The sequence below is a fragment of the Mya arenaria genome, chromosome 1 (assembly GCF_026914265.1).
Source record: "Mya arenaria isolate MELC-2E11 chromosome 1, ASM2691426v1".
Taxonomy (NCBI): Eukaryota; Metazoa; Mollusca; class Bivalvia; order Myida; family Myidae; genus Mya; species Mya arenaria.
In genome coordinates this window covers 1715397-1787485 of record NC_069122.1, presented here as the reverse complement: position 1 = coordinate 1787485, position 72089 = coordinate 1715397, and the positions used below count along the sequence as shown (strand labels likewise).

Here is a 72089-nt window from a genome sequence, read left to right as displayed (position 1 = left end):
CGGAGATAATTTAATAAGATAAGAAGGTGTCGTATATTGTATTTACAAACCTGACATGTCCTCATGAATATCTAGATATCGTGATCGTAGATTTCTGTGTAACATAATAACTCGATCTTCATAAACAACAACGACCATCTGTTCCATCTTTCATAGAATGCATTTACAACACCATATGTTAAAGTTGTTTTAGAAAATTGGCCTCAATGTTCTTATCATTTAAATTCATGTAAATATTTTTTTTTAGTATGAGCGCTATCATACATCGCATGCGTATTCATTGTAACTCAAAAATAAGCCGTTAGTTCAATGTTTAAATGCAATTGTTATCGTGGGAGAACTTAAAAGGAGAAACGATTTATAGATATCCGAGATTGAGATTTATATATATCATTTCATAATACTGTAAATACAACTTCTTTATATTTAAACCGTCAAAAATAAAATCTCAGTTGGTCCTTAGTATAAGATGTTGTTCCTGTTAACAAGGTTGTAGATTATACTAGACTATAGAGCCCTGTTTAGATAAGATACCTTAAACAGCTGTTGCCTAAGAGTGCCTTTGGACACCCTTGGAGTTACGCGCAGCATGTATGCGATCAACGTACTACATTTTCAAAACGAGGCTATGCTTAGAAATATACGATCTTAAGCCTTAAAATCTGTATGTCAAGTATTTCCTGGTGTTCCTTTGTTGTTTTAATTGTATAGTTCCTTGATCAGGAAATTTATAAGAGGAAGTTGTTCACAGGAATTTTTATATAGACAAAAACATTTTGACACCTTTCTGCAGTTAAACTTCTGTTGAAAAACACGTCGTATATGCTTCTGTTTTGGCGTCATGTGTGTCAGGTAGTTCGACAGATCTGTTTCCGTTTGTATGATATATGTACTAAGTCGACGGCGACTGTCACTTTATATAATTCTTTCATATTTCGATATGCTATTCTCATCTGGAAGTAACTTTGGTTGCTGTTGGAATAATCGGAAATGAGCATCGCAAATGATGGCGCGTATTGGGCTAAAACCGTTCTCTTTTACGTAAAATTGACACCTTGCAAACAGTTCCAAAATAGATATCTGCAAAAGGTTCTATCGACGTTTGTTGAAAAATTACATCCTGCAGTGAACGTATGAACGAAGCATTGAATACAAGGACCCGGGTTACCATCACACTTAACTTATATATACAATACTATTTGTATTTAATATATGCTTTAATATATGCTTATTAATCGGTGAATTTATTTTCACTGTTTTAAAATTTTAGCCATTATTTCATATCATTTTAATGCATATTTAAAAAAGGAAACATTGTTTGATTCATAGTAAAATTTCACATTCTGAACACCAAACGTGGCTATCCAACTCATGAAATCAATTGTAATAAGAGTTACACCTAACCTTATATCAAGAACTTTTTAAATTATCGATTAACTTAATGATATATTTTACCTTTGGACTTGTATACCATCCAAAGAACGATATTGCACCAATAACATACGCTGCTTCCATCACGTCACTTTATAACAACTGGACACGGTGGGAGCATGATAGAATTATACCACTTAATAAAACGTTAGCCTTTGTAACGTTCATAAGAGGCCAACTATTGCCTGTAATTTCCTTCATTCGGAATATGAGTTTCCATTAAGATATTCTAAGGACTCGGAAGCACCATACATTGCTCTGTAATTTCGACTCCAACGTTAATTAATTACGTAATGGTTCCATTGATCAGTTTATTTTCCAAACAATCACATCTTTTACTGAAATCAAGTATCGAACGACAAGGGCAATGATAAGATTGCAGTGCAAACACATTTACTATTTCTAAGAAGATTTTAAGATCACTTAAGACATGTTTTTGCATACTTGTCAAGAGTTTTTGGCTAGGCCTATGCTTATACGCTCTTTGTTTTAAACACGTCGGACGTTGTTGTAGTTGTTCACATATTCCATTATCGTTGCAGAAATGAATACAGCTATAAACCAACGAACACACACACACATATAATATTTGTTGATCTTTGTAGTTCCGTCTAAACCATCCCTGATCGACTGACACAGGTCTCTAACCAGATTTACATTGATGCGACTGGGGAAATACGCAAATACAGTTGTGAGCTTGCTAGATCACTACAGCTCTATGGTGTTAGAGAAGAAAATGCAGTAGAGCGTTTTGTATGTTTTAACTGCAACCCCTGATCGTTCTAATAACAATGTCCGCAGCGTCGCTTGGTCTCTATGGCTCAGCTTCCGCCAATGTTCGGAGTGACTCTTTACCTTAAAAACGGATGCACTACCTGTACCGACTGGCCATACAAAACGCAATACTTTGTAAACAAGCACTTTCTATACCGCCGAGAGTTTTTCGTTTCCTCAAAATTGACGATATAGTTGTGGTAAGTTCTGCCAGTGCAATAGCCAGCCTGCAGCAATATGTTTTATTCGCTCTAGCAGAATACTTTTTCTGCTATGCAAGCTGGCAAGTTCTGTCATTCAATACGGCTCGTAAAACAGTTCCTAATATCCACTGTGTAATAATAAATATGTTAACATATATATATGGCATAGCAAAAATATGCTACCAAGAATTATTATTATTATTTAATCATTTAATATCGTGACCTTAGTGCAATAATGTAATAACTGCATATAGAATTGGATGTAGATATTGAGTTTTTGCACTAAAGTGACGATATATTACTATAATTAACAAGAAAGTACGGAATGGACAATAATGATTTTAATCAAAATTAAAAACATGGCTAAATTAGGCAAAGCACCCAAAATGAACTACAAATCAATATTTAGCATAATGATAAAACCCAAGAACATTGCTTATTTCAAAATTAATACTGCAGCCTTTTATATCCCAACACCTACCTTTAATTCTTATTTACACTGTAGTAGAGTTTTTCCTGATCTGATTTGAATTTTATACTAAGAATTCAAAGGTGAACTCAACCATAGTGACATATATTAACAGATAGCAACTGTTAACCATAATGTGTCATTATCACATCTATGCCACTGAAATTGAAATCTAAATTGTGTTGCAAATGAAACTCAAATTTAAACAAGGCCTTACATGTATTGCATCAACAAGTAACAACAAAAAAACGAAATGCTACAGTCTACATTATTGTTTTTTCACATGTAGTCAGACTTTATCACACGGCTTTACGCTTGTGATTTAAAGTAAACCTATCATTGTGTTCGCAAAAGGCTATTTAATTCAAACTATTTTCGAGAATATTTTTAAGAAGTAGATCCATCGGAAGCACACAATTAATTCAAATTACGAGAATAATAATCTCGATTTGGTTGCAATTGTATATTGAAAATTACAAGTGCAGTTTTGTCAAAGGTTCCGCCCTCAAACGCCTTCACTAATGTCCATTGCATTAACAAAAAAATCATTGACATGGTAGCTAAATCTAAAACAATATGTATATTTAACACATCCATTAATGTGATAATACTGACAGATCGCCAAGATTTTATCATGTTCGTTGTATTTGAAACTTTGTAAAGAAATAATCTGTTATTTCATACCCAGTTATGGTTAAAGTGTGATTAAACAATTACAGCTTTCTACATATTTTTATCTTAAAACTTGAAAAAGAGAACTGAATAATTTGATAATTTCAAATGCAAGAGCGGGGAGAGGTTACGCATTATTGAATAAAACGTTCAACATTTTAGGGTCATATATCGAAAGAGAAAACATTCGTACTAGACGTGAACAAAATGATTGTTTTATTGATGATATATCATCAGGACAAAATTATTTGCAAATGCTACAAAATATTCTCCAATAAGCTGATAAGGGTAAGTCATGCCAATGGATGTTAGACTACTAAAGGCTTGGATTTACAAAATTGTTTTGCGTTTGTTTAAGTAAGTAAATAACTGCATTCATATTCACCATTTCCAATAATATGTGGGGGAATCCCTTAAGGCATTTTTTAATCGATTTATAATTTGCTGTTTTCTGTTCAAACCCATTTTATTACTATAAGGAGATAGTATCCTATGATATTCTTTTATGCGTATCAGCAACGTCTCTTTTTGTCGATGCAGATGTCTGACATTTACAGGTTTTCCCTAAAGGCATTCTACAAAACATTAATGATATCATTGAAATATCGTGTTTTAAGTTTTTGTCCATTCTGAAATAGCTTGCTAAAGTAAAATTCATCATGCACTACCTTCATGAAGCTAGGTCTATGGGAATAGTTCAAAAAAGCAAATTGTGATCTTAACATGACGTTTACTATTTAGAACAACAAAACAAAAACAGTTTTATGGTCATGTGCATAACTCGTAAAATGTATCGTTTGGTGCTATTATCGGATACACAAGTGTGAAACATTCCGTTATTTTTTTTTCAACGGAGGGTATCGGAATGAATCGACAATTGGATGACTATGGTTTGGTACTTCTTATGTGATATATGCGACACTTGCGATTTTTTAGTCATGGGTTCATACTAATACTTATTAGTCTTAAATGTAAGTATTAAGACTCAATGAGTAAATACAACAAAATAAGAAAGACATGCATACGTCAACAAAAAAGTCGTCATATTTAGGCGTTTGGGCAATATCATAAGTCAAAATGCTTCATCTGTACACATACCAGATTCGAAAGAGTAACTTTGCTTTCCAAATCTGCCAACACGTAGTACAAAATCCAGAATGTCTCAGTTAGTCCCACTAGTATATTCTTGTATTTTCGGTCATATCGAATTTATATGAACAATTTCTTTTTCTTCAAACGAGTTTGAATTACCTTTAAATAATTAAACACAATTCATAACTTATTGTTAATGTTAGTCCAAATTATATAAATATCTTGGTGTTACAAACAAATTTCATACAATACAAATATTTCAATGCAATGATTATTTATGCGGAGTATTCGTGCCTAACTCAAAGAATAATGCATTTAATAATTGATATGTGTGACATATATTATTAGAAACGTATGTAATGTAAACATATACAAGGTACTACTGAATAACAGCAAGCTTAGAAGCGTGAGGACAACATGGCACAAATTCCATGCGGCTATACATAAAAAGGCATCCAAATTGACACTAGGAAGTTACATTTTGAATACAATATATCACTGAATAATCAGTGACTAACTTTCCGAAATATTAAGAAAATAATACATACCACCACCGACATCAGCATTGAGAGAGGACATTCGGTAGATGTGTCTGATCTCATCCTCCGCTTTCTGTCGAATCAATAGAAACATCATACAGCAATTAGAGTAATGCATGTTCAGGATGTGTTTAGACATTGCTTGACAAATCAGTGATGTTGAGAATGTTGTGGAAAAAGAATTTCAATTAATCAAGCCTTCCCCAAATCAAAGCAATATTCTTTTACTTTGCGCAATGCTTTTTGGAAGTATTTTCCAATATAGTTAGGCAGGATATGTGTACGTAACTGCTGACAGATATGTCCTGTATAATCAATCACGCTTGTCGTTTTCATACTGCTTGTGAGCAGCCATTACCAGGCATTAACGAAGCAACATCAATCACGACTTACATGAAAGTACTGGTGAAATTAGTGAAGGGCTCAGCGCCCTTGTCATCTTGATATCACATTGCAGCAGCTTGTGCAACCTTTTGCAATCACATAAGTGAGTGCAAAGACATTGGATTCTATTTATATAAACTTGCCTAGTTTTGAATGTGCGTTTCAGGCATCATAAAGCTTATGTATCCATGTTATAGTTGCCTTTATTCATACCTATGCTACTTTTATGTCATTTTCTACATGTATTAACCATTATGTTTATTAATTAACACACACTTTTGCATATTTTATATCGTACCAAAATGGAATGATAAAACAGAAATAAGCTTAATTTATTTTATCCTTTCATGACATGCATATGTTTATTAAATTAAAGACAATAGTAAAACCATTTATGCCATTAAAATAACTTCAAAGAAAAGAAACGTTCCTAACATGTAACCATCATGTACACTCAAAACAAAATGTATTGATTTTCCCAAGGATTGGAAAGGAGTGATAAATGAGGATAAATGTTTACCCAATTAGTTTGTTTCAACAATTGAGAAGTTGTATACATGACCATAAAATAATATTTGGGATTAAAGTTTTTCCTACCCGTACATCAAGAAAACATTTTCACTATACCTGTGTACAATATTTATATGACAAACTATAGAAACAAGTCCAGTAGTCGAAAGTTTAAAAATAAACTCCGTTTAATGGCACAGGGTCAACGCCAAAGACATAGAACATAAGAACAAACCATCAACACCCAAACACATGGAAAAATAGCCCAAAACACCACAGTACATATTTACTATATATTCATTAAGGGGTGTTTATCAGTGATTGTTAGGTACCGCCTTGGAACGGTCAGTAAAATGTAAATTTACAGGGTGGTTAAAACTAGTTTGTGCACACAAACTTACTCTTATCCCAACAATCTCGAATGAAGTAAAAACGTAAATGGTAAATCTTACCAATGTATGCATCAACTTAAGGGAACTAAATAATAAAACAAATAATAATAAACTTATAGGTAAACCTCAAGTACTTGATAAGGGATCCCGACACTATCTGCAGACGAAGGAATACAATTCAGAGTACTTAATGCATTTTTGTTTTAAAAATATGATGCAGTTATTGTTTTTGTAACCATTTAAAACATTCCACACAGTAAGCCTTAGTAAATAAAAGGTTTACAACTGTGTGACTATGGAGTTTAATAATGAAAAGCATCATTGTACTAAGACTGGGAACAAACATAGAAAACATTATCAAAAATAAAAACACATTATATGTTTGCTAAATTCTTTCAAAATAATTTCTCTAACTAATATTTTGAAACAAAGTAACGTCACACGCTGAAACATTCCTAGCGAGCCAAAAACGGTTTTAAAGATAACACGAATCTGCTTATATTCCATTAAATCAAAGGACTGAAAGCTTCGTTATGTAAGGACGCCATATTCAATATTTATGCGAAAAACTACAGAAACAAGCTCAGCAGCAAAAAGGTAACTTCATATATTTATGAGGATTTCACCATCAAAACCCAGGAGGCAAGTTCTTACCATTATATCAACGGTTTAAATAAGATTCAAGCAATTCATTGCGTGTATTTGCCCAACTAGCTGCTGAACACATTTTAATTTTACGAATTTTCTTCAATAAATCACCATCACAATCGGGATGAGCAATACTATTAGCAATCAGCTATTTGAGACTACTATTATACTTTAATAACATAATGACCTTAAACAATATTTTAGAAAGTGTTTCTATTTTTTCCGTCATAAGTTTATTGCGTAGCTGAAATTTGACATGTGTGCATGTTCTAGCGAATCCAATCAACTTTACTATAAAAACACCATATGATGGTGATTAACTAGGAGCATGTGCATTTAAGGAAGGGTAATTAATTATTTTGAAATTACAATCGTCACTTTATTATAAAGATTGATGTTCACTTTAATTCGAGTTGCAGATCTATATGGGATGTTTTTAGATTGGGTGCATTGAATTTATTAGTTTCAATTGTGAAGGGTATATCTAGTTAATATTATCTGAGAATACCGGATTAGTCAAACATAGAATATCGTCAATATATCTAAAAGAATAATTGAATTCATCAACAAGGTTGTTCTCTTATAAAAAGAGAAAAAAATGTTTTCTTATTTGAAACTTCATTTTGTTGAAAGAAGTTATGCCCGTTTTATTATTGGAACTATTTAATGAATAGACATACATATTAATTCTCATTGATGAGACCTTTCTTTGAATGCACGGGGATAAGAGAAAAGGTGTTTAATATAGAGTTAATATATGTTAATTTATATATAAGATATAGTCGAAATATAATTTGGAACTAAAATTCAATATATTGTGAATATTAGACATTGTAACCATTGAAAACGTTATATATTTTACACATGTAAGTATCAATAAAAATGATTTTGAATGTTTATTTTTCACAATTATGATACATTGTATATAGTTTCGGGTGCTTTATTGTTTATTTAATCAACATAAACCACATGGACTATGTTAAGTTTCTATACATTTAATACATATGTAAAATAATTAAAGCTGAACAATTGTCATATACCATTGTCAAAATATTAATAATGTGCTTTAATATTTGAAGAAAACACAATGGCTTTAGTAATTAATTATATCATTGATAGTTTACACACAAAGATCAAGTTAATTCAGTTTCTTTCAATTAGGAAGTAGTATCGCTATAAATTCACTATAAAGACATTATTTGCATATACTGTTTGTTTGTATATATGCGATGAACTGTTCTTGAACATTGCAGGATTTTCAAAAAGACTTGCTATTTGTAATGATGCATGATAGAGAATTTGTCAAGTATATGGTGCTGAAGCTAAACTTGTAAGCCTCTATGTTGGAATTCTATCGCCTGTTGCATTATGTGAAGCTATCATGAATCTAAATATATAACAGAGGAATGAGTTGGTTTCAATACACGTGTATATATTATCAACTACATGCAGTAGATTTGACAATATACGTAAATAAATATGCAGTGTTAAAAAGGTTTAAACAAATTTATTATTCCAAAGAGGAATCATGGTGAAATTTTCGTTATCAAGAACGTCACAAAACCGGGTTTTATAAATTAATATTATCGCCGACATAATGTGAAGATAATGTTCACTTATTATTATTATTATTATTATTATTATTATTATTTACCAAACTTATATAGCGCTCTTTTCATATACACGTTCAAAGGCGCTTTAAAACGATATAATCTGATAGTTAACTACAAGCAATATCATTAAAATACTAGACAGCTTTTGAACAATAAATGTTTAAACTAAACTAGCCTTTTTTCTCATATAATCGGGTTGTAATATGCGTCTTCATTCTTTGGATTGACAGTAATCAGATCATCTATTGCAAGTGACCATTGAATAAAATAATGGAATGAAAACAATAAAAACAAGGCCAGTAGCTGAACATTGAAGGGAAAACCCAGTTAAGAGGCTCAAGGCAAGATCCAAAACGAAAATTAACTGAAGACACAATCCATTAACACTACATAGCACTTATTTTATCGAAAAGTGATGGGATTACCACCTTCATTGAAACATTAGTTTACTTGGGACTTGAACTCGTCAAACTGCTCTCGAAAAGATTCTTTGGCAGTACGAAATGCATCCAAAGAATGAAAGGGTATTTTTCTTTTTTTCGTGTTCGGTCATAAAAGTTAGTAAATTTATACATTTTCAACAGTCATCGTTTCCAATGTAAATTTGAGAGTGAATCCCTTCTTACATACAGTATGTGTTTTTTGTAGAGTTTTCTGCTTTTGAATTCCACAAAGTGATGTGTCCTTCAAGGACTTTTCAAGGAAATGGCTGCTATTCTCAGTGTATCCGTCGATATATTTTTAATAGATTATTGGCACTATAGGAGTTAAAACACAGTTGATAAAGTTTGACATTTCACGTTCAATTAAAGGACACGTTCTAAAAGAGCTGTTTAAATATAACGTATCACGCACTACCTCCATATATCAAGGAGTTCTCCCAATGAGTTTCTATTCAATGCAACTTGTAATGTCAACATGACGAATTTTATTTTAAAAAACAAAACAAAGTTTAATAGCTACTTGCATAACTTGGCTACTCGTAACAGGAATTGTATTTTGCTATCCGTATATTACATTCCATTTTACTCCATTCAATGGAAAGGATCGGAATGAGTTTCTGGCGATAGTTTTGTACTAATTATGTGTATGTACATGTAAGCATACCCTTGCGATGTCTGTAAACATGGTAGCATACACGGGAAATGTATCCAAAGTGGTTAAAACTCATAGTATAAACACTTTGGGCTAGCATAGAATGAATATATTGAAGAAATAAAGCATATGCCCTTGATTAATACTAAGACATACCGAAATCTGAAAATGATATTCAAAAGCACCATCGACATAGGTAGTGGGAGAGGAAGTCCGCCATTAGATATGAAGCTGTATAAAATCTCATATTCCACGCTAGCTACAGAAACATGCTCAGTAGCAAAACGTTTAAACATAAACCCGGTTTAGTGGCAATGGGCAAACGCCAAAGACATAGAACACAAAATCACAAAGTTTAGAATGTTTTTTGACATTACATGACAATTCCAAGATGTGAGGGAATGTTGTGGAAAATGAATTTTAATTAAACAAGAGATGCCCCCGATCAAAGATTGCCCTTTTTGCGCGAGGCTTTCTAAAAGCATTTTTCTAGTATAATTATACCAAAAACGATAACGTAATTGCTGACAGGTATGTCCGGTATAACCACTCACGTGTTTCCTTTTCAAATAGCTTTGGAGCACGTAATACCAGCGATCCACTTCGCCTTCTAATTTTATGTATGTCATTTTGAAATTATAGAAGGATTCTGTGCCCTTGTCATTTTGGTACAACCTTCTGGCATGTATCAATTTTATGTTACCGTGAATGTTCCCATTCCATATAGCATTTTATAAGAATAAATAAGCGGAACTAAAAACTAAGTAGATTTTCCTGTTGCAATGTGTTAGAGAAGAATATACCTTTAAATCGTCTGACATTAGCTATAAAGTAATGCACTTAGTCGAATTGAATCGAAGGAAATCTCTGTAGAATAAGAAAGGAACGTTTTTGCACTGCACTATGTTACAAACCATTCGGCTAGCGATACAACTTTATTTCTTCCGAAAGGACAGGTTTAATTTTGCTTGGTTTTAATACATTTATAAGATTAGTCTAGAAACATTAAGTAGACAAGATTTGTTTTTATAATTTATTTTGAATGTTAAAATGGTACTGTTGCTCTGGCTTGATTTAATTGTTTGTTCGAGATGTCTGTAAAGACAGCATCCTACATTGTGCTCGAATTTAAGAAACAGTCAGTAATCACACCTATGCCAAATAAGGTTTAAGGTGCAAACACCCGTTTTGTTTAAAATTTATAATAATTAAAATATGAAGAAGAAGAATTAAAACTCTCGACTACTGTGAATGTAGGTAGATGGTAACGAATGTTACCAAAATGTTATATTCTGAATAAAACAAAATGAGTTTCAAAGACGGCATTGGACAAGATGAAGAGCTGAACTAAAGTTTAAAATAAAAGAGAGCACCAACAAATAACATCTCACACTTGTGACAGATTCTTTATTTTTGTGAATACATCAGTGGGAAACGATTATGTTGATACATGAACATATGAAGTATCAACAATTGTTGCAGACAATTTCGTCATTTATGGCGAAATGTGTGACCGAAGCTCTGGGGTACGACAAACAGCAGCGAGTTGAAGAAACGAAATACAGTGTACCTTATTTAATAGTCCGAGGGCATATATTTTGTATTTTCCTATGTCTCTTCGTATAATAAAGTTGAAAAATATCTTTATAGAAAAAATGCCAATGATAATGGATTGCGGCGATAATATGCTCAAGGTGTCATAACAGTTAATCATAATACAGAAGCAGAAAACATATAGAAACCTCAATTTGGAAATGAGTTTTCGTTGAGTGCACCATAATACACAAATAAGCAATGAGCCTAGCATTGGCTTCAGTGAAGGCACTTATAATACGTATAAATGAAACTACAGCGACAAGTATGCGTTCAGGTGTAATTATCAACGCCTTAAGCATACACTCAATGGATCTGGATGACCAAAATGAAATAACTTCACTGAGGGCGAAGTACAGAACGATGTTTTAAGACCTACATACAGCACTTAGAGCCGTCTGTATTGACGTGTCATTTTCAATGTGGATATTTCTTCTTCTCCGCCTCATTCAATTAAGTCTCGGGCAATGCTGGTGTCCTTGTTTTATCGGATTTTAGGATTGCCAAAAAAATTCACGATTCGATCATTTTACAAGCACGCGACTTCTACAGGGAAAAGCCATATGGAATAGTTTATAAATAACATCTAACACCAGTGTTTAAAACCTGATATTTACTGCAAATTTTGATCTTTATTGTGCGTGTTCAATTTAACGAAAACCTAACCCACTAAGTGTTGTTGACACGTATAACATATGTTAATGTAAACAAAAGACATGACGCGCGAAGTTTAAACGTTATCTGAAATTTAAAAAGTTCGCTGACTTTACGCGTACAATAACTATCAATCCAAAATATTAGCACGTTATTCACTAATTGACGCCCTAGTTAATGAGAGTTGTCATTGAAATCAATGTACAAAACAGTTTTTCCACCAAATATCCTTCTGATTTAATTCTTACACTCGCACTTGGGCTCGTGAATATTTTAAAGATATCGGATTATCCGAGCGGTAACTACAATAATAACAAATAATCAAACATCTTCTGTAAACATTCTGCGAGATATCTGCCTTAACTGATTTTACTTATCTGAAACTTATTTTGACACAGGCGTTACGCCTTCTGTAGGAGTACATATGTTGATTGTAATTGGACCAAACAGTTAACTACTCCCATGACAGTAAGAGACGATATTTAACAAATATATATCCGTATGTGTTATTGATGGATATTGTCGACGGCGTCTGTCAATCCAAATTATGTACTCATATTTTCACTGAGATTCTCTGGAGTTGAAGCTTTTCACTATTCTTTAGCGGATAAAAATAGAGCACGAGCAATATTAATTATTTAGGCAGGAACATTTCATATTGAAATTCAAGTCAAAATATTGTCGCTTTCCGGATTTGCATGTATAAACAGTACATTATATATAATGTTAACAATTAAGCACTATGCCTTACCGGCTTCACCGGTTCATTAAAATAATATCGAAAGAACAAGAAACTCAAAGTTTATTATTCTTGCTCTTCGTTTCAACTGAAATGGGCTTGATAGTACTTATCTGTTATTTTCCAAAAACAAACAACGGTTTTTCATATAGCTTTCTTAAAATCAGGAACTCAAGGGTAAAATATCTGGGAATCCTGTAGCGGACTCAGACTTTATATGGCTGTGCAAAATTTATTTTCTATCGTTAATTGTATTGGATTTTAAAAGACGTTTTACATCTAGCTCAACAGAAAATATTAAAACAGTAATAAACAACCCTTCATCCACATGCAAGTGTTTAGCAATAACACAAAGAACAACTACAATGACAAAACCTTTTCATGCACAAAAGACCAGTGGTATCGGTTTTGACAGTCGTTCTCTACCGAGGGTTGCAGGAATGCTTACGGACGTGCCGCTATTTGACACTTGATTCTGTGAAATCGATCCCCAATAACTAAACTACCACTCGCGCTGGCATCAAAGGGACGCGAGCATCGTGCTAATGAACATTGCTCGTGAAGACACAAATACGAATTTTACCTTAATGTAACTAAAAGACATTAGGTTTTAGCTGGATGAGTTAGGAAGTTTTGTTTTTACTTAAACAAAATGAAAAGACAAAAATACGTCGCGTTAGCATACACCTTGGCTGTGCTGGAAATAGTGTTCTGATAAGGGATTTTATTCTTCTACTTTTAATACCTCACTAAAAGTAAAGATAAGGAGTGAGTTGGATATTTGACATTTTAAATCACTGTATCAATTGAAACTAAACTTCTGTGTCGATTGTATCATCCAGAAAGACAGGACAAATAAATGACATAATTAAATTGGATATAATTTGGATTTATACCCCTCAGTCTAAATTAAGAAACCTGACGCAATTAAGTTTTCCTATAATTGGCAAGCAATAAATAGAACATCTGATGTACAGACATAAATTTCTTCTAGGACTGTTGTCTAAAATTCATTTATATAACACAACCTTTAAAACATCCAAGATATCGTTCGATATTTTCGGGAATCCGGTCACAGATGTAAAGGAAACAAACAAGACAGACATTGAGGAGACATTCTTTGATCTGCCATCTTCTGATTACCTTGACATAACGGAAGACGAAGGCAATCTTCGCAATGGCTTGTTCAGCGAAAAGCCGACTTTGAGTGTTCCATACAGCTTATATCAACACACCACAACTGAAACGACACCGACTGGGTTTGTAAGTGAGTCAGTTGTAGCGAGTGATTTTGACTTTAAACGCATACTTGAATCAACATCGAGAATGGCAGTGACTTCTTCGTATGCTGCCCATCAATCAAATATCGCAAACGTATCTGACGAACTTCAGGAGCAAAAGAAAATTAATGCCTACCATCCGCGTCTTCAGCAGATAATTGACGAATTAAAGAGCGATTGCATGAAAAAACATAGTTCACAACCACAATTAGCCGAAGGTGAGTAAAATTGTCTGAATTGGTGTCTAAAACGATGTTTTATGTGCTGTGTTATCTAATGTAAATGGTATAATATGGACAAATACAATGTTGTAACATTTTCGAATGCTTTAAACCTATGTTTGAGCACACATTTGCAGAATAAATGTTTTATTAATTGTGCACAAGAAAATAATAATATAGATATCTGTTAAAGATTTAGAGAGCATTTATATGTAATTAATAACATTTGTAGAACATAGAAATCTATTCAAAAAAGAATTCAAAAGTTGTCATGAGCTAAATTTATTGCAATGTAGTCAAATTCAACGAAACAAATGTCAGGACTTAAACAAATGATTCGATCATATTTAATCCGTATCTTAGTCATAAATCAAGATTATCTAGAAATGACAAAAAATAAGGGAGTTGCAAAGTTACCATTCACATAAACAGTGTTTTTGCTTTGTCATGACATTAAATGAAGCTTGAGAAGATGTTTTATTTGATCATTTGAGAGCGTAAATTACCGTTCTTACTAAGTCTGAATGACAAGTATTATAGAAGGGTCTTCAGGGATTGTTTGTAACATACTTTAAAAAACAACATATAAACATACAGAATATGTACTCTTGTCATGCATTGAAAGGTCTCGCAAATGCATAGAATTAGTGAACGGGATAAGTATAAATATCGTGTTTGCTGAAGTCTCTATGGAAACCAAAGCATATATCAGTTAGTATATTGGCGTTATACAAAAAAAGTTTTGATCATGCAATTGTTTGTTGTCTTAACGAAAAGGTCTTGTTGTTGTAGCATGCACGAGTCACGGGTTTATGTTTATTTTTTTGCTAATGAGCTTTTCTGTAGTTTTTCACATAAGTATCGGTACAAATTGGTCATATATGAAACTAGGGATTATTTCAATAAAAGATTTAAATCGGTACTCCAATTATCTTATAATAGTTTAAACGTCACAAATGGCATAACATCGATAAATCCTATTTCCAAAACTTCATATTCATTTCTAATACTGTCACAAAATAATTTGAAATGCGTATTTATGCATTGAAAAGTATATATTGCGATCCATCGTTTTTCGAACTGTCTGAACTTTTTTGCCGAAGATAAAATGATCAATTATTACTTTAACTCTATTTACGTGTTCAAATATATTCCTTTAGATCATTTGCTGGAATGGTAGTTTAAAATCGCGTTTGAGTATCTTTATTCAAGAAGAATATAGAATATATGGCTGTGCTGATTAAAATTTTACAAGTGATTAACAAATTACATTAAAGTCTGAGCTTTTGAAATACATGACTAGTGTTTTTAACAATAACATTTATCTATCCCGGCGAGGTAAACTATATTGAAAACCATCGTTGGAAATATTGCATTTTCCGGTTTAGATGTTTTGTCATAATGAAATGGTATAAAGCCGAAAACTGTTCATTATGTCTGAAAAAGAAACGACTGAGGGACGAAGTGCCGAAGTTTTTTGCTGACAAAGAGGACATCTTAAATCATGAATTTCATGGTGTTTTTGTCAAATTATTAAACACTGTCACGCCCATTGAAAACTACTAATCATGTTAATCAAAATAATTTCCCGCTTTAAACATATAAAATGTAAATATATATAAAAAAGTATTAAATAATAATCACTAGAATTTAATTTCTACGAATACATTACAAGTGCAAAACGTGTTATCATTGTGCATTTTTCGCATAATACGATACTTTTTAATAGTTTAGTTGCATTTTCTAACATTTAGAGACATTCAACCAAAAAACTATTTCTTTTTACTCCAACGGCTACGCAAGCCTCAGTCACATCGGCATTCAGTTAATACAACCTTAAAATCGTACTTGTATGCAATGCAACAATTCTGATAACATTGACAAGAAAAACAAGTTCTTGAATTACTTCTTTGAATTTCCAAATATTCAAGCCAGATGTTAAATTTCTAATGTATCAGAACGCTACAGGTATTTTAATCTGAAGGTATAAAAGGATATGGTTCGGTTTCAATCATTTTAATTTCAATAATGAACTTGAAAGCAATATGCTCTATATTTGAGAAATAACATGTTAAAATGTTCGTTCTTCGATGTTTCACTTCCAAGATAACTTGTTTTTGCAAGCATTGGACATGTCTGCAAATAAAAGTAAACATATTGGGACAGGTTCTAGAACGGTAACTCATGAACTAGTTTAAGCCCCAAGTGAACTGCTTCAGTTGAAATTCATAGGCGGTAGCACCAACATTTGTTAAATCATGTCAATGCGTTGCATGTAGGGCATTGTGATATGTTTTGGATATGTCTGTGTTGTTTTGCACGATTTCGTTTAAGTCTATTTACCCTTTACCTTGCTCCTTATAAAGGGACATCATAAATTGGTTGGCTACTTGGCTTTTGCCTGCTGTTTTCATTGTATTTTTGAACGATAAAATGGGTGTGTTATGCAATGCAATAAATATCTTTTGTATGAACATTGGCGCCAACCTAAATAAAACACATAGGCAATTTGGTTATGATTAACATTAGCTTTCAAAGGCTCGTTTTCGCAATAAAAAACGATTCTACACGTACGATTTTTTTATATTAGGTACTCGCACATCCGTTTCAAAATATCAGTGCTGCATGTATAACTAATACTCCGCCGTCAGTCAAAGTGATTTAAAAATAATTGTGACAAATGTTTTAAAGTAATGTAGATAATTAATGATTTTAATAAGTTCTTACATTTTTAACGATTTTGTTTTCAATAATGGAAAACAATTGTGAAGTGATGGAGAAATTACTGTACTTTTTTATCTTCACAGGAATTGCTCGATATTTGTGAGAATCATTCGAGTTAATTTGCTTCTGAATTCTTAAGGAATGTATCCCGACCGATATTTTTTCTGTTCCATTTCTGTTCTGATCTTTTTTCATGAAAAAATGTAATTAAGTTGTTAAATAATGATTTCCTATACTGTTCCTGCTTCACATGTTATAAGAGGTTTATTCACTCTCTCCCTATTGATATGTGATAACATATTAATTATGTTCTGATGTTCCTTTTCTGGTTATACTAATATTGATTGTCCCAACACAATAACACATAAAAACTGGAAATAAGTGCAATATGATGTGAACAATGATAACAATAAAAATTGCACAAGAAAGTTACTAGAACGATAGAAATGGGGTTTAAACTTTTCATTTCTACTCTTATTTATAGCATTAGATTCTTTTCAAAATCGGGACGAAATACCAGAGTTGACATGAACTACTTTATAAATTAACCATTTCAGATCGAGCATTCGGAAAGCAGTTGTGTTTTTAATACCTGAAACATTTTTGAAAGGCATTATATAGGAACGTTGTATATTAGATTGAATTGGTTAGATTGCATGACAATTGTAAGAAAAATAATGAAACAAACAAGAGGAAAACTCACTAGTTCTGGTCAGAAACGGGAATGTTTGGCCATGAACTCTATGTTCTAAACGTATTGTGTTTGCTGTATATGTATGATGTAAGAGGTAGAATATATGCTTGTTTAACATTGCGGTGAATATTTGTTTCCAAACAATAGAAGCTGTAGAATAATTATTTTTAGGGTCATTTAGGCCAAACAAATCCCTTCTTTGGTGGGCACAAACAGGCATGTTAGGAATAAGTATAATGATGATATTTTCCATCACATGATAATTTCTACAATGTAGAACAGATAAGACGTTATGTTAGTACCTGATAAAGGGACCAAATTAGGAAGGGAGGATGCGTGACTCATTTAATATGGGGGATGAAGGTTTTGCTTTAACGTCAGTTTTTGAGTGGCTCGTTTGATTTGGTAATGCAGTTTCTGCTTTTAACGTCTGTTTTACGTTGTCACGTTTTATACAAGAAATAAGTTAATAAGTTAATGTTTTAACGTCTATTTTAACTGCACGTAATATATATAACTTTCAAACATTATAAATTACTTTTTTCTTGAACAAGTCTCATTTTCTATGGCGACGTCAAAGGTAGTGTTTGTGTTCATAGTTTGAATAATTTGGAAACACTTGGATTGACGATCAATGCTCAGTTCTGATATATCGGGAGTCTTAGATTTGTGCTCTAAACATGTTTCTGCTTGTAAAACGACTGATCTGTGACATTATTTCAAGTTTGATAGACAGTGAGAAAAGTGGAATATACTCAATTTACATTTGTCTTTGAAACAATATAAACTCTAAAAAGAATATAAAAAAGATCGAAAAGATACGTGTGTTATGCCTGATTAAAATTTGTTTAAAAAAATGTATCCCAAAACAAAGTTAAAATTGATGCGTTCACTTCGTATGTACTTATTCCAAATTTTGACCATAATGCAAAATGACTGATCACTGATTTTCTACAACTTACAGAGCCCCTTTACTGTAACAGAACAGTGGACAATTTTGTCGGATGCTGGCCAGACACCCTTCCAGGACAAACAGCGAAGATACAATGCCCGTCCTTACCGGGTTTCAACCTCGATGGTAACTTTAGGTTTCAATATAATATTTAAATGACAAAAAATGCTCATTGCATACGTCAATCTCAAAAATACAATTGGAAGAACAGACACGAATCCAGTCTACTTAAACCCTTCCAGACCATGAAGAGAAACTTATATATAGCAAGCAAAAATCAACCTATCATCTGGGAAAAGTTATTTATATGCAAAATGTCTGCAACATGGCGCAATGCAAATGTATTCATTATTCCTTACATTATATGTCAATTCAACTGAGTGCATTTATGTGTAGCTAATCTCATACAATTAGTATATATTTCTTTTACACATTGCGAAAAACACATTCGATATTTTTTCATTCTACTAATGTAAATGTCCCTCAAATAACTGATATCCACGTGGTATACATTAGGCATCCAACAATTTATTTGTCGGTTTCTCGCGTTGTCGTACAATTAAATTGTGGCTTGAAGAAACTATACACATTCAAACTTGGTACACGTAATTGCATTGAATAATACTGGTATTTTCAATTTCAATTTTTGCAAGCTAATGAATAATTCTTCAGAAGCTAGTTTTTAAGTAGGGATTGTTAGTAAACGATATTATTATTATGGCCCTAGTTCTTTAAAATAAAACTTATCTAAATAAAGTTCACTGTAACTGACCTATTATCGCAACAGAGTTTACCGTGACTTTAATTGTGTTCGTTAGCCATAGTTATTTAATCTTAGTATTGCATGAGCTTAAGCATTTAGAGCAAACTTATAAGACATATTGTGACGGATTTTACGAGTATTGACAAACTGATGCCTGATGTGTATTGTATCAATTTGTATACTAGGAAAAACTTATCATTACAAATTCAGCAAAAAACATTTATAATAAAAACTGTAAAGACCACGAGCAAGATATGATACCGTAAGTTTTGTTTTATTTTTAGCATTTGCGTACCGGGAATGCACGAGAAACGGGACGTGGTTTGTGAACCAGACAACAGGACAGCGCTGGGCAAACTACAGCGAGTGTTACAACTCACACTCCCGCCAGATGTCGGATCAGGCAAGATTATGTGTTATATTCTGAATGTGATTTGAACTTCATTTTAGTTTTTGTCATTGGGCATCGTCTCACTAGACAAATCACAGTAAATAGACCTCTGTATATACCCCAGATTTTTTAAAATAAAAAATGGTGTATGGTTATTACTGTTTTAGTTTGGTAGAAAAGTATTGTTTTGTCCACATTACTCGCAAATCTTGCACATTTGACAATTATACAATGGAAAGTGCAACCCCTGTAGTTATGGAAGGTTCTTATACTTACCATTTCTAAAGGCTATAGCATGTCCTTGCTGTACAACTAAAACCGACGTAGTTCTAATGCTGCAAGTTTTCCCCTGCCATTTGTGTTATGTAAACAATCATATTAAGGATTCAAAGACCACATTTATAATTGCAATTACAAAATACTCAGGCAGCAAAATCTTGAATCATTATAATTTGAAAAATGCACAAGAACAACGTCACACAGTAGACACGTTAAGAGTGACACGAAACTTCACAAAACAACACACACTCATAAATAAATGTTTCATAATCATCATGCAACAATCTTACAGACCAAATTCACAATAGTATTATTTTTGTCAAAATAGTTACATTGACCCTGATCCCATCACATTTAAGAGCAATTTCTAGCTAGCGCTTTAGTTAAGCTACATACATACAAACTAAAATTACTTTCCGTCAATTTTAACTGGATTGGGCAGAATCCAATGTGTGGCGCCGCGAAAACCATCTTTTTCTATTTAAAGTAACAGTGATCTGTGAGCCATTCCCCATTAATGCAAACCCAATCTAGCTCATTAAAAACACTACCCTCAAAGAAATTTTCATTACTATTAATTAATTCCTGCCTATATATTGCGCGGAGACCATTTATCTATTTCAAATAACAGTGACTTTCACCCCAACCTTCTAAAATCACATCATTAGCTATCTCTTCACATATAAAGGTAACTGCAAACCAACTTTCACTGCTTTTATCAATTCTAACTGAAATCATTGGGCGGAAACCAATATTTGACACCAAAACCATTTATCTATTTTATAATAATAGTGTAACGTGTCGGCTGTATGTTCAATCGGTGAGCCTATCAAAATGATTGGTGAGTTAAAACATAATCAACCAAATAATCAGGGTTCAAAGATTATGCATTGGTTTATATAAAGTTCAGTCACTTGATGAATGGCTTTCTCTTACGGGAGCTTGTTTATTAGCGATGTAAAATACATGATCCTTTGTCAGTGCACAGATCGCAATGCTCTGTGGCCAACGCAGATGCCAGGTATGAAGCTTACTAGTGTTTCTAACCACCAGCTCCGTTCACCAGACTAGATCGCAATGCTCTATGTATCTGGCTACTTGAACTGGAACGCTAGATAACCCTATAGATGTCAAGTTCCTGGTGCCTTTTTATCCCTCAGATCGCAATGATCTGTGTTCAATAATAAACAGCCAGAAGGTCAAGACTCTAACTATTTGCCTTCGAAAGACTATTTCCGGTTAACTGTTTGATGTTACCTCGACGGCGGTCAATCACAGAACGAATCTTTCAGCTGAGCGATGCGCTAATATACTCACCGGGCGGACGAGTTCATTATTAAGATGGGTAAAACGGGTATATTCCACTTTGCGAAAACATGAAGGGAGACAGCTTTAATTTTACTAATACTCTTTATAAAAACAACTACCGATTAATAAATAACGTTTAACATAATTCCTTTAATTATTACTGTCGCTAATAAAACATTTGTTTGGAATAATAAGTCTAAAAAATAAAACTAATCTTTGAAAAACACCGCGAGACATTTAACTTCGTTAACGCAAATGGCCAATTTATAACAAAGGGCGGTAATCGTGCAAATATGCGGTTACGCTACAATAGTGATTTTGACTTTGACCCATCCACATTACTGAAAACCCAAGTTAGCTCTTTACATAAACTACCTACACCAACTTTCAGTATTACCCATCAATTCATACTTAGGTTATTGGGTGGAAAATCACTTTTCTATTTTGAGAAATAGTGACCTTGTCCTTCAGCAAAACCTCTCAAAAGCAATCGTATGTTAGCTCTTTAAATAAGATTCAAACACACCAACTATCATTACAATTGATGAATGCTAGCTTATGTTATTGGTTGGAAACAAATGTACGGTTTCGCGGAAACCATTTTGCTATTTAAAGTAACAGTGACCTTAACCCCAACCCCTCAAATTTAATCCTAAGCTAACTTGCTTATAAGCTTTCCACCATCACCCTACATCATTATCCATCATATTTATTGTTTTCTATTTTAAGAAACAGAGACCTTGTTTTTGAACACATTCCCCTCAAAAGCAATCCAACGCTAGCACATTACAAAAGCTACGTACTCAACAAGATTTATTTATATCCATCTATGACATCGTAAGTTCTTGGAGGAAAACCAATGTTTAACGACCGACCGCCTGTTCGCCCACCTAACGGCATGATCATTCCAATATCTCGATTTTCGGTGAAAACCGGCAAAAAAATGTAGTTTGTTTTAAAATTTCGAATATTTCCATATTTCCACGATATGTCTAAAGAGCATATTTCACTTTTTTCTTCAAGTTCTTCCTAGCTCCGATTTAGCTTTCTTTCTTTTTTAATCGAGTCCTGATCGCTTTTGTGAGAAGTGAGTGAACTCACCACTGCGCTAACCGGATAACTTTTTATAGTTAAATTGCCGAATATATGTCATTCGTTTGTATTTACAGTATTTCAAAAAAATACTGAAGAGCCTTTTAAAGGTTGTCTACCTAACATTATTTTAGGTCCATTGTTTTTTAAGAATCTCTTCGAGAAAGTTTAATGCAAACTAACCAGAATAACGTGATTGGGGTAAAATCTCGTTAGTTAAAAGCAATTTCCATGAGCGTTCAGATCAACATCCTAAACATGTGTAACACTAACTGTTGTTCAATGTTTCCATTAATATTACAGCAAGCAGAGGATGATACAAAGCACATCTACATATTCATTGGCGGTTTTTCACTCTCACTTCTCATGCTGGTGGTGTCATTGATTATTTTCTTTAGATTCCGGTAAGTCAGCAAATATTCAACCACAGATCTACATGTGAATGATGTTAAATATGTCAACCTTTGGTTTGAAGTCGCTTAATATTGGTGCTATCGTATATTTAATTGCACTTTACCAGTCGCATTTCATGAAACTTACTTACTTGAACATTAATATGATTGTATATTGTTATAATTAGTAGAACCAAATGTTTCAATATTACATAAATAATGTCTGTCATAGGATTTCCCCCAGAAATGGCTGGACATGTAGTTATATTGAAACGTATGCGCTTATAAAGTCCTCACATTGATAAACAGTATGTTTTTGATTGTTGTCCCAAATAAATGCATAATGCATATATGTTAATATCATTTTAACATTGTAGGCAACTTCGATGTGACCGAATAACTATCCACAAGAACCTATTCCTTTCGTATGTGTTCACTGGGATATCCTGGATTTTATACTACGTGTTAGCGGCTTTGGATGGCGAAGTTCTCCTGTATAATCCGGTATGAAGTGCTCTTTGTTGGTTTACCATTACAATAGCGGTATGAAATGTTCTTTTTATTTTTTTAAAAGCAACGCACCCATGTTATTTGTTATGATACCAATATTTACGTTTCAAATCAGTGGTAGTGGGTTTAGTGTCTGTGAAATAGTTAGATGACACGAAGTAAAATCGAAATAATTGAAGATGGGCGGATTAAGAACTGCGAACGAGCCCTTCTTTATCATTAAGATATCACTTCATGTTATCTTAATAACCTAACATGCAACCTTATTGTCAACGCAAAATCTGTTGAAGGAAATGTTTATCGGATGAGTGGGGTAGGCTTACCGATAAATACCCGCGAAAAGTCTTCATGGTTTAGCAGTGTACTCAATATATGTCAACTTGCAATTTCACTGAAAGTAGAGGTTTAATCCTAAAGTAGTCTATCGGGGAAGTCTACTTACACGCTAGAATATGACGACGTTTTTGTTTGTCTTCTTTACGGTGAAATGGAGTTTTATCAGTGTAATAACAACAGTAAATAAAACTTAGTATTTTCTCTGCAAAAGGCAGAAGTGAAATAATTTTTAAATCCTTTTTATAAAATCAATTGCAGAAACTAAATTTTGAGCAAAATTAGTAGCTTCACTTTAATGCACCAAAGTTTGTAATTAATAAAATTAAAACAATTGATATTTGTTTAAATAAAGAATGTTATGAAATTGAACAGAACGGGTTAGGAAAATGTTAGGAAATGTTAATCTTGTTTTTCAAAGGTTTTCTTGGAATTGCTCTCACATTTGCCCTCACACGCAACTAATACGAACAGAATTAACTGACTAATAATCTAAAACACAAAACTTTAAAATAATTTGAAACAGTGACAATAACGAAGCGTCTTCCTCACTCTTTAAGTGTAAACAATATTGTCTACAAGCAAATTAGACTGAGCTCTGACAATGAGAGAGATGGAATACTATAATGCAAACACGAACAATAAATACAAAAATAATGTTTTTATCGAATGTTAATCCACATTTGTGTTTACCTGTTTACCTTAAAATGTTTCTTTCCGTAAATAGTGACCTGTATACAGTTTTTATATTAATCCATGCACTGTTCAATAAGGTTCATTTTTTTTATTTTTGGAAAATATTTGCGAATCCAATTAGTAAATATTTATAAATGCTTGAATTGAAATACTTCAGTAAACCCAAGTTACAATGAAACTTAACAAAATATATAGTTCAGTGTTTTCCAATGTCTCCAAGAAACATATGAGACCATAAGTTCACTGTATCAACAAGGGATGGACTTAATTTAGGTATAAATAACTGAATTCATAATCACAGCTAAAAGTTGTTTTAATTGTCTCAACATGATAATATCACTTATGTAATAATACAATGGACGCTTCATTGACAAGCTCAGTATCGATCAAATCTACGAATACCTTGTCTTAAGTCATTAGGCTAGGCTTAATATAGGTTACACGTGATTAACCGCACGTGCATGGAAATATAGAATGAAATAAACGCCTCGGATTTAAACTAGTGATCGAAAACATATCTGTTCTGTTGTAGGTGTTGCTCTTAACGGAAATGTCCTTATAATGTAGCAGGAGAATGCATCGTTTGGTTCGTATTATTTTGACCGTTTCAGGTTATTGGCTTGCCCTTTTTCAATCACTTTATAATATAACTGTAAAACATTATACTAATATATACACAGACGAATGATCAATAATAAACAGAGGAACATATGTCAAGTAAAGGCTGTAGCTACACAAAATACAATATATCCCGAAAATAAATAAAGCAATGAATAACATAAAATCCGGAGGCAACGATAGCAAGTGCGCAAGTACGTATTGTTATGGCCTTAACAGGCTAGACACATTAAATACAAATCGTCAATGGTGTGAAATGATCGATCCTCAGGTCAGTACACAGAAGACAAATGTACAACATGTGGCGCTTTTATTCATCAATGCCAATGTTACAAATTTTACATATATTTTATGTTTTCTCTAACAGTAGTGTCTTAAAGGTTTCATGTATAATGAATATGCACGCAATCTACATCTGAACCAATCGGTTTGGTTTGATATCTGAGTACAATAGTAGTCTTAAATCGCTGATTAATTTTCATTATGAAATTATACGATCACACAGTTTTATATTTTTATGTGCTAAGGCAGACTGTGTGAGATTTTTATATTTTCAAACAATAACTTCATCATATCTTTGAAAAGTGTTTTCATTTAGTACTCTGAATTATATTCCTTCGTCTGCAAATAGAGTTGGGATCCCTAATCATAGAAGTGATTTTTTTTACCTATTAGTTTATCATTATTTGTTTAATTCTTAAGTTTCTTCAAGTTAATGTATACTTTGATAAGATTTACCATTTACGTTTTTACTTTATTCGGAAAATTTAAGATGGGAGTGATGTAGTGCACACAAACTAGTTTAAACCCCAGTAAATTTACATTTTACTGACCGTTCCAAGGTGGTACCTAACAATCCTTGATAAAAGTCCGTAGTTGTATATATTCTATACGCAGTGTGTTGTTTGTGGAGTTTTGTGTAGTTGTTCCACGTTTTTGGTTTGTTATTGTTTTTGTGTTCTATCTCATTGGGAAAATGAAAACGGTGATTATTTAGAGAATGATACTTTTTTATAAACTGGTAAATTGGTTTTCTTTTAATTGAAAAGTGTAATGAGTTATAAGATTTTGAATGCTTTTGGGTACCACCTACGTCTTTTTCTTTAACTATTATAAAAACTATTTACGTTTCTTTACAACTAAAATGAGCTCAATCTTAAACTCACTGTCTGACATGAACAAGGCTTTACGACATTACAGAATAAACCGTTACCGTATGTTGGAAACATTTACAGAGGAAACGCCAATTGCAGAACAGCCAGAAATGTCAATGGCTATGACAACTTTGCGGTTTAAATGCGAGTGGCATGGCAACTATTTGGAGATAAATAAGTGGTTGTCAATAACAAAACCCTGTGTTAACTATTTTCTGACAAAAGCAGTGGCATTCAATCCCTTTGATTAAACAAACGTGAACATTTCTTTTTTTTTAGATGTATTTGCTTTCGGTCGTGGTTTGTGTGCCAATACGAATTGTGTATCTGTCTTGTCCCTGTAATTTCCATTGAATTGCACATCTACACACAGGTGGAAATCAACATAAAACAATCGTCTTTATTTAGCAAAAGCGTACTTTTATCATATGACCCTTATTGCTTCGGATTTAAAGTAAAACTATAATGATGTAATTGGATACAGATTTAATATTCATGCAAGGAACATTCAATTCTTATTACAAAACGTTTTATTTTATCACATATGAAATTTCAATATGCAAAACTATCCTTGTTAAAATAGGACTCTGCGGAGCAGTGTTTATTGTTTTGTTTTCAATTGCAATGTAATTATTACTATTGACTTTCGATACAAGATCCCAGTAAAAATGCCATGACTGTACAAATTATCAAAAAACGGAAACATTATGTAATAAAATACCGTAGCAGTCATGATTACAATTTCGACAATGGATCGTTCAACAACATGTTATGTCTTAAAATAAAATAGTTTCCCTAATTAAGGAAATTACAGGCAATTTCGGGTCGTTCGATAACAATACAAAGGCTAATGGGTTCCTTGATATGCTTTTATTTTATCATGTATCGGTGCTCTTATCTCATTGTAAGGGCTTGAATTCAATTGACTTTGTTTCTTTTAGATAAATGGCCGTATATGAACAAAACAAATCTGTTCACTGGTAAATTAAATAAGATACAGCATACATTTCGTCGCTTCTGTTTTTCGTTAATCGGTTTTCGTTTGTTCGTTCATAATTGCATTCCATTTTTTAAAGAAATGTGTGTTTTTCAGCTCTGGTGCCAGGCCCTGCACATTATGTGCCAGTATTTCACTGTGTGCAACTTCCTCTGGATGTTCTGTGAGGGTTTATACCTCAACACGATCATGGTGTACGCGTTCAGCTCGGGGAAGATTCTCATAATCTCCTGTTACATCATTGGCTGGGGTTGGTACTTGTATATCATTTTGATATTCTTATATAATATACAACTTATGATAAAAAGAGCATTCTATAAATGAAATGGGATTTTGATTAAAATAGTATGAACAATCGCAAAATTCAATTGATTTTTACTCATTTGCGCACGCATTACAGCATTAAACTCAATATGAAAAAAAACAACACCTTGATTAGTCTCAACTTACTTATTCCTCATTTTAATGTTCATCTTTTGTCAAATGGACATGTTTATAATTGTACCAAAATATCAGAAGCTTAGAGATATGATATGCTCTTCACTGTTGGTACGTAAGCAGACTATATTGCTACTAGTAAATGATCAAGATAACCTTCGCTGAACAGATGATTGTTGGGGACGATGATAAAAGTTGTAACTTTTTTATGAAGTCACATAAATAGTGTCGTTTATGATTAATAATCTTTAAAAGTGGTCTCTTGTCATGCTAACACAAATTGAAGAACTTGTGGCAAGTAAATGTATGAATACACATTTTTTGTCATTTTAGAATCACATTTTGACTTATCGTTATAAATTGGTAAAAACTGTAGCGGCATTGAGGAAAAGGGCAACATTGTCTGTCAGAAATGTATGGACAAAACTTTAATACATTAGAACGTAAGGAATTACATCTCTGTCAGTTTAAATTTTTTGTTATAATGTACGCTGATAAATACGAGTTTAATGTCTATGAAAGTTAAAAGGCGCACACTATAGGATGATAAAAACACATATGATTTCTGTACATATAAAACATGTTAGAACAGTGAATTATTTGAATCTAGAAAAAAATATTAAATCTAGAATGCTTAGACCAAGTTGAGATTGATATCTTATATCAACAGAGTGCATAGACTCTATACACTATATGGATATGCACGATACACCGTGACAGTACATACACTGGTGTTATATTCTATACCAGTATATACTGTGCATGGTATATATTCTATTCATTCTCAGAGGTGTTGAAGCAGTGCTTCAACACCCCTGTTCTCTATACAATGTATACAGCCAGAGATTTTGAAGATTTACTTTAACTCCTCTGTTATAGTCTATATACATTGTGGAAGCGTGCACTATACTCTATTCATTGTCAAGAGGTGTTGAAGCAGTGCTTCAACACCCCTGTTCTCTATACAATGTATACAGCCAGAGATTTTGAAGATTTACTTCAACTCCTCTGTTATAGTCTATATACATTGTGGAAGCGTGCACTATACTCTATTCATTGTCAAGAGGTGTTGAAGCAGTGCTTCAACACCCCTGTTCTCTATACAATGTATACAGCCAGAGATTTTGAAGATTTACTTCAACTCCTCTGTTATAGTCTATATACATTGTGGAAGCGTGCGCTATACTCTATTCATTGTCAAGAGGTGTTGAAGCAGTGCTTCAACACCCCTGTTCTCTATGCAATGTATCAACCAGAGATTTTGAAACTTTACATCAATTCCTCTGTTATAGTCTATATACATTGTGGTAGCGTGCACTATTCTTTATCTGTAAATTTGAACCTGTGTTATAGTCTATATACATTGTGGTGGCGTGCACTATTCTTTATCTGTAAATTTGAACCTGTGTTATAGTCTATATACATTGTGGTAGCGTGCACTATACTTTACTCATTCTCAGAGGTGTTGAAGCAGTGCTTCAACACCTCTGTTCTCTATTCAATGTATACAAACGGAGATTTTTGAACAAAAAATGGAGAAAACTGCACAAAAATAATTTTGATGAATCTATGTCATATCAGGCAACATATTTAATATACTTAAATCATAGAATTATATGGCGCAAAAAATGATTTTTTTGGGGTAAAATGTTGGAAAAATTAATTGAAATGACAATTTATGAATTTTGCCAATAACTCTGCCTTATTTTGCAATAGAAACACCAGAACTACTGCAGCTAATATATATCATTTAACATTATTATATATTATATAGAAACACAGTTTTTTTTAAATATGATTTTCGGGGTAAGATATATGAAAAATTAAATGGAAATGAGAATTTCTGGAATTTGCCAATAACTTTTTCAAATATTGCAATAGAATGACCAGAATTACTGTATTTCATAAATATTACAGTTTAATATATCAAAAGTAAAGAAACTATGTAATTTTGTGAAATGTGAATTTTGGGGAAAATGTTTGAAAAATTAAATAAAAATGAGAATTTCTGAAATTGCAAATTATTAGCACAAATTTTGCAATACAATGACCAGAAATTTTACTGTATTCAATAGATACTATAAAACAGTATAACAAACCTAAAGTGTAGAAACCATGTATTGTGTGAAGTAGTGGGGTAAAATGAAATTAAATAAAAATCGACACACAGCAGTTATCAAACAACACAAATAAACAAAAATCATTTATGTGCATTTTTCTGAAATTGTCTCCTTAATTTTTGAAGCTCTGCATCAATCCTCTGTCAAATCAATTAACCTTGTTCTCTGTATTCATTTATGATGATCCCCTTTTAGTTAATAAATCTTTTGAAATCATTGAAAATTTACCTTTTTCTCTGTCACCTGTATGTCGATGAATTTTATAATGCAGATATTTGCCAGACTCGCAAAATTCATAACAAACCAAAAGCCCAAGGCATTTTTTCAAGAATATAATGCGACAGTCACTTGGGTGTGGAGCCTTGCCCAGCAACGTCTACATTTTTAAATTGTCATAGCCTAAAATCATAGCCTAAAATTGTCATTTCCCGACATGCCAACATTTAGACATATCCAACATGATAACCCAAACTAAGGTCTCCCTAGGCTAAATACTTTTCCAGCTAGACACTAGAATTGGACCTACAATATCGAAGATGTCCATAAAACCCAATTCACATAACAGGACAGGAGACCAAGACTATGCATTTACCATAACTGTATCTATTTTGAACATGAACAGAACATTAGTAAATTTAATCCTAAGAATCTGATGTCAATAATCCCGTACATGTATGTATATCTATGTCCATCAATATGATAAGAAATGGAAGTTTCTTCTAAAACATACACAGAAACAGCTATTGTTCATATAAACCATAACATAAGGTGTCTTATAATTATGTCAACAAGAGCTGTCTTTGGACAGCACGCTCAATTAAATGAGGCTTTGTCTTAAAAATGAATACAATAATGATGTAATATGTGCCTGTCGAAAGCAATAAAAAGAGTCAAATTAAAAAGTTAACTAGAAATGCTGCAATGCAACAAGAACTTCAGCCTTTATTGTGAGATTCAGTTTTAAATGTATTAAAACTGAAGTTATTCAGTACCAAGCATTTTTCTATTTTTAGTTACAGTGACCATGACCCTAGGGACCCAAATCAAATATAACAAGAGTGACACTCACAAAATACGCCCATCAATAATTTCTTGGATTCTAAATTCATCCTTAATCGTACCCAAGAGACAATCAGTGTGTACTTGGCAAAGCATTTATACCGGCAAACATTCTTGGTAAAGATTTTATAGCTACAAACATTTTCAGCAAGTTTGGTGAAGGTCAGATGAGAATTGTTCAAGTTAGAGAGTAGACAAAGCTTAAATGGCAAGGGCAGTAATCCTGAAGTGCTTCGGGGCATTTGGCTGATTATCATACTTGACCGATTTATTTTACCAACAAATATTTTCAGCAAGTTTGGTGAAGATCAGATGATAACTGTTCAAATTAGACAGTGGACAAAGCAAAAATGGCAAATTTTGACCAATTCAAGGGCCATAATCCTGAAGAGCCTGGCTGGTTATAGAACTTTGCCAAGAATATATACCAACAAACATTTATAGTAGCAAGTTTGGTGAAATTCGGATAAAAACTGTTCAAGTTTGAGAGTAGACAAAGCTAAAATGGCCAATTTTGATAAATTCAGGGGGCCATAACTCTGGAGTGCCTAAAGCGATTAGGCTGGTTATCGAACTTGACCTAGATATTTCACCTCAAACACTTTCATGAAGTTTGGTGGAAATTGGATGAGAAATGTTCAAGTTAGAGAGCGGACAAAGCTAAAATGGACAATTTTGACAAATTCAGGGGGCCATAACTCTGGAGTGCCTAAAGCGATTTGGCTGGTTATTAAACTTGACCGAGATATTTCACAAACAAACACTTTCATGACGTTTGGTGGAAATTGGATGAGAAATGATCAAGTAAGAGAGCGGACAAAGCTAAAATGGCCAATTTTGACAAATTCAGGGGGCCATAACTCTGGAGTGCCTAAAGCGATTTGGCTGGTTATCGAACTTGACCTAGATATTTCACCAACAAACACTTTCATGACGTTTGGTGGAAATTGGATGAGAAATGTTCAAGTTAGAGAGCGGACAACATTGTGGAGCCGCCCGCCCGCAGCCCGCCCGCCATGGGTGTTCCCATAATACGGCCATCGTAAGATGGGCGTATAAAAATGAATGGAAATTTTGCCTTTAGACAGTTATTAAATGGTAAATAATATTTGACAGTTATCTATGTACATCTACATTTTAACTTTAAAAAGGTTTCCTTGACATTAAACAATCATTTGTTTTTATAAACAAAAAATTAACAAAACAATGTGGCGAACAGATCAAGAATCTAGGTTTAAGAAGTGACATTTCTAGAGGCTTACCATGTGCTCCAATATGTATGGACCTTAATAACCAAGGTTTTATTGAATTTATACTGTCATATAGGGTAATGTGCAATATAGTTAACAGAACACTCAAAAGTACAATGAAACATTTAGGTTAGAAGTTAAAATATAATTAAACAATTAGCCATAATTGACCAAGTCAGTATGGAAATTAACAACAGAACAATGTAACTAAAAAAATATATATATTAAAAATAATAATATATAATTTGCATTCATTTAATTCAAGTTTAAAACAAACTTTTAATAATGAGCTAGCTCAATTGTTACTAAGCAATGTGCTTTATTGCTCACCTCAGAACCAGACACATTATTTGTTTCAATAATATGTTCACAAGCTTTTATTCACTAAAATATGTGCCTAATTATTAACTTTTTACATGTTATGCCTTATTTGTTGAAAAGTCTTGCTGGCTAAGTTGTGATTTATGATGAGGAAACAATACCTCTATGAATAGGCCTATTATTTACATTAAATGCAAACTAGAGTTATCTTACTTGTTTAAATAAGTAGGTTGGATGGTTGAGTACCATTGTATCAAGTCTCAATGCAATACCTCAAGTAGTTGCTGAGATATTAACCTATGTGTGCTTGCATACAAAACCTTAACCAGAATTTCTAAGTCAAATATTAAAGGCCTATTATTGGCATTAAATGCAAAGTAGAGTTATCAAACTTGGTTAATTAAGTAGGTTGGATGGTTGAGTACCATTGTATAAAGTCTCAATGCAATACCTCAAGTAGTTGCTGAGATATTAACCTATGTGTGCTTGCACGCAAACCCTTAACCAAGGGGTGACTCACCCTTGGGTGAGTAGTATAGCTCTCCATATTCTTCGAAAAGTTGAGCTAAAAATGAGTCCCCATACTAAAGTGTTAACACTGTATGAAACTGTTAATAAAAATGAAGGACAGACTATGATCAATCACAATAGTTCAACATGAGCACTTTGTACTGTGTTGAGGTAAATGTTAATCATCCAACTTATTTAAGGGTAATCTATTTTCAAATCTATAATGTATTTGTCTGTTAAAAGTTAAAATTGGTATATCATTCCAATTTTAGTGAATCTTTATGTGATGGATGTCTTGTCCATTAAGTTGCCTTCAATGAAGATTTTGAAGTCAGACTGTCTCTTGTTGGATGTGGGGAGTTTTCTGAAAGAAAAAGGAACATTAAGCAATACATAGACACAGTTCCATTGTTGGCTTCAAATATTGAACTATTAAGGAGCTTTTCATTCATTTGTGCCATTGGCTTCAATGTTAAAATTTGATAGTTACCCCATATAAGTATCATTTGAAAGGGCTTTGCATACTTATTACTTATATGTAAAATCAATGACAAGAACATATTTTCACCTTGAAAAGTTATTGCTGGCATCCCAAAATCACATTATTGTTCATCAGATACATTAAGTTATTATCTATCTTGCAAAAGCTCTATGGTTGATTTTGAAATATGATAGTTCTTATACATATTATACCTTAATATTAAAAATTAGCCACACTTTTTGTGATATAGATTTTATATATATGCACATAAAAATATGTATTAACAAAAAATATACAAATAAATCAGAAATGATAAAAACACACAAATCTTAGTTTATTTTACATTGATAGATAGTTCATATAAACTTTGCTAAACACAGAAAGAAAATAATTGTTTCTATTACAGGATTTGAACCTGGACAATTAATTTTAATGTGAATGAGCATATTTGAGCATGATCACAACTGTGCATTACAACAAAGGATAACATTGAAAACTAACAAAGGGCAACTACTACAAAAAATTCTTGAGTTATGGTTTCTGTGCACTGCACTTCTGCTAAATGAGATCTATCTGTACATATTTGAAGTTTGAGATCAACACCTCAAAGACTTTTCAAGTTCTGCTGCAGACAAAAACTCAGTATGAAATATAACAAAGGGTTATTACAAAAAGAACTGTAAACAGAGTTATGGTCCCTTAACACTGCACTTCTTCTCAATAGGGATCTATCTGTATATGAAGTTTGAAGTTAATACCTGGGGGATTTATGCTCAAGATTACATTCCGTGCACACGTACACAATTTAATGATTCATATGCACAGCTATTTTACTTTTAGAATCTCTCCATTTTTCTTCTCCATGGGAACTGCAATGCATAACACATAAGAAAGGAAATCAAACAATTGCATTTTTTACAACAATTTGTAGAGAAAAATAAAACATGACTTCAGACACATGCAGAATTATTTGCATTTATTTTAAGCAAGTTACAAGAGTAACTGTACCCTATGCCATCTGAGTAAAATCTGCATGCAACAAACATGTGCATGCAAAATTGCATGGACTTTCATTTATTTGCTTAACAGTTTCAATTAAACCTAACAACCTGACCAAATACTTGAAATATCTTATACTTGAATACATTATGTTATACTAGTAAATGACATTGAGTACATGTAAATATGTGTTAAAAATCTACCTTTCAAATCCAATGCTTTCTTTGCATCAAAACGTTTGTCTGTTTGCCCTTAAATTGGTCCCTCAAAAGTATCTGGTCTGAAATAAATATAAAATTCACCTACTTTTAAGCTAAAATTAGCTATAATACTTACTTGGCTGATCTTAGGAAAAATGAGTCTTAAAGCTGCACTCTCACAGATTGACTGTTTTAACATTATTATTATCTCAGAGAATCAATGCCTTTAATTGCTGACAATAAAACAGATGTCATGTATTGAGAAATCTGCTTAATATTTCATTTTTCTGAAAGTGTTCAAATTTAAGTCACAGAACAAAAATTATGAACGTACATATGAAAAACAGCTATCTGATATTTTTTCAGCAGTTTTAAATCATAGTTCGCGGACATAATTTATGCACTAACATTGCATGATTCATTCCATGATGAAAAAAAAGTTGTCAGAATGGTAAATCTGTGAAAATGCAGCTTTAATAACAATCCCCAACAGTTCCTCCCAAAGACTTGTTTAAAAGGGGCTGTAATCTGTTTAATGAAATAGCGGAAAAAAAGAAAATTGACGAAAACTGACATAAACTTGGTATCTATGTGTACAATGCATTAAAACTTACTAACTGAAGTACCACATAATTTACAATAAAAAAAATTCGCCAATATATTACAAGTTAGGTATAAAGATTAAATATTCCAACTGTTTAGGATAAGCCTTCATAGCACAGTGGATACAACACTGGACTGCAATTTTGGCGACACCGGTTCCAACCCATTCTCTGACTTGATATTTTTTTTTACATTTTGCATTTTGGTAAAATTGTTTTACCATTAAGATATCAAAGATCAAAATATTTTTTGAATAATTGTCTTGAGATTCTTTACAGAATATTTTTTTTTTTTTTTTTTTTTTTTTTTGTGGGGGGGGGGGGGGTCCCACCCCCTTTCTGGATTCGCTAGTGTGGGTTACTCCCGTAAAATGAACTGAATTTAATTTGGTGCAAAGCTCTAATAAAAATTTGTGTATTCAATTAAATTCATAAAACTAATTAATGTAAACAAACCATTTGCAACTATCCATGAATAACTTTTAAATGATAGTGATTATTTTCATTTGCATGATAACTAAGAAAATATAAAATAACACTTGAGTGTCATGTATGGTATCCCGATATAGTCAATACTTACAACTTACATGTGCAGGAATCAGGAAGGAGTTCCATTCTACCAACTTAATACCATTCTTATTTGTCGTCTTCTTAACCGGATGCTTGAATTTTTGTAAACAAACCCAATGAACCCTGCATCGTTCCACTAGACTTTCTCGCTTAATATTTACGCTCGGTTGTGCCTGTATCGAAGAAAATGAAGACCAGTCCAAAACATTGCGTCATTTAGTATTTAGCACGCGCTAGAGTGATTCAAAACATCGAATTTGACCGACACTGAACAGAGGTAAATGGTTATTTTCTTTGAAAATATAACACTTTCTAGTTCAAAAGGTAATTGAATTTATGTAGATACGTAAACAATTGACAGTTTAACGAGTATATTTTATTGATATAACGAAGTACTCCTTAAAGCTGCACTCTCACATACATGTATTTTGACAACTTTGTTATTTTTTATTTTTGTCTTGGAGTTTGAATGAGCCAGTTTCTGTGTAAATATATGCAAATAAGTGATATAAGCCTGCTGACAAAAGATCAGATCGCAGATTTACATATTCCGTTAAAAAAATTGTTTTATGGCTAAAAGTGCTACTAACAGTTGGAAGAAAAGTGCATAAAACATCATTTTCTTAAAGCTGCACTCTCACAGATTGAACATTTTGGCCACTTTTTTATGTTTTGTCTTGGAATGTACTAATTTTGGCGCAAATCCATGGAAAGCAGTTATATAAGACTGCTGACAAATATAGATCGCAGATTTTTATATATACCAGTTCAAAAATTGATATTTTGTTCATTTTTCTAAAACGTTTATTAATGGTTTTAGCCATAAAACATTAATTTTCAAATGGAAATATGAAAATCTATGATCTGGGTTTTCGTAAGCAATCCTATATCATTGGTTTGCAGATATTTATACAAAAATTTGCTCTTTCCAAGACAAAAAATAAAAAAGTTGTAAAAATGGTATATCTGTGAGAGTGAAGCTTTAACTTAAATATATATCATATGCAATCCAATGTTTTTTTAAGCAGTCTTGTGTCACTGTTTTTCTTGCACTTATGCATTAATTGGCTTGTATAAAGACAAAAAATAAAACAGTTGTCAAAACATTTAATCTGTTAAAGTGCAATGCTTATTTAAATATACTTGATGCTTGCCTCAATCATTGCCGCTGACAGATCATCAGATGACAGCACCAACATCCAACAATGCAGCGATATTTTTAAAGTCTCTTTCACATCATTCTGTATCCTAATATTTTAATTTATTTAAGATAGTTGCTTATCAAGATGTTGAATGCATATTTAACAGCCTTTTAGGCTTTAGAGTGTATTCAATGTCATTTTCAGACAGAAATATCTTGATCGAAGCTAGGAACAAGCTCACAACTGGCATTAGTGAGTCATGCCTGTCAAAACTAATTTTGGGGTACATGCATGTGTCTTTTAAAGTAGAACAGTAGACATCAACTTTACAATGTACATGAATACATTGCATTCATACTTTAGTTATTTATGTATTCATGTACATTGTAAAGTTATTGTAGATGTAGATCGTGTCGATGAGAACCAGCCGTTCAGTTAGCTCAGTTGGTTACAGCGCCATGATAGTGTTCCAGCAGTTGTTGTTGGTTCAAGCTCCACACTGGGGCACTTCTCCTCCCAGGTTTACTTAAATGGTGGCAGTGGTACATGGCAGGAGTGCCTCCGTCAGCTTTAAACTACAGTCGAAACTCGATGGCTCGATATTCTAGGGACCAGCCAAAATACTTCGAGCCTCGAGAATATCGAGCCAAGCGGGATTGCTTACAGAATGTTATTTTTTTATTATTCGTTACAAAAAGTCTTGTTTACCTCGTTTGTTATTGGCTATGCTATCTTCGCAAGAGAAGAGTATTAATTGGACATAGTTACACGTCGTAAAGTTCGTAACATCACTTATTCGATACTTAGAAAATATTATTTGATTGTTTTTATTAATTATAAAAATTATGCGAAAACAACAAACAAGTAATTTTAAACAGTGGGTAACAAAAACATAGCTTATTAGTTATATCAGGATGCATTGAAATTTATACATGTATAACAATTAGGGAAAGAACTTAGATAAAGTGATTGCATGTTTATTCAAACTGTTAAGTCATTCAAATTTGATAATAATTATAATAAATTGAATTAATTTTTATCGATTAGCGCCGTGTGCTAAATGAAGCCAACAAAACAAATCAAGGTGTGAGGTTCTTACCTGAACCCGCGAAAATGACATCGACCCAAGCAAACAAAATTGTGAAATTCTTACTTGGAACCGCGAAAATGACTTCGAGCGTGGAGAAATATCGACCCTGAGACAATATATCGAGCCATCCGATCAAATTTTATATGAACAAAGAGTTAAACAAAATCAGTTCTTTTAATCTGGTTCAAGCCAACGAGGATATCGAGCCATGAGATATCGAGCCAACGAGTTTCGACTGTAATATATATATAAAGGGTTAATGGAGAGGAGGGGAGTGTATTGTGTGTCACTGTCAGTGTGTAAGAACCAGCCGCTCCGATGTGGAAATACTTGTACCATAAGTCATGTTTTTTAAGTTTATTGTTTAAAGTTCCATTTTCTAGTTGTTTTGACCTTAAATTTGCACTCTCACAGATTGAACGTTTTGACAATTTTTTTTGTCTTGGAATGAGGCAATTTTTGCGAAAATCCATGGAAACCAGTTATTTAAGACAGCTGACAAAAAAATAGATAGCAGATTTTTATATTTAAGTTTAAAAAGTAATGTTTTATGCATTTTTCTTAGTAACGGTTTAAGCCATAAAACATTAATTTTCGAACGGAAATATGGAAATCTACGATCTGATTTTTTGGCAGCAATCTTATATCATTGGTTTGCAGATATTTATGCAAAAATTTGTTCTTTCCAAGACAAAATAAAAAAGTTGTAAAAATGGTATATCTGTGAGAGCGCAGCTTTAAATTTTATGATTTAATGACAACTGCCTTGAAATAGATACCTGATTTAAGCATTATGCCAATGAGAAATCCCTGTTTTTTTGTTAATTATGTTCATTCACAGTATATGCAATTCACCAAGCAACACAAGACTTAATGTCCACTTGACACATTTCTAGTATATTTGGCTTGTACATAAACATCACTTTTTCATAAGAGAATAAATCTCATGTAGGACATTTAGATTGCTCTAGAAATAATTGCCAAGATGTTTTGCATTTGAATCATGTTTAAAGCATACCCAACATTATTTGCATTTATTGTGTTCATGATTGTGTTGTATTCTTCCTTTTTAAGATGCATCAGATGAAGTCTTTGACTATCTAGAAAGGGATTTTGTAAGCTAGTACTGGACATGAAGACAGTCACTTGGAAATGATGATTGTGCAACAGCGGTTAAACATATGCAATACATCATATGGTAATTTCTTTTCACCTCAATGAATATTTAAGTGACCTACCCACAAATAAAGTGATTCTCTAATAGTTCCAATTTCCACTTTGATTTTGTAATCTGGTATTCTTCATTACTACTACCCGTAACTGGTATCTAAAAATAACATTATAATATTCATCAATAATATCATAAGACCATGTGAATATTCAGTAATTTATATATGTAATCAATTTGTTTTTGTGTATGTGGTGTTTATATGTTGGAGTTTGTAGTTCATTGTCAGTGATTTTTTTATTGTGAAAAACTCCATTTTCCCCAAAATTAAAAAAAATTACATTACATTCCGGATTAAAATAGCAATGAATTTCTTGAAATATAAACAAAATCTTGACAAGTCTTACTCTTTCACAGCATAAGGTATGCATAAAAAAGTTAAAAAATGTATATTTGCCATTATATAAGCAATTTTAGCCTGATTTTGTATTTTTCCCAAAGTTGACTTTTTACCGAATTTGCGAGGTACATTGTACAGGCAGTAAAAATAATTCATAAAAAATCACTGATTGTTGTTAAGTGTTTTTTATGAATGTTGTTCAAGTTTCGTCCTTGGGGTCAAAGTTGTCCCAACCAGAGTTCCCCTGTTACTGATAGACTTCTAGAACAAAAATTGATACACATTCAAATCAGGCAATGACTTCTGCAGTAATGTATGAATTCCTTAGAAACTGATGTCTAAACTAAAAGGTATTTAGTTTCAAAGATTATGAAACAAGTTGTTACAACAATATAATAATCACCTTTTGGCAGGATGTTAAGCAAGGTTTTGTCTTGTTGAGGAAATCGTAGACCTCGTAGTACCCTTAAGGAACCCACTTGTCTGACTTAGTGACTACAATCCAAACTCACAATGTCTTCCTTAACAACCACTTTATAAGCAACCAAGGACATCCTTATCAAATACTTCATTTACAGCAGCCAATGACTTCCATAAAAAATGATGACTTCCTAAACAACCCTTGGCTTCTTTATCAACCAATGATTGCCTTAGCAACTACCTTCATCCATAGCAACAAATGAATTCCCATTCAACCAATGACTTCCTTAGCATCCAATTCCTTCCAACGCATCCATTAACTACCTTTATAGGCACCAATGCCTTATTTAGCAACCACTTTTTTCCTGAGCAACAGCCAACATTCATAGCAACCAATTACTTCCTTAGTAATCATTTACTTCCATAGCAACATTCTGGTTCATTACCGTAACATCCATTGACCATGGGAACAACCAGCTTACCATACTTCTCATTTCTGTTAACAAAGAGCAGCCTTCTTTGAGGAGTCCTTATCAACCATCAAATAACACAGCAACCACTAACCTGCTAAGCAAATAGCAACACCTTTCATAACCAGTTGTTACCTGACTGACTTTTTCATGGTCATTTTAATCAGGTGATCAATTAAGGGCCATGCTGGCCCTTTTGTTTTGAATGTACATTTCCTTAGCTTATTCATTTAATTTAGCAAATGTATAAACATAGTGTACAATTCTGGATACTTTCAAGTTTTGTCATTATTATATATTATCAATGTTTTAATTTTCAAACAGGTGACCAGACAGGGAGGAAACTAGAGAAATGGTTTTCCACCAACAGCCCAAGTGCTTGGTTGATAAGAGGAGCCACAGCATTAAACATTACTGCACAAAGTGGTGTGCTTTGCTAACACTTATGATTGTGATTCGATAAAAAAGCAATGAATGAACGCTCAATATTCATAACTATAACTAAAACATTGATGTCAAAAGTTGTCAATTTTCAACATATATAGTATTTGAGATCCTGATCTATAGTTGTGTGCAATGGATTATCAAAGAAAAACAAAAGAGTGGGCAACAAAATGAATAGCATAATGCACCAGTCAATTGTAACCACATTCCGCCCCCAGGTCCGGGGACTTTTGACTTTTGGTCCAGCCTACCCCAGGTTAAATTCCCTGAACTGATCCTGAACTAAAATCCCTGCCAAATTCCCCCGCATCCAACATACCATAGGTAAGACAAAACCACCGCATTCACACCCAGTATACCCCCAGACGGGGGTGGTGGTGGTTACAATTGACATACCAAGGGTATGAACGTCAGAACTACCTGCCTATGGCCTTTCAAGATTTTATAACATTGTTAAACTAAAGAAATTATTATTAAGTTTATACTAGATCTTTGTTAAGAGTGACCCCTTTGATAATTCTGGAGAAAAACTATTAGGATTAGGTTCTGTATTTGTCCATAATTTGTCATATGACATGTAAGCAGGTGTTCATTCCTTCAAAGAATTGTGAATCTTATATAATTATGTATTTGACATTTTATGAATTTTATCACACTTGAACCTAGAGGCAGTTCAAATAAATACTGCTATAATTGAACCAATACTGAATAAGGGCAAGAATTCTAAACAAGACAGTATACATCTAGTATCATGTTTGTCTGATAATTTTGAAATCATAGTGATTAAATCTAAAAGGATGTTAAAGCTGCACTGTCACTGATTAAGAGTTTTCACATTTGCTTTGAAAAAAATAATTAAAATAGTCTGACTTTTGCATGAATGCCTTCAATCCAGTTATATAAGATAACTCTCAATGAAACAGAATTCAATTGTCTGAAAAACTGCCAAAATTTTCATTTCTTCTCAAGCATTACTAACCATTAAACATAGAGTTTTAAATGGTAATAGGAAAAACTGTGATTTTGTATGCAGTCTCATATAACTGTTATCAGACATGTGCACAAAAGTTTTTCATTCCAAGTTAAAAATAATAAAAATTCATATATCTGTGAGAGTGCAGCATTAACAATGAAAACAATTATTAAAAATGATATTTCCAACTGTGTATAATAATGCAACAACAATTTACCTTCTACTAGCACATTGAATTACAAGTTCTGCTTTTTCAAAGAAAACGGGCATATGGGAAGTACCATCACTTCCAGCGATATTTTTGTTGTAGCTTTTTTTTATAAGAGACATTTGCAAAAACTGTTCATAGATTGTGTTTTAAGGTGAATGTTTTATAGACAGTACTCCAATTCTCTTTAATATATAATATGTTTGTTTCATTGAAGGCTTTTGTGTGTTTTAGGGCTGTTTCAGACCATTCCTGATGTCGTATTTTCATATAAACCCGGCAATCATAATTGCATACCTCTTTGCAAAAGAACAATAAACATTCACGGAAATTAAACAGTAACGGAATTTTTCTCAACAAAAGAAGAGACTTTTGTATTTTGGCCCAGCTAATGTTATTATATTGTTGACTAACATAAGCTTACAAGCAAATTAACAGGCAGAATAGATAAAGAAAAGATGAGCATGTAGTCTTGTTTTGCATACAGAAGTAAGGGGCTTAGCTAGCCCTTTATATGTGGATTCATAATTGCTAGGTGGGTCTCGGGGCATGCCCCCTCAGAATATTTTGAAAAACATGGTGCATTCTGGGCGTTCTGAGGTGCTTTATTTTGTACTGGAAAATAAAAATGACATTTAAAGGATCATGTAGTCAAGTACGCATACTGCAACTTTGGCTGATTTTTTTATGTTTTTATCAGAATCATGTGGATTCATCCGCATACTAGTGTTATATGCAGCTTCACGCCTGGTATCTCAGACAGACATTTTTAGGCTTATGTAGATGTTTGCATGGCTTGACAAACCAAAGCGCCTGTCTCATTATATTGGTTTCAAAGTGCTTTTGCATGTTGTTTGCAATTGTGCATTTTGCGCGACTGGAAAATATCTGCAATATCAAAACTTAAAATTCATTGATGCCTAGGTGACCAAATTTCAAAAATTTTCATTTCATTTGTCAAACATTGTGCCCCAAAAGCACATTTCACATAAGTATGTAGTTTCTTTACTTAAGGTCTATTATACTGTAATATAAAATATATTTAAAAACAGTAATTCTGGTAATTTTATTGCAAAATTTGACAAAGTAATTGGCAAAATGCAGAAATTTTCATTTTTTTTCTAACAAATTTACCTAAAAATCATATTTTACAAAATACATAGTTTGTATATTTCAAGTATCTTATAATGTTATATAATATCTGTTTTAAAAAGTTATTTTGGTAATTTTATTGCAAAATTTGGCAGAGTTGATGCTAAGTCCAGAAATTCTCATTTTAATTTAACTTTTAAAACATTTTGCCCAAAAATTATATTTTGTACAATGTGATTGTATTATACTTATAGTATATTAAATGTGGTGTCTGATATAACACAAAACCAACAAAAAAAAATCTAAGCATTTTTCTCCCATTTTTCATTTTCAATGGACAAAGAATAAATAGAGGTGATGAGGTGTTGAAACTCTGCTTCAACACCTCTCTATTCAAATAGAGAATAGTGCACGTCACCACCATGTATATAGACTATAACAGGGGTTCATATCTACAGATAGAGAATAGTCCACGCTACCACAATGTATATAGACTATAACAGAGGAGTTGAAGTAAAGTTTCAAAATTTACATTGCATAGAGAACAGAGGTGTTGAAGCACTGCTTCAACACCTCTGAGAATGAATAGAGTATAGCGCACGCTACCACAATGTATATAGACTATAACAGAGGAGTTGAAGTAAATCTTCATAATCTCTGGCTGTATACATTGCATAGAGAACAGGGGTGTTGAAGCATTGCTTCAACACCTCTGAGAATGAATATAGTGCACGCTTCCACAATGTATATAGACTATAACAGAGGAGTTGAAGTAAATCTTCATAATCTCTGGCTGTATACATTGTATAGAGAACAGGGGTGTTGAAGCACCGCTTCAACACCTCTTGACAATGAATAGAGTATAGTGCACACTTCCACAATGTATATAGACTATAACAGAGGAGTTGAAGTAAATCTTCAAAATCTCTGGCTGTATACATTGTATAGAGAACAGGGGTGTTGAAGCACTGCTTCAACACCTCTTGACAATGAATAGAGTATAGTGCACGCTTCCACAATGTATATAGACTATAACAGAGGAGTTGAAGTAAATCTTCAAAATCTCTGGCTGTATACATTGCATAGAGAACAGGATTGTTGAAGCACTCAACACCTCTGAAAATGAATAGAATATAGTGCACAGTATATACTGGTATAGAATATAACGCCAATGTACGTACTGTCACGGAATATCGTGCATATCCATATAGTGTATAGGTCTATGCACTGCGTTGACATCTAAGATCTCAATCTCAACTTGGTCTAAGCATTCTAGATTTAATATTTTTTTCTAGATTCAAATAATTCACTGTTTTAGCCTTTAGCGTATCTTGTAAGTTAGATTGTCACGTTTCATTCGTGTTCTCAAACAGGTTTCAATTCCTAATAACATGTATTTCAATTCAAGATTTTCGACTGAAAAATTCGCCTTTAAATTAGTGCTAACTTGATTAGTATTTCTGAAGATTAGGGTATGTACCTGTTTAAATTCAATCTAAGGCATACAACTGTTTGTTTCCACTAACCGACCGAGCCTTATTCCTCCAAAGTTTGCACTCTATTGCCTTAGCGGGACTTTGTTTCGTTATATCCTGAAACATGTTTATACATAAATGAACATGTTCAAATTTGACCAGGATATATTTAACACTTTCTACCTTAGCGATATACCCTGATATAGGTCAGTTTCGTACAGAAATCCGGGTTGTCAAACAAATCGAAAAGAAGTTATGCCCACCTACTCCCCCTATTTGTTTTCGAGTTTTTAGTGGAAACAAAGAACTTTCTTTAAGGGCCTAACGAATGAATGCATTTCATTACAACATCTTATCTGATGTAGGCTTAGTATACTTAAATTTTCTTCTGTTGCCATACCTTATAAAATATGCGTGTATAAGTCTTTGCCTTGCTGTAACATGTTATTTTATGTCTATAATATGATTATTTATCATAAATACCATAAAGTAAAAGGTGATGCCTTAGTTATTTCCAACACCGTAAAGAAGGAAGGCGAAATCGACTTTCTATTTCAGGTATTCCGGTCGTATTAACACTGGTGTACACGTTGGTTCGTGGATCGGACGACTATCTTACCATGGAGTAAGTGTTTTATCAATTTATACACGAAAAACGATCTCCAATCACAAACAAAATAAGTAGTATCAGATTTGATTTTTGGAGCGACAAATACGCTTTTTACATGACGAGAACTGAAACTCGACCAATATCTTAAGTAAGCCCTCACGTGTTGTAATTGATAAATGACCGCTTATACAATTCCTTAGATCGTATCACTCTTAGGATCAGCAATATACAGAAACCTTGCGTTTAAAATTTTAAGAAACCATTAGACACGTTTGATTATGGCTTAAATACAGATATATATAACCCTAATATGGTTTATTTAATGCAGCAGCATTGTATATATATTAGTAAATAAGTTTTCGATTATTTATGTAAAGGCAGAGTACTTACATATTATGTAACAAACAGTTATATGTATTATAACGTTGAATGTTTAGGATTTCGTTGTTATATCTCAATTGGTAAAATCTGTGATTTTTTATAAGCGTTGTAAAACTAAATTAACATTTTCCTCTTTTACAAATCCCTGCAATAAGTAATCTTATCTTTTCTTTGTCAGATTTGTTCTTTGTCCATAAATTGGCAATTTTGTGTGAAGAAGGCAGATTTTGATTAATACTCAACGGAGACAACATGATCGACTATGGGTCATTACTCAAGTACCAAACAATGCAGGATAAATAGAATCCGTTTTCCCCTGTAATGACAATGTTATCGTGCCTCAGCCTGGAATAATTATGGCATACGCCCTTCTCATCAAATAATCATTAGGGAAAATATCCTAACGGATACATGTTTGTGGGAATTCGCATATAAAGTCTGATCAATGCCCATTTTTTTGTCGACATTGCCAAGGCATTGAGGTGAAATTAAAGGAAATAGAAGTTAGAAAACTAAAGGGCACATCACCAAGGTTGATGCTAAAAAATGGTCTTTTTTCATCGCTCTTAGTGTTCATAATGTGAACATATCGCTCGTATTTGCATGTTTTCTAAACTGTACATAAACCTAAACAGAGGTTTCTAACAGATATACAGATACATAATAAATTACTTCCTGTCTGCTTGTGAAAGATTTCGCCAAGGATTAATTTTACAAATATCCATGTGTTTAGAGAAAAACAATACAATAACAATTCCATTGACAACTCTGGGGACAAAAACATCTTACTTCTCAAGGTTTATGATGCGCAGATCGACGCTTATGACGTACAGAAAATCTTAACAAGATACGCATATGGAAGCACAGTCTTGTTTTAAACATAAATCATCTAATTGTTAAAATTGTCTAAAGTTGTTAACTTAAAATGTATTGAAACAAAATTTAAAACACATTTAAGACGTGAGAAGCAAAAACATCATGCCTTTTGGTAAATTAACACAAAACAGTCTAACAAAAGTAGGAACTTCATAACACCATAATGTGGTCTATGACTTTATGATCAATATGTTTTCAAAGGGTATTCGTATAATCATACATTAAATTTCCATGCTTTACATGTTGATAATATTTAATTAATTATTTTTAAACTGAAATATATTGATTGTCAAATGATTGGAGCAGCGAAATAATGTTTATTTTTAAATTCACACCATTGAGGGTCACTTGACATTAAAAGGACCGGCCAGTCAGCCCACAAATGTGTTTCATTTCTTTTATATTCCATTTGATACTTTAGAAGCAATCTGTTCCCAACAGTCTTCTTGCCATGTGTGCTTGCGAATCTTTCCTCGTTGTTAAAATTGCACAGCAGCACTCTTTAGTTTTATAACGTGAACAGTCCATAAAATATTTATTTTTATATGCATAAAATATTTATGTACAGGTCCGGTCCTGCCGAAACTATTTAATCGACCACTGATTTCATAAAACTGGATTTTTCTTAATGATGTTAAGAAAACTAGTATTTATTAAAGTCATTTCCTAACCTAAGTCATTTGTCAACATTTGAGTTTATTTAATTATTAATTGATAATTTCTGAGTTACTTTATTTCATTCCATTTTATTCAAAATACACACTTTTAAGTTAATCATTATTCTATACATTTGTGTGCACGCTATTTTGACCTCAATTATAAAATGACTTAAGATGTTTTAGGAATGAATGCCGTCCCTGAACCATCTATCTTTGATATTTATATTCATTTGTCTTTCATTCATTTGACATATGTCTGTCGTGTTTTAATTTGTAGTTGCTGGATTAACGAGAGTGCGCTACAGTGGATCATGTATGGACCGATCGTGCTTTCAATCGGGGTAAGGTTGTTTCACGCTACCAAACTTAATAATATATTATTATGGATGTTGATATCTTATGTATGTAAATAACAATATATGTACCTTGTGTCGTCTTCATAATATACATGATAAGTAAATAACGTCTTACATATCGAAACTATATTGTTATTGCTCTACTATTTTACTATTTTCTTACTCAGGTAAACGTACTGTTTTTGGTGAATATTGTCCGGCTGTTGATCACAAAGTTACGACAAATGCCGGAAGCAGATCAGACCAGGTACGCTACTTGATTCTTCTTTTAAACAGCAATTGAAAATACTTTTTCTCAGCCTTGAGGAGTATTCAATAACAAACTTAGATCTTTAAGCCTAAGAGTAGAATATGATTGCACTGTAGTCGACTGCCCAATGGACTGAATAGAATCAATATGGCATATCTAAGGACAATTATAAGAATTGTATTGAAAACTGCCCATCATTTCTATGACATATAGAAAACGTTTTAGATCGGCCAAACCGATATATAGCACGCGTCTGTTTAATCATTTGCCGCATATAGATGGAATCTATTAAAGTAAACTGTATTATATTTAACAAAAAAAATATTTAAATAAACCGTTTGATATGTATATTTCTATTTTCCGTTTCTTTCCATTCCAAATGTACTCATATTTTGTATATTTGAGTTAATCATATTTATAGTATCATAATTAATTTGAAGGAAAGCAACGAGGGCTACACTAATCCTGGTTCCCCTGTTGGGCTTACAATATCTTCTTTTTCCTATTCGACCAGAGCCGGGCTCCAAACTGCAGGACGTTTACCACACATCCGTCGCGCTGCTAATATCTCTTCAGGTAAATTCCATTTTATATCTGAAGTATAAGCAGGATAAGGAAAACATTTTCTTTAAGCACTTGTCGCATTAACATATTTTATTTTAAGTCGTCTTAATATGGATGTTTGATTTGAAGTAAGCTAGCTTTACCAACATTTATGCAACAATCTTTGACTTGTTCCTGTTTAAGGGGATGTCACACACTTCTGTTGTTCCTACCGGAAAAAAAAAACTTTTGAGAAAGGCGAGAAAATCTGCGGAGCTGCGTAGCATTACCGATGTAGTATCTCATATCATTATTCTGAAGATTGGTTGTACATCTTCAAATTGTTTGAAAATGTTAAGAATGCATAACCACAACAGAGCACAACACGTGCTCTACCGACATTAACGAAGTCCTACTGCTGTTCTGTTGTTGTTCTAATACATGTTCAAATATTCAAACCGTCGCCTGGCGTCACCAATGTTGTAAGACTGGCGATGTTCTGACGACTAACTACCATTCTTAACGATATAATACCGTTGCGCTGCCGTACTAGTTTCGGTCCCCGAAAAACGTCAAACACGTGCTCCGGTAAAGCTCCGGTGAGTCAGGTCAGCAAGGTTTGAAAGGCTCGTCAAGGCCCTTGTCATATGCATTCGTTGATATTCATCTTAAAGGTTAGATGTAAGTTATTAATTTTCTTTGTTTTTCAGGGTGCTTTTGTTTCAACGATGTACTGTTTCTGTAATGGAGAGGTACGTGCTGATACGTCTATGCAATATGTTGCTACCAAAACAACATACTTTGTGTTAGTGTTATCCTAAAATAGATGAGCATACATATATATTCACGTATGTGTTTTGTATATATGATCTACTAAATGCTAAGGACATTATACCGTGTTCATTACATTCTAAACGAAAATAGTCCTGTGTCACTTCATTAGCATTAACAAGCATCAATTGTCTTATTTTCATGTTCATTGCTTGGTCATCATATACGAGTTTCTACTCCTTTTACGAAATTCCGAAGGTAATTGACTTCAGCGATTTGCATATTGAAATACTAGGGATATGCTGATCATTTTTATGCCCAAACTTTATCCCTGCAGCTCCTTTGATTTTTACTAAAAGGTTATCCAGGTGTTACGACGGAAGTGGAACCAACACAAACTGATGAGCCGAAGCAGCCTGAGGGCGTCTGGAGGACCTGGTGCCACATACACAACCATGGATCCCGTCACTCAGACGCAGGCTTCATACTTCAGTACCGCGGAAAATAAGGTTGGTAATTTGAGAAACATATTTATTAAATAATTTCAATGAAAAGATATTCAGTAATTTGTTCCACTAACACAATAATGACTGAAGTTTTATGTTTGTGTAGCCGAAGCGACACACAAGTCAACATGTTACTATTATTCTTAACTATCTCTACTCTTTATTTTCAAAGATAACCTAATTTCTGTTGAAAAATAAAGTATATTACTTGAAAAACAAAGGCTTAATTTAAGTCAAATACAAATTTGAGGTTTGTGAACACAATGAGGTCTGTGAATAAAGCACGTTTTAATATATGTGATGTCCTTCAAAATATTCCATTGCATCTCCCTTCAGGACCCTCCGATGGAAATGGGGAAAATGGAATCATTGGATTAAGACCGAATGACAATTAAACAAAATACAGAAACACGGCGACGACACAAATTTAAATAACACCGGAGAAGAAACATCATCATAACTTCTCATTATACTTGTCTACAAAACATCAGTTTAATTCCCATACCATTTCCAAAGAAATATTCAATTTGGAAACAAGTTCATGGATGTTGATGGGAAATTGATGCATAAGATTTTTTATATTTATCCCGAAAGTCTTACTCGATCAGGATTTGTTTGGAGGGCGACACGGATAACACGATAGAGTGCATGCTTAAGATTGTGTGTGATACTGCCGGTGAATAGTTGACCTAGAGACAAATAAAAATATTGGATACAAAATAAATTTTCTAGGAACAGAGCCTGACTGAAATCAGTTATTAGATTGCTATCTCCATTTACGCACTCATATGTGCGGTGTTTAAAATGTTCACTATAATAAATTGTAAGGAAAGATATGTGATTTTGCCTCAAATTAAAAATTAATGATTTTGATATCCAGTCAGGTATTCTGTCAGCCGGTGTTTCAGATTTAATTCAATTCTGCGTTTTAGACCCGAATATATTATCGTTTCAAAGTTGTCAATAATACAAGAAAAACAATCACAATTCATTAGACAACTTCAAAAGGAAAAAAAAGCACAATTGATTGTCTAAACAGCAGGTTTTTGCTTTTACATTTTTGTTGCTATAGTTGTTATGAACGGGGAAAATGTTGCTCTATATAAAATACCTTTCTTTGATAGGCCTCTGTGTATGTAGGATTCTCTTTGTCATTTTTACAATACAATTTAAGTGCTTTAATATAGTAACATTTGTGTTTTGGAAATTTACCTGAAGTCTAAGACGTAGTGTTTTGCTGTTGTTAGGTAAAATTGTTGTAAATATTACTGGTGTACAAAATCAAACTATTTTGTCAAGACAATCAACTGTGTTTGTTTTGTGGCTGAAAAACCTCATTAGATGCCATGGTGTAGCGATGTTATAGCGAAGAATAAATATTTATTTAAGTATATAATTACGTGACTGGTCATTTATTGGTTTATGTTTTCTGAAATATTGTATAACCAGATTAAGTAGCATTTAGTGTGTGCAGAATATAAAAGTTAGTAAAGCAGAATAATACAGAAGATTTGGGATACTTGCAAACAATGTTTAAGTCATTTAATGGTGTATGCATTTAATTCATCAAGCTGATGCTGGTTTATCTGAGATTGATATGCTTGTCTCAGCTTTGCATTGTGAAACTGTCAGAACATCAGAGTAATGTCGGACAAAAGTATTAAGCGAACGATCGGGCAAGTCCTGTAATGTCGGGTATATCCACAATTGAACATCATTATGTCGGGTAGGCACCCAGTTTTACAGAGTTTTGTCGGGTTAACGCCATTAAGTACAGCGTAAAGTTGGAAATGCAAGTTACGGGGGTAAACGAAAATATAAGATTTGATAATATCTTTCGTCCTTTCATATGCAGTTTGAACGCTCGGCCGCGGATTTATAAATTTACCAAGAAGCAGTGACGCGCTTCATGGATATGAAAAATCTTTGCCAAGAATCAAAATGCATTAATACACGAAGAAAAGGAATCGTTTGCGCATAATTTCTGCTGGAATCACATTATAAAAACTATTTGCTTGTTTAAATATATAAAACTTAAGAGTACTGATACTTTACTGAAGGTTTGATTCTCTAAAGAAAACATTAATACCTTGGTATATGTTGATAAAAAATGTACAGGATTTCTTCATAGCTATTTTTTAACAAATTGAGTTTCTGTTAAAATAGAAAAACTCTTTTTAAACTGGCGTAAAAGAGTTGTCAACTTTAAAATTCATATTAAAACAAATTATTAACTATGTTCAACTTATTTTACTTTCATGATTAAATCTCAAAAGCTTGTGATTTGTTTGCATATACTAGATTTTAGCCATTATATCTGATGTTTTCAATAAAGAGCTACATGACCACACATTTCCCCATTAAAAGAGCTCCACGATTCACTTACTATACTATTTGTATCTGTTTACATATCATATGGAATTTTTTGTTTTGATCATTAAAGTCAAATGTATTAAACATAACGATGTATTGAAACAATTGAATCAACCTTTATTGTGCGCCTTTAATTTCAAGCAAATAATAATGTGACATAACTATGGCAAAAGTGTCCGTATCAATAAGTCATTGTTTTCTAAACATTATTTTTAGTCGGAAATTGAATAATTTCCAATCAACGTAGAACTCAATAGATCAAAGATATTGTTAAGCCTTGGCGAATATTAAATCCCATAACTTTTCGACAATATTTTCAGTATGAGAAAAGGTATTGTGTGCGTCTATATAAGCGTGTAAGCTAGACTGACAATATTGCTAAGATAAAAAAGCGTTAAGGAAATCTAATTAAGCTATTGGTATGTGAAATGTAATAACATGCTGGCTAAGCTATCAAAAGGACTTTCACTTGCATGTTCAACTACGACAAAGTACGTTAGTACATTGATGTTATTCGTTAAAGCTAGAATGTGAAGTCTTTAATCTATATGAAACATGCTCAACTCCTTTTCCTCAGAACTATTTTTCCGTGTTGAGAGTGTATGGGAGCTTTACAACAACGAAATTCACTGTTCAATCATTATCATATTATATCATTACGACACTAATGTAAGGAATTGAAACTTCTAATATGGTAGTTGATTTATTTACAAAATAATTAATTTTTGTCTGCCATTATATAATTTGAGTTTTAGTACTTAAACAGCGAGGAAGATCTGTCAAATTTGAACTGAAGATTATTGACGAAATATTTTGAAATAAATATGATGAAATATGATGTGCTGTACAATTATCACCGATTTAAAATAAAAAAAATAATAGGTTTTAATAAATGGAAGAAATAAACAAATAAAAGATTCGTACAGGATACCGACGCTTATATCTATAGCTCATTAGTGCCACATTTTGAACTCGTTCTATAATATAGTGAGTTGCTTACCAAGAGGCCTGGTTATTGCGAGTTTGTTATTCGTATACATGGTACTGTATTTTAAACACTAATGATTTTTCATAAGTCACACAGTTCCCTCAAGTATGATCTTTCCTGTTAAAATCACTTATTACCCCACAATATGCTAGAGATTTTCCTTACAAATAAGGGTATTATTTTAAGATTTTTGAAACATGAGGAATATTTTAGGTTACAGTTACCAAGAAGGAATTAATAATGTTTACAAGTAAACTTTAAATCTTGTTGTAAATTTGGACCGTTGACTGAGTTGTTTTATAACATAACATTGTAAACATATTTGGAATGTCAATTAATATTAAGTTACCTACAGTTGGGAATAAATGCAGTTACTTTTGAGAAAGAGATAGGCGTATGTCACACGTTAAGTTATAAATTCATTACAACTTTGGAAGTTGATTTGTATTTACTACATGCATTGTGAGAAAACTATGTTTTGATGTTAAACTCATAAATCAACAATTGCAAACAGCGAACAAAATAATAAAAAAAACTAGCACATTTTAATTTGTGCATTTAGTTCACCCTGGACATCATTTTATAAAACATGAGTTGTGCACGATTATACCATTGCTAATCAACCTATGCTCACGGAACTTAATGAAAATTCCGTAAAACATTAACTGTGTAGGTAAAACAATACACAAGCTTTTTAAATTTGACTATTGGTGAGATTGTATTAGTATATTTAATGTATTGTGTCAACACTCAATCTTACAAAAACTCTTGACGTTAATTAAAGCCTAACATCTGTTCAAGATAAAACTATTTTATTGAATACAGGCACTGTGTCGATTTTATTTTTCATTTGTCGATAAAACAAGGTCATCGGCGTAGCTCCAATAGGCACGGTAGGCCCGGGCCTACATTTTCTTTCCAAAAATGAAAAATACAAAACGTCCAAATCTGCAATAGTTACTAAAAGGAAAGGGTTGACAGCTTAATTAACATTCAAGCAAACACTACAGGTTAACTAAACATAATTTTTCAAATCAATTTTGAATTTCAGTTCTGTTATTGTATATCATGAGCAAGACAACAATAAAGTTTAGTGAAGTGCTATATAAAGCAAATTTCGATGACTAAAAAGGCTCCAGATATACGCTAAAACGCACCATATTCGATCTGGAGTAAAAATATATCCCGGGGGAGGTCCCCCAAACCCCCCTATCAAGTGGGCCTATACTTTTCCATAGGCCAAGCTACGCCCCTTAAGGTAATATAATAACTAGACTGAACAAATTTTTATCACTACATTTGAACTTTTAATTTAATGTTTTATTGGTTAATGACGAATAAATCAATCACACGCCCAGCCACAATCATTTTAATTTTATCATTTTCATAAATTTCTAATTTTAAGGCAATATTCTAAAACGTTATAATCCACATACATGTTATAATCCAAATTGAGAACTCTAATAATAAATGAAATACGCATGTATTTATACAACTTGAAGTGTCATAAATCATGAAAGTCACTATTTAGTGCAAATATTCCGTCCGTCGTTAATTCCGTGAAAACCATGCGCATATACTCTGCTAAGAAAATAAAGCTCCGCCAAATGTATAATACAAATGCTTCGCCTGCCTGTCAAGTCACAGAACTCAAAAAAAACAACAACAAAAAAAAAAAAAAAAAACGTCAGTTCCTTCGTTTACGACAGGCACTGGTTAATAATGTTTCGCTGAGATATGCCTTTGAGCCTTTCGAATATCAAAGAGGTTATTCGAATCACAAAAAGTAGAAGACAAAAACCAAACGATACCAAAATTAAGTGATCAAAAGATTGCTCTTCCCCGATTCTACAAATAAATTGCTTGACACTTGCCTGAATCTTTTTTTGAAAAGGATTACCGAGAAAATTGACTTCATCTCTTTAGGTACATTATCCCTGAGGGTAATTGGTTCTGTGCCATCTCTGTTCGGGACTAATACCTTAAAACAATGAATCATATTGTATTATATTAGATTTCCTTGTGTACGGTTCCCATTTCCTTTCCATTGTAATTATACGTGACATTTAAGGAAATGGCAGTCTTAACCATTCGATATATTTGTTTCTTTAACAAAACTACTTAAACAGTATTATGCACATTTTACAACGGCTTGCGTACAAATACCACAAACAGACCCCATACCCATCAACATAGATTATCAATCAATATGCGGGTCACCACTTTTGAACTGTCAATGTAACATGGAAGTTCACGGGAACACGACTTAACACTTGGCGTTAAACATGCGCATAACACAGGATGACGTATTGAACTCGAGTTGAACCACCTATACAATCCAGTTCGTGCTGCGGAAGAACCTGAAAGTAATAATGACATTGGTGAACATTTGTGATGATTCCATGTTATGCAATAAAGTGTTTTTATGAACAACCAGTACCTTATATATTTGGGGTTTTTTTTCGTAACAGCGACAACGAGTGTCTATTTATTGCACTGTTACCTTCACAAACTTCTATTGACTGCAATATAACATACACATACTATCATTGACTACACTGTAACATACACCGTAATTTACTGCAATGTAACATACACCGTCATTGACTGCAATGTGAAATACACTTTCATTGTCTGCAATGTAACATACACTGTCATTGACTACAGTATAACATCCACTGTCATTGGCTACAATGTAACATACACTGTCATTGACTGCAATGTAATATACACTTTCATTGTCTGCAATGTAACATACACTATCATTGGCTGCAATGTAACAACAACTGTCATTGACTGCAATGAAACATACACTGTCATTGACTACCATGTAACACACACTGTCATTATCTGCAAAGTAACACACACTGTCATTATCTGCACTGTAACATACACTGTAATTGACTGCAATGTAACATACACTGTCATTGACTACCATGAAACATACACTGTCATTGACTGCAATGTAACATACACTGTCAATGAATGCACTGTAACATACACTTTCATTGACTGCAATGTAACAACCACTTTCATTGACTGCAATGGAACAACCACTGTCATTGACTGCAATGTCACATACACTTTCATTGTCTGCAGTGTAACATACACTTTCATTGACTGCAATGTAACATACACTGTCATTGTCTGCAATGCAACACACACTGTCATTGTCTGCAATGTAACATACACTTTAATTGACTGCAATGTAACATACACTGTCATTGTCTGCAATGTAACATACACCGTTATTGACTGCAATGTAACATCCACTGTCATTGACTGCAATGTAACAACCACTGTCATTGACTGCAATGTCACATACACTTTCATTGTCTGCAGTGTAACATACACTGTCATTGACTGCAATGTAACATACACTGTCATTGAGTACGATGTAACATACACTGTCATTGTCTGCAATGTAACATACACTGTCCTTGACTGCAATGTAACATACACCGTCATTGACTGCAAAGTAACATACACTGTCATTGACTGCAATGTAACATACACTGTCATTGACTGCAATGTAACATACACCGTCATTGACTGCAATGTAACATACACTGTCATTGACTGCAATGCAACATACACTGTCGTTGACTGCAATGTAACAAACACTTTCATTGTCTGCAATGTAACATACACCGTCAATGACTGCAATGTAACATACACTGTCATTGACTTGAATGTAACATACACCGTCATCGACTGCAATGTAAAATACACTGTCATTGACTACAATGTAACATACACTGTCATTGACTGCAATGTAATATACACTGTCATTGACTGCAATGTAATATACACTTTCATTGTCTGCAATGTAACATACATCGTCATTGACTGGATGTAACATTCCTCGTTACTGACTACAATGTAGCATACACTGTTATTGACTGCAATGTAACATACACCGTCATTGACTGCAATGTAACATACACTGTCATTGACTGCAATGTAACAACCACTGCTATTGGTTGCAATGTTACATAAACTGTCATTGACTGTACTGTTACATACACTGTTATAGACTGCACTCTTACAAATACTGTCATTGTCTGCAATGTAACATACACTTTCATTGTCTTCAATGTAACATACACTGTCATTGACTGCAATGTAATACACACTGTCATTGACTACAATGTAACATACACTGTCATTGACTGCACCCTAACAATCACTGTTATTGACTGTTATGTTACATTCACTGTTATTGACTGCAATGTAACAACCACTGTTATTGATTGCACTGTTACATATACTATCATTGACTGCACTGTTACATACACTGTTATTGATTGCACTGTTACATATATTGTCATTGACTACCATGAAAAATACACTGTCATTGACTGCAATGTAACATACACTGTCATTGAATGCACTGTAACATACACTTTCATTGACTACAATGTAACAACCACTTTCATTGACTGCAATGTAACAACCACTGTAATTGACTGCAATGTCACATACACTTTCATTGTCTGCAGTGTAACATACACTGCCATTGACTGCAATATAACATACACTGTCATTGTCTGCAATGCAACACACTCTGTCATTGTCTGCAATGTAACATACACTTTAATTGACTGCAATGTTACATACACTGTCATTGTCTGCAATGTAACATACACCGTTATTGACTGCAATGTAACATACACTGTCATTGACTGCACTGTTACATACACTGTTATTGACTGCACTCGTACAAATACTTGCATTGTCATTGTCTGCAATGTAACATACACCGTTATTGACCACAATGTGCCAAACACCGTCATTGATTGCAATGTAACATACACTGTCATTGGCTACAATATAACATACACTGTTAATAACTGCAATGTAATATGCACTTTCATTGTCTGCAATGTAACATACACTGTCATTGACTGCAATGTAACATACACTGTCATTGACTGCAATGTATCATATGTAATATACACTTTCATTGACTGCAATGTAACATACACTGTCATTGAGTGCAATGTAACATACACTGTCATTGACTGCAATGCAACATACACCGTTATTGACTGCAATGTAACATACACTGTCTTTGACTGCACTGTTACATACACTGTTATTGACTGCACTCGTACAAATACTCGCACTGTCATTGTCTGCAATGTAACATACACCGTTATTGACCACGATGTGCCAAACACCGTCATTGATTGCAATGTAACATACACTGTCATTGGCTACAATATAACATACACTGTTAATAACTGCAATGTAATATGCACTTTCATTGTCTGCAATGTAACATACACTGTCATTGACTGCAATGTAACATACACTGTCATTGACTGCAATGTATCATACACTTTCATTGACTGCAATGTAATATACACTTTCATTGACTGCAATGTGAAATACACTTTCATTGTCTGCAATGTAACATACATCGTCATTGACTGGATGTAAAATACATCGCCACTGACTTCAATGTAATATACAATGTTATTGACTGCAATGTAACATACACCGTCATTGACTGCAATGTAACATACACTGTCATTGACTGCAATGTAACATACACCGTCATTGACTGCAATGTAACATACACTGTCATTGACTGCAATGTAACATACACTGTCATTGACTGCAATGTAACAACCACTGTTATTGGTTGCACTGTTACATATACTGTCATTGACTGCACTGTTACATACACTGTTATAGACTGCACTCTTACAAATACTGTCATTGACTGCAATGTAACATACACTGTCATTGTCTGCAATGTAACATACACGTTCATTGTCTTCAATGTAACATACACTATCATTGACTGCAATGTAATACACACTGTCATTGACTACAATGTAACAAACACTGTCATTGACTTCACTCTAACAATCACTGTTATTGACTGTAATGTTACATTCACTGTTATTGACTGCAATGTAACAACCACTGTTATTGATTGCACTGTTACATATACTGTCATTGACTGCACTGTTACATACACTGTTATTGACTGCACTCGTACAAATACTGTCATTTGACTGTATTGTTACATACACTGTCATCGAATGCACTCTTAGATATACAGTCGTTGACTGCAATGTAACAACTACTGTCATTGACTGCAATGAAACATACACTGTCATTGACTACCATGTAACACACAGTCATTAGCTGCAATGTAACATACACGGTCATTGACTGCAATGTAACATACACTGTCATTAACTACCATGTAACATACACTGTCATTGACTGCAATGTGACATACACTTTCATTGTCTGCAAAGTAACAACCACTGTCATTGACTGCAATGTGACATACACTGTCATTGACAACCATGTAACACACACTGTCATTATCTGCAATGTAACATACACTGTCATTGACTCCAATGTAACATACACTGTCATTGACTACCATGTAACATACACTGTCATTGACTCCAATGTAACATGCACTGTCATTGACTACCATGTAACATACACTGTCATTGCATGCAATGTGACATACACTTCCATTGTCTGCAATGAAACATACACTTTCATTATCTGCAATGTAACATACACTGTCATTGACTTCAATGTAACATACACTGTCATTGACTGCAATGTAACATACACGGTCATTGACTACCATGTAACATACACTGTCAATAATTTCAATGTAACATATACTTTCATTGTCTGCAATGTAACATACACTGTCATTGACTGCAATGTAATACACACTGAAATTGACTACAATGTAACATACACTTTCATTGACTGCACTCTAACAATCACTGTTATTGACTGTAATGTTACATTCACTGTTATCGACTGCAATGTAACAACCACTGTTATTGATTGCACTGTTACATATACTGTCATTGACTGCACTGTTTGTTACATACACTGTTATTGACTGCACTCGTACAAATACTGTCATTGACTGTACTGTTACATACACTGTCATCGAATGCACTCTTAGATACACTGTCGTTGACTGCAATGTAACATACACTTTCATTGACTACCATGTAACACACAATGTCATTAGCTGAAATGTAGCATACACGGCCATTGACTGCAATATAACATACACTGTCATTACCTACCATGTAACATACACTGTCATTGACTGCAATGTGACATACACTTTCATTGTCTGCAATGAAACATACACTTTCATTGTCTGCAATGTGACATACACTTTCATTGTCTGCAAAGTAACAACCACTGTCATTGACTGCAATGTAACATACACTGTCATTGACTACCATGTAACACACACTGTCATTATCTGCAATGTAACATACACTGTCATTGACTGCAATGTAACATACACGGTCATTGACTACCATGTAACATACACTGTCATTGACTGCAATGTGACATACACTTTCATTGTCTGCAATGTAACAAACACTTTCATTATATGCAATGTATTATACACTGTCATTGACTGCAATGTAACATACACTGTCATTGACTACAATGTAACATACACTGTCATTGACTTCAATGTGACATACACTTTCATTGTCTGCAATGTAACATACACTTTCATTGTCTGCAATGTAACATACACTGTCATTTACTGCAATGTAACATACACTTGCATTGACTACGATGTAACATACACTGTCATTGTCTGCAATTTAACATACACTGTCATTGACTGCAATGTAACATACACGGTCATTGACTACCATGTAACATACACTGTCATTAACTGCAATGTGACATACACTTTCATTGTCTGCAATGTACCATACAGTTTCATTGTCTGCAATTTAACATACACTGTCATTGACTGCACTGTAGCATACACTGTCATTGACTGCAATGTAACATACACTGTCATTGACTGCACTGTAGCATACACTGTATTTGACTGCAATGTAACATACACTGTCATTGACTGCACTGTAGCATACACTGACATTGACTTCAATCTAACATACACTGTCATTGACTACCATGTAACATACACTGTCATTGACTTCAATGTGACATACACTTTCATAGTCTGCAATGTAACATACACTTTCATTGTTTGCAATGTAACATACACTGTCATTGACTGCAATGTACCATACACTGTCATTGACTACGATGTAATATACACTGTCATTGTCTACCATGTAACATACACTGTCATTGACTGCAATGTGACATACACTTTCATTGTCTGCAATGTAACATACACTGTCATTGACTACAGTGTAACATCCACTGTCATTGACTACAATGTAACACACACTGTCATTGTCTGCAATGTAACATATACCGTAATTGACTGCAATGTGAAATACACTATCATTGACTGCAATGTAACATACACTGTCATTGACTGCAATGTAATAAACACTGTCATTGACTACAATGTAACATACCTTCTCATTGACTGCAATGTAACATACACTTTCATTGTCTGCAATGTAACAAACACCGTCATTGACTGCAATGTAACATACACAGTCATTGACTGCACTGTAGCATACACTGTCATTGACTGCAATGTAACAAACACTGTCATTGACAGCATCGTAGCGCACACTGTTGTTGACTGAAATGTTACATACTCTGTCATTGACTACACTGTAACTTTCACTGGCATTTATTGCACTGTTCCACACACTGTTATTGTCTGCACTGTTAAACATTTTTTTTTCAAGAAGGATTTAATGATGAATATATTCTGAAATAAAAAAAATGATATGATAATTTACCATAACTAGAGGGAACGTTTTACCTCTTACGTGAAATCTCGAGAGACTAGCAGACAAAGCTGTGTTATAAATGTTATAACCTGTTTACTCTCAAAGACTGAAAATGTTGCCACAACACTAATTTGTGGAACGCTTTTCCAGCAATAGACTTTAAAAGTTTCTCCCCAAGTGCTGTTTGTAATTGAGATTTATTAAGCCTGAACGATATGAATTTATACAACCTAGGACATTCGAAATTCAATTTCGACTAAATTAAAATATTTTTAGGGATATTTAGATTTATTTGGAAAAACAACCTTCGGCTGACTCATTCGCTAAATTTATTTAAAAAACTTGTTTCTAAAAATACTATGATAATAAAAGTGCATTCCTAGAAGTGTTATCATTTTATGACATGTTATATATTTATTTCATTTGACCGCAGAGAGGTGTTAAATATATTAAATAAATACACTAAATGCAAATGAAAATATGGCTTTATAGACGGTAGCAATTTAAATGTAGATTTTTGCTCCTTTTGTTTGCTTGTCTGACGTTTTATTACAAACTTCTTTCATGTTCGTTTTAATTGACATATTTTAATTTGTTACAACAGGTTTTTTTTTTTAAACTGTATGTGGAAAAGCAAGTAAATGAGAACATTCACTCAGGAACATTACGACGTATGACATCCCTCGATGGCATATGGAAAGGCTGATACATTGGGTAAATCGCACAAAAGAGTAACACTGGTATGTTAAAGAACACTTAATATAATTGTTTTTAGGGAATCAAGAGAAATGCACAGCCCATTGCTAAACAACAACTTCACAATTATATGGAACAGAACAACAATGTCATTTACTTTTTGTCACAGTGTAGAGCTAGATAGCACTGAGACGAAGCAAGGAAACACGAGACATAAAACAGTGAACGCAATTATATTTATATTATAGGCTTAATACACATTTTTGAGGTCGTTACCATCTGCAAAGGCCCGCAAAATGGTTTACAGCCCGAGTGCGTCAAGCCCTGGATCGTCCCCTTTGGTATTACTTATTTGGGCATATCTATGTTATTCTACCGAACACGTAGATTTATTAAGGCAGGTGGCATATGTTCCTTATCGCATTCATAGTATTAAAACTTTTTACAGCCGTATTCAATTTGCGTGTCCGCCGATTTGCAACATCACCTTGACCATTTATCTCGTAAAAAGCAATCAGCCATATCTAAAATGTCACAATACTACTGGCCGTAATTATAAAAAAGCCACGATGCTAAAACAAACAACGACCCTAATTAGGTCATTTGACATTAATGGAATGATGTGATTACGTATTAAAAAATTAAAGTATCAAAAAAAGTTAAATACAGAAAACAATCATATTTGTTTAAAACAAAATGAATCTGAATTTCCAAGCCTTTTTATTAAATCCATATCAATTTCAGGAATAGAAATATTACACAAATCGCTGGTTACTTAAGCACAAGAGTATCAAGGTCATAGCCTTTAACTTTGGGCGTTATGAACGACTAAAATGACGGTGTGAAGAAAATGAAAACAATGCATTAAAGCGATCGCAGAACTTCAAACTTTGACGTTCAGTTACAGGCGTTTATTGACGTCATTATGAACATTCCTTTTTCAGAATGGTTTGTAATATGCATTTATTAAAACACACTGATTCGATCAGTGCATATATATATATATATATATATATATATATATATATATATATAGTGTTACATGATATTATATTATATTATATTATATAAATTACCGATACCATACAGATAATGGAATTTAAAATTTACCCCAGAAAGTTATTGTCAACCATAACGGGTGAAAGAAACAGGTGTACCACTCATCAACATAGCTTAACCGATAAGTGATGAAATTACCGCCTTCACCAGAACACAAGTCTACTGGGGACTTTAACTAGTCAAACTGCGATCGAGAAACATTATAAAAGAAAGATACTTTGGCAGTACAAAATACATCCTTGGTGGAAGGATTATATTCAATAAAGAATTCATAACAGTAAGATTTTTACAATAACTTTTAAACTCTTCCTTACAAATGTAAATTTGTGAGTGAATTTCTTCTAACCATTCTCCAACCTGTATATGCATTTTTGCTACGTCTTGTTTCAACGCTAATGGTTGATATTCCCATGTTCTCCGTATAGAATATTGATACCATAAGAGTTAAAACACAGTTGATAACGTTTGACATTTCATGTTCTTAATTAAAGACTGTTCTAAAACAGCTCACTTAAGTGTAAAGTGTCACGCGATACCTCCATACATCAAGGATCAAAGGAGTTTTCCCAATGAGTTTCAAATTGTTATGTTAATATGACAAATCCTTTTTCGAAAACAAAACAAATAAAGTTAAACACATACATGCATAGCTTGGCTACTCGTAAAATGTATTGTTTATGCTATCAGAATTAAATTCCTTTATATTCCATTAAATGGGGAGTATCGGAATGAATCGACCATGGGTTTCTGACGATTGTTTTGTTCCTAATATGCATATGTTAATTTTAACAAACACTTGCGATTTTTGTAATCAAATGCATACCAGGAAAACTAGGTCTAAACTTTTAGTAATATCACTTTGGTCTGATTTATTTGGGCATATCTATTATGTAAATGCATGGTTGTATATTTTACCATTAAACACATGTGCGTAAATAATTAATACTACAAAGAAGAAAACACATTTATAAGTAAACTTAAACGTCGTGATTTTGAAGCAATGGAGCATAAGTCCTCAAATAAAATTCTTAATTTTGACACATACTTTGTCTTCAAGCAGAACATTTCCATGTACTTCTGTAAGCAAATGTAATAAAACAGGGATTTCCTAGTGTATACGTAAAAGATGAATGTATCATTGAGAATGTTTTATTCGACCATAACAAGGGCAAATGACATGAACATTCAAAAAGGTAGATTTATTTAAGAAATGAATTGCGGCGTTGATGTCATCATCGGGGTATGAACGCAGTTGGGCTGGTCAACGTACGCGTGGAGTCCTTCGGACTCCACATACTTTGACCAGCCCAATTGCGGTCATATCCCCGATAATGACATCAACCCCGCAATTCTTTACCTATATTTACACCAATAGTTCATTATTTCATTCAAGAATTGTTTAAAAAAAATATTTCATTTCAGTTAAGAAAACATTTCAGTAATCCTTTATTACCCATTTTGTAAATAAAACGACCCGACTGTAACCGGAAACATTTTTTTCAAATGACGGTACAATAACGCGGGAAAAGATAAACCACTCGAAATCACTTTTAAACGTAAAATTGAAACACTTATGGCACAATACATTTAAAATATAATAAATTAACACTTTCTTAAATGTGGATTTATATTTTTCGGGTCCTGCTGACACAATAAAAACAATAACAAGATCAATAGTATTCATGTATATTGTTATGCGATGATTTGCGACCCGAACATATCCGAAGATGTTGCGTTCATCGATTGATAAACGCAATTGCCGAAAAGCAGTTAATTTAAGAAATGGAAGTTGAGGTGTAAATGTATAATATAAATGTGCTTTGTTGGCAGTCCACAAAAGAGATTTTGCATTTTTGAGAATTATCTGTGATTATTTGAACAATTGTGACAAAGTGCTCAGAATGAATATAAAAATTTAGATAGAATATCAATCTTAAAAAGAAGTATCGAAGTCTCATAACCAACTCATAGTCCCGAATGCTCATGTGTTACAACATTTTTGTTATTCATAACAAACTCAAATATGCGTTTTATATAACAAATATTCGCCAACCTAAAGCATTTCATGGTATTCTCATTGTCAATCAGGGATGGTGGTTGAGCAGGAACTACAGAGAGTTTCAAAACTAATATTATATGTTTGTGTGTGTGTATGTGTGTGTGTGTGTATGTGTGTGTGTGTGCGTGCGTGCTTGCGTGCGTGCGTGCGTGCGTGCGTGCGTGCGTGCGTGCGTGCGTGCGTGCGTGTATGTTCTTGGGTATATATCAGTAATCATTGCTGATAATGGAATGTGTGTATAAGCATAGGCACGGCCAGAAACTCTTGATAGATATGCAAATATACGTAATTAGTAAGCTTAAAATCTTCTTAGAAATAGAAATGTGTTTGCACTGCAATGAAATCATTGTCATTATCGTTCGATACTTGTTTTGAGTAAAAGATGTGATTGCTGGGAAAATAATTTGATAAAAGAAACCATTACGTAATTAAATAATACTGGAGTCAAAACTACAAAGCAATGTATGGTGATTCCGAGGCCTTAAAATATCCTTATAGAAACTCATTTCCCGAATAAAGGAAATTACAGGATATAGTTGGCCTCTTGTGAACGTTACAAAGACTTACATTTTTTTCAAATGTTATAATTGTATCATGCTTCCACCGTGTCCAAACGTTGTAAAGTGGCATGATGAGAGCAACATTGGTAAGTGGTGGAATAACACTCGTTATTGGGTTGGTGTATAAGTCTATAGGTAAAATACATCATTAGGTATCTCATTAAATTGAAGAGATTGTTTACATCAACTATTATTACAATTGATTCCATTTTATGCTGTGGTATATGGATTTCGCCGAATATGCTGGTTGCATGGTGTTTCCAAATTATGTTCTTATAGTAATTTGCCAACCTAATTATTTTTGAAACAAGCTCTTAACTTTAAATCAAACCTCAGCCTTCACAAAGCTTGAACACAAATAAAATGACGTAATTTCCGAAATGACATAACGTTCGTATACAATTTGGCGCGCTTTTCATAGAAATCAACACAATTTAATTTCAGATATAATCATTTTAAGGTATACAATAAAAGAAAACAGTTCGCTTCAGTGAAAGATCGCAATATATTTTACCTTGTTAACACCGGAAGTCAATATTTAACTCGTGGCTACCCAACTCTGAAAATGTAGCTTTTGGTGCCCGCTCGGTGTATTGTATTACGATCTTACACTTAAACACATTATTAACTTCTATTAAGTCTTGCAAAGAATATCATTTACTGTTTTGTTTGCTCACACAACACATGATAGCTATTGTGTATAACACGAGTTAATAATGAAAAAATCGGGTATGGATTTAAACCCTTTTTCTGGGTATTAGGTTACAATATCGTGGTACAACTAAGCTACAATAAATAGTACATTACAGGGTGATTTTCAAAACGTTGAAGCATAATTGCACAAAGGCATGTCAACAAAAGAGACTTATGCATAAAGATCAGGATCAGATAAATGTGTTCGGACAATGTAACAAAAATAACCAGGCACCAATTGTCATTAAAATCAGTTGCTCAATAAAAGTTAATATTTTGAAAGTGAAGACAGGCTATTGTCTAATGAATTATGTGAAAACCTCTTGGAAAAAAAATATCTCGGAAATATGGGCCAATACTGGTTAATGATTTTTGTCGTAGATTGATCAATAGGGAACGATTTTCTAGCATAGGAACTTCTCTGATACTTTGATAGAAAACTCGTAATTTCCACATGTACAAATATGAGGATGGATATTTAGGCGTCACATCTTCTCACATCACATCACATTCAATAATTCTCAAATCTCAAGATTAATACATGATTTTACTACACGGCGTTTAAACAATGTCTGATAAATGTTTTGAAAACATTTTTGTGTTATTTTTTTCGAAGATGATATAGTATGGCAGTATTCCACTCATACCTACACTCTCGTACACGTTGGTATCAGACGTTGGTGAAAGTATCACAGCCAGGAGATAGTGTTCCAAATATGACATAATACCAATATTTATACGTGTTTGAATTTTAAAATAATGGGTTGCTTACAGCAAACATATTCTTTTTAAGAAACATACCAAACCCTTTTAATCAGATATCAAGATATTTAAAAAAAATCTCTTCACTCAAATATCTCCAGAAAGAGAAACACAGTAGTCTCTATTATGTTGCTTTTTACTTGTCAAAAACATTAATTTTGTACACGAAATCAACAGAGCTTACATTTTAATTAAAATAGGAAGTTGACCAATCGTATTATTCCAGAATCCTGTTGGTGAAAGTGTGTTTTTGCAATGTGTGCTAACACCTCGAATACTGTTTTAAATCGCATCAATAAATTAAGAAATGCAATACAAAACAAACCGGCTGTGTATTTCTTTTTTCAAATATCCTTTGGGTGCATCATTTTACATAGTGTATTAAAGCTTTGTAATGGGAGTGTTGTTGTTAACATATGGCAGATGGCCCCCAATCCATTTTTAGATCGTCTTAATCTGAGGATCGGTTAAATGCTCAGCTTTGACAAGTGCAAGTAACGAACGGGAAGGACATAGTGAACCTTTTGGTTCTCTGACAAGCAATAAATTGGTTGAGAACACCTTTATTACATGTCGCACATTTAGTATATGGCTAGACAAATATGACAGTACTGAAGGGAAAGGATAGTAAAATAGTTTAGAGAGTTGACTTTTTCCGCCATTTATGTCCAGAACAGTCAAAATCTATGTAAAATGTTGATGAAAGTGAATGTAAAACAATATTGAAAAAAAATGGTCATAGCTATAAATATGTTTTCATCATCACGGAATGTAATCTTTATTAATTATCACCAATATGTATGTATCATTTTGCTCTTCATTTAAAAGTATACATTATTGGATGATTCTCACGTTCTATCTAAGTGGTCAAGTCCTTTTATACATGACAGGCGACTTTTCATTGGTCGTAGTTTCGAGCTGCCCCCCCCCCAAATAAAACAACAACAACAACAAAATTACTTTCACCTTTAAGATGGGACAACACGCATTTGTATCAAAACAGGCAACCGTTTTCATCGGTTTAAATTTTATGTTCTTCGATTTACACAGTGCCATTAAACCGGGTTTATCTTTAAACTTTTTGCTACTGAGCTTGTTTCTGTAGCTTTTCGCATAAATATTAAAAACAAATATACTCATTCATATTTATGTTCGATAGAAATTCAAAATCTAAAGCGAAAATTGGGGACAAGCCGATCGTGTGTTTTGTTAAGCATGATTGATTTACTTTCAAGCTTTTACTACACCACAATAAAAATACATTCTTAAAGCCTGTGAAAAAGTATACAAAATATATACATATATATTGGTTTACGGGATAAAATTTTATCGCTTTGCACTGTTTTTGAGAAGTATATTTGCCCGAATGGATTATCCAAAGACATCATCGAAACAAGCATAGGCGTTTAAACGCTAAAAGTTAAAACAGTAAAACTATATTTACTTGTAAATTTATCGGGAAGCATATATTAATTATGAGTATTATACAGATAACTAGAGTGTGATGGTAACCCAGGTCCTTGTAGTCAATGCCTTGTTTATACGTTTACTGCAGGATGTCATATTTTAACAATCTTAGACATACCTTTATGCAGATATCTATTTTGAGACTGCTTGCAAGGTGTCAATTGGTTTCAGCCTAATACACGCTATCATTTGAGATGCTCATTTCCGATCAATCCAACAGCAACCAAAGTTACTTCCAGATGAGAATAGCAAATCTAAATATGAATTAACTATAGAAAGCGAAAGTCGCCGTCGGCTTTGTACATATAGATATGATCAAAACGGAAACAGATCTGCCGAATTACCATCAGCACATGACGCCAAAACAGAAGTATATACGACGTGCTTTTCAACAGGAGTTATACTGCAGAACGGTATCCAAATGTTTTGTCTAATTGGAATTTCTCAGAGAACGAGTTCCTCTTAAAAATCTCCTAATGAACTTATCAAACAATTTAAACCACAAAGGAACCCCAGGCATAGTTCAAATATAGATTGTAAGGCTTAAGGTCGTAAAATTCTAGGCGTAACCTCGTTTTTGTTTTGGTGTAATCTGCGATTAGATGAAAATGTCGTCAGTACATTAATCGCATATACTCTTAAGCAACGGATGTTTTAGATATCTTATTTGAACAGGGCCCTGTAGCCGAATATAAACTACAAACATTTAAACTGGAGCAATATCGTAGGCTAAGGACCAACTGATATTATTTTCGATTTTTAATAATAAAGCAGTAGTGTTTGCAATACCGTCGAACCTCGTTATGTCGACTTTTTCGGGACCTAGTGAAAAAAGTCGAGATAACGAAAATTCGACTCATCCGAATTACAAAAAAATATCACCAATCCCAATACGTTTGAGTTGGATTGTACTAGTTTTACTTTACAATTGAACGGTCTTGTTAAATATTTTCGTCGTGAAAATAGCAAACTTATTATTGAAAAATAAAGTGAAACAAAAGAAGAATCATTTGTGTCAAATTTATTACTTTTACGTTGATGGATCACACAAAACACATATAAAACCACAAATGCATACATTTGTACATTGTAAGATTTTATACCGGGTCCTTCTCTGAATTGGTCGACAAGAGCAGTGGAACTAACATTTGACATTTTGAAGTTATTCTTTCTGTTCCAATTCAGGATTCTAATTAATATAATGCTCATCTTTTATACAATACCAAAGAGCTCGAGCAATAAATGTCTCTTTAATTAAATACATAAACAAACAACTTTAATTATTCGCACTTACCAATTACATTTTTGTATCCCCCAATTATGACAGTTTGTTATATTGACACGCACGGTATTTTGCGACATGCCGCAAACCGTCATGAATATTTTCACACTTACGTCTCGATCTACAGTTCGACATAAAGAACATAGGAAATGTGTGAAATTCGACCACTGGGACTGAAAAACGAGGTCGTTTATTGCCAATTATTTAAACATATTATAAGTTACAATGAATACGCATTAGAATTATGATAGCGCTAATATAAAAAAAATGAATTACACTAATTGTAAGTTAAGAACATTGGGGACAATTATCTGAAACAACTTTGCACTCATTTAAAGATGGAACAGATGTTAGTGTTTATGTAGAATGAGTAGTTAAGTTACACAAAGACCTTCGATCAAGGTGTCTTTTTTCAATTCACAAGGACATATCAGATTTGTAAATACACTATGCGACACCTTTTATCTTATTAAGTTATCTACAATATAAAGTGCTGTAGATTGTGTGTGCTTTCGTTACATTTCGTGGTGATCATAAAGCCAATATGACAAGAGACATCAGACATTGTCGAAGCCTAAGCTGTATGAGAGGAAGAACGGAAATATCTCTATCGTGGAATTGGCACATCACTACTGGTGACATTAAGTGCTGTGTGACGCCGTAAAACTTCTCTCTAGACTTTTTCATATATTTTAGGTATTTATTGTCTGATCCATTGGGACCACTGAGTATGACGTAGGCTTAGATCATCATGCCTTTTAACAGATACGTTTCCCTGTAGTTTAGATTATATTATTAGTGATTCAATAAAAAGTCGATGAAAGAGGCGTTATGAATATGTAACAGTCCATTCGTAGTTTTCATTTTTTTGTACTATGTATATTTGATTTCATTATGCAATTTTACTGATCGCTGAGTATTCACAATTTACATACCCTTTTCAATGTAACAGAACAGTAGAGGACGATGCCGTTTGATGTCCAGACACCTTTCCGGAGGTAGACACAGCGATGATATATTGTCGCCCTTATGGTCACGTTTTGTGTCATCGTAACACTTCAAGAAACAATTATGGTATTTTAGATCATGCAAAGATTCATTTCCAGTAACAGTAGTATGCAGTCTGTAACTCGAGTCACATATCCAAGTCACAATCCTCGCCTCTCTTGAAGCAAGATCTTTCAATTTTCTGGATCTTAGCAAATACAAAATTGAGACATTAAGTTTGGTTTCATAACGTTTATTGCTCTACAATTTATTGTTCACAATCGATCCACGATGTCAGTTTTTAGACGCCAATATATATAATTAAAATGATGGTAAATACTACTGGGACGGGACCAGTCTTTAAGACTATTCAGAAAAATGTATTGACGAAAAAACGTTCAATGTATACAAAATTGCGAAATGAAATCGCAGTTTAGAGATTTAATTAAGATAAGCGATTAAGCGACTGTCCTTTTAATTCAAGTTGAAAGTAGATGTTTCAATAGCATATTCGTTTTGAGCCCATTTTGGCAGGAACATATACTTAGTTAAAGTTGTTCTTACTTTTTTTATAAAATACTATATCGTAAGGGATATTTCTTGGATTATATTATCGGTACACCAGATATAGAATTTTAATAAATGTGACATACTCAAAATATACTTATTCATTTTATTTTTCAAGTTTCACCAGTCGGGATTGGTATATACCCGAAACCAAATGTAAACTGTTTATATTCTTGTCAAAATATCATTCGTCGATTGGTTGAACGTTTGAAACAACTTAAACAGTTCAGAAGTGAATAAGTGTCACGGCCAATCAAGCAAGAGACACAAAGCTATAATTGTTACAAACAATACACACACAATT

At 33.2% G+C, this 72089-nt stretch overlaps 1 protein-coding gene and 1 long non-coding RNA gene across 2 annotated transcripts; one reads left to right on the top strand and one right to left on the bottom strand.

The window, feature by feature from the left end:
* Positions 1-14134: 14134 nt before the first annotated feature.
* Positions 14135-50057, top strand: LOC128235048 (calcitonin gene-related peptide type 1 receptor-like). Its single transcript, XM_052949755.1, has 13 exons — positions 14135-14306; positions 18692-18805; positions 19727-19828; positions 22820-22916; positions 23282-23408; positions 27309-27462; positions 45203-45269; positions 47448-47511; positions 47694-47773; positions 48217-48352; positions 49030-49071; positions 49450-49599; positions 49933-50057. The coding sequence occupies exons 1-13, from the start codon at positions 14135-14137 to the stop codon at positions 49972-49974; spliced, it is 1347 nt and encodes a 448-aa protein (XP_052805715.1). The 3' UTR covers positions 49975-50057.
* Positions 34237-36038, bottom strand: LOC128204920 (uncharacterized). The gene is made up of 3 exons (XR_008256155.1): positions 35773-36038; positions 34594-34670; positions 34237-34260 (listed from the first exon to the last, which is right to left on the bottom strand). It is a non-coding gene; the product is annotated as an uncharacterized LOC128204920 (long non-coding RNA).
* Positions 50058-72089: the final 22032 nt, after the last annotated feature.

Bases quoted from the DNA above. Each gene is read 5' to 3' on its own strand.
- LOC128235048 (XM_052949755.1), top strand. From the start codon at position 14,135: ATGGCAGTGACTTCTTCGTATGCTGCCCATCAATCAAATATCGCAAAC. The intron at 19,829-22,819 runs GCCAGATGTCGG...TATTACAGCAAG, and splicing joins GTGTTACAACTCACACTCCC to CAGAGGATGATACAAAGCAC. The intron at 22,917-23,281 runs GTAAGTCAGCAA...TTAACATTGTAG, and splicing joins ATTATTTTCTTTAGATTCCG to GCAACTTCGATGTGACCGAA.